We start from the raw sequence: 72,089 nt of genomic DNA on the forward strand, positions 1-72,089 counted from the left end.
AATGTCAACTTTTTGAGATGTCACTACTTTGTAGGTCCAAGCCCTAGATAACTCTCGCGTCCGGTTCAAATAACACAGTTTCATAATTGAAGGGGGCCTCTCTTGGGATACAAGGATGAATCCACTTTCCTTTTTTCCCATGGGCTTCACCCTAGTGGCTGGAATATAACTGTATTAAGCTCCTGTGGTGGAAATTCTAACCAAGTGAGAGAGACTTTGTCATTTCTTCAAACAATCATCTTTATTCTATATGAATTAATTAAAAACAGACAACGTATTACATCAATTGCCTTGCTATTTATGTTGAATCAATTTGCCTTTCAATTTGAACTAAGCATGCTGTTAAATTCATTCACTAGGAACAGATATTGCATTTTTTTAAAGAAAAGCAGATTGTTTTCTCATGCAACATATTCAATAGCATTCGGTCTATGGTATTGACTCAAATCTGGGTTTCTGATTGTAATTCATGTATTGGTATGTTTGGCCTGGACAGATTCTGCCGCCAGTGTTTGTTCAAAATATAAACAGAATGTTTTAACAGCAAGCTTAGTTCAAATTGAAAGGCAAATTGATTCAACATAAATAGCGAGGCGATTTTGATGTAACACGTTGTGTGTTACCTAAATGGTCTGCTGGAATAACATATTTAAATTACTTTACTACATCACATTAATACTGCAATGATAATTTGTTTGATGAATAGCCTAGGCTTTGTACGATGTTATAAATTACGTTGAGATTCCATCTTAATTGGCTCTAACTTAATGGAAAAAGGTTTATTCAATAAATAAAGCAACTCCTCCCATACTGGGAAATAATTATAATAATTCAGGCCTTAAGGGAAGTTTTATTTCAAATGTAGTTGTCACACCCTGACCATAGTTTGCTTTGTATGTTCTATGTTTTGTTTGGTCAGGGTGTGATCTGGGCATTCCATGGGAGCCATATTTAGGTAGCCTGTTTGGTGTTGGGTTTTGTGGGTGATTGTTCCCGTCTTTGTGTTTGTTACACCAGATAGGGCTGTTTTCGGTTTTTCACGGTTCTTGTTTTTGTATATTGTTCATTTATCATCTTCATTAAAGATGTATCTAAATAACCATTGGTCCGCCTCACCTTCAACAGAAGAATCCCGTGACAGTAGTACCCGGACAGAGAATCCAATAAGCGTTTTATAGTTAACCAAAAGTGGACAACACTCCAATCAGTTTGAGACAATTGTCCAGACTTTGTAGACAGTTTAATAATGCTTAAACCTCATCTTTATCAAATGATCCATTAAAGAGACCAACTCAAAACCTATGTACGTCTACGTATGGGTTGTTTAAGTTGCATTTAATTTTATTCCCGATATTACTTTATCAAATCTCCAGTAACCGATTATACACACATACTGTAGAATTCATCACAGAATCTATATAAAACGTAGGGAATTCTTAGGTTCTCACGTCAACCATTCCGTTTGCATTTTCAAGTATTCTCCACAACTACGAAGCAGCTCTCCAAACATAATTTTTTTTAAAATAAAAAATTCCCGGACAATGACCGGCCTGCCATGGGATCCTCAATGGTTCTCTAACCTCCCAGAAACCACTGCAAAATCAAGCACCCCAGGAACTATAGACCATCCGCTGCTTTCTAAAATATCATCCCACTCTCAATACCACCCCGTAATATTCTATGATGGGCAGTGATGGAACGGAACCCCAAGATAACGTTATATCAAAGCTTATTAACCAAATGTATTATACAAATGTATATCTTATTTACACACTCACACAACACTCATATCACATTCACAATGTCACTCCCAAGCATACCTAATCAATTAGTTGTTTTTCAACCATTTTTCGACAGTCTTCTCACCTTTTTTGATCCATTAACCCCACCCACAAGGTGTATAAACAACAATAAATAAGAATAAAATAACTTATTTATAACTCTAAAATGATCCTAAGACAATCTTTTGTACCCCGGTGATGTACAGCTTACATGGATATGTGAACAAAAGATGATGTTTCACTTTTTCTAATGGTAGGGTCAGTCTAGGAAAAGTAATCCAATTTCAAGTTAAAAATATCATTTAGTTTTTTTTTGTCTGCTGTTAAACACAGTGGAGGGTCATGTTTTACTCTTAAGACAACACAAGGCTTAAACCAGCTTATTATACATATTTCTATATCTTATCCAAACTTCAGATGAACCCTTATTTCCACACGTACTCAACTCTCATTCACATTCACACAGTACTGTTCCCAAAACATACTTAATCAATTAGTCATTTTCTACAATATTTTTACAACTTGGAGGAATACTTTCTAATTTCTGTCTCGGGGTTAGGTCCTGAGATAACGCAACTCATACATTTACATCTTACAATACTAACCGATGGTACAGGATCTCATAACCTTAAAACAGCAGTAACTTCAGGACTTATTTATAAAATGGGGTTTGTTCTAAAACAATTACAGATGCAACTTACTATCTTATACTATATCATTATAATGCATTCTCTAATATTTATACAGCGCTTTCCTTGAGTCCACACAGATCTCTAACCCACAGGTTTTTTTGTTGGACTCTGTTTAATGTGATTTTCTCTACACAGTAAAATACAGACTGGAGCTGTGAAAACACATGATGTAGCAGGTGACCTGAGAATGAAGTCTTAACTAGTCCACACAGGTTTGGATGGTCATCCTCTCCCCCAAGGTTCTGGTCATGCATCAGGTCCACACAGATTTAGATGCTCAAGTTATTTGGTCACAACTAGTTTCCACAGGTTTGGATGCTAACGTTAATTGGTCTTAACTAGTTCATACTGATCCTAGTCGTCATCCGATACACACAGATTTGGAAGTTAACGTCAGATGGCAGTTCCCTCGGAAACCCCATTGTACATTTATTATTTGTATTTTTTGGATTGTTTCCAAGAAACGTCAGTCTCATATTATTTAAGTGTTCAGAACACCATAACCACCCACCTGACACCCTCCTTCAGATCTTAGGCAGGTCCCTGGCTTCTCCTGCAGTGGAGCGAGGAAATGTGGCCCCGTGCACGGTTAAACCCAGGTCCTCAGGAGCCATCAGCGGATGGAGTTTGGTGTCCCATCTGGGTCGCCAAATGTTGTGGTGGAAATTCAAACCAAGTGAGAGAAACTGTCATGTCGTCAAACAATCATCTTTATTCAATATCGATGAATTATTGCAATAATGAGACTAGTCTGTTGTGCCGAGCGCCTAACCTTTACAGACAATGCAGAGATTTTATATGGTTGACACTAAAATCCTTAGTCAGGGCTGGTTCCACCCGTCCCATGCTGACCGGGGCGGCATCACAAGCCATCCTGGGTTCATCCTGTGGTCATCTAAACCCAGTGTCGTTTTAACCTGACCCCGGCTTAGTTTCCCAGATGCCAGGATGATTAAAACAATGAGGGATTGTTCCAAACTCTTCCAGGCTCTCTATCTCGGGTCACACACACAACATCTTGTCTATGGAATGCCAACTTTAGGTTTTTATCACCAAGTCATTGTCAGCTCAAGCTATCTATATCAACACCCATTTATTGACCATGCGTCCAGACTAACTGCAGGAAGCTAGAGTGGAGACCATAAAAACAGCATTAGTAGGACAGAAATATCTTACTATTAGTTAAATATGAATTGTTAACCATTAATATCAAATTCATCACGTAAACATCACTCCTTACATACGCATAACCCTTGACTAATTTCACATATTGTTGTGTTACAGACTGAATTCAAATATATTTCCCCCCTCAAACATCTACACACAATACCCCATATATTTTTTTATTTTACTAGGCAAGTCAGTTGAGGACAAATTCTTATTTTCAATGATGGCCTAGGAACAGTGGATTAACTGCCTTGTTCAGGGCAGAATGAAATATTTTTTACCTTGTCAGCTCAGGGATTCAATCTTGTAACCTTTCGGTTACTGGCCCAACCCTCTAACCACGAGGGTACCTGCCACTCCATGGCTGGTGCCGCATAATGACAAAATTAAAACATGTTTTTAGAAATGTTTGCAAATTTATTGAAAAGTTAATACAGAAATATCTCATTTACATAATATTCACACCCCTGAGTAATCTTTGGCTGTGATTACAGCTGTGAATATTTCTGGGTTAGTCTCTAAGAGCGTTGCACAAATGGATTGTACAATTCTTGCCCATCATTATTTTCACAATTCTGCAAGTGCTGTCAAATTGGTTGTTGGTCATTGCTAGACAACCATTTTCAAGTCTTGCCTTAGATTTTCAAGTAGATATTAAGTTATAACTGTAACTCTGACATTTAGTAACATTCACTTCTTTTTTGTCAGCAACTCCAGTGTAGATTTGACCTTGTGTTTTAGGTTATTGTCCTGCTGAAAGGTGAATTTATCTCCCAGTGTCTGGTGGAAAGCAGACTCAGGTTTTCCTCTAGGATTTTGCCTGTGCTTAGCTCCATTCGGTTTATTTTTTATTCTGAAAAACTCCCCAGTCCTTAATGAATCCAGGCATACCTATAACATGATGCAGCCACCACTATGCTTCAAAATATGAAGAGTGGTACTCAGTAATTTGTTGCATTGGATTTGCCCTAAACATAACACTTTGTATTCAGGACAAAAAGTGAATTGCTTTGCCACATTTGTTGCTGTATTTCTTAAGTACCTGATTGCGAACAGGACGCATGTTTTGGAAAAAATGTATTCTGTACAGGCTTCCTTCTTTTCACTCTGGCAAATAGGTTAGTATTGTGTAGAAACTGCAATGTTGCTGATCCATCCTCAGTTTTTCTCCTATCACAGCCATTAAACACTGTAACTTTTTTAATTTCACTATTGGCCTCATGTGAAATCCCTGAGCGGTTTCCTTCCTCTCTGACAAATGAGTTGTAGTGACTGGGTGTATTGATACACCATCAAAAGTGTAGTCAATAACTTCACCTTCCTCACAGAAGTTTTTACTACCAATAGGTCCCTTCTTTGTGAGGCATTGGAAAACTCGACTGAGGGACCTTACAGATAACTGTATGTGTGGGTTACAGAGATGAGTCAGTCATTCAAAAATCATGTTAGACTCGATTATTGCACACAGAGTGAGTCTGTGATACTCATTATGTGACTTGTTAAGCAAATGTGTACTCCTGAACTTATTTAGGCTTGCCAGAACAAAGGGGTTGAATACTTATTGACTAAAGACATTTCAGCTTTTCATTTTTTAATTAATTTGGAAAAATGTAAAAAAATATATATATATATTTCCACTTTGACATTATGGGGTATTGTGTGTAGGCCAGTGACAACAAATCTCAATTTAATCCATTTTAAATTCATGCTTTAATACAACAAAATGTGGAACGTTTCTGAAGCTTGTGTGACTCCAGAGATTGCTTTAAGCATTTAGAGGTCAACTGTTGGTTGTCAGCGCGTTGTGGGTCTGCGTAAGCCAATCCTTGAATGGCCTACGCAGCCACACACCTTCTGCAGGTAAAATATTTGTCTTATTCAAAGAATTCAAGACAGTAGTAGCTTCCTGGTAGCAAGTTGATGTTATTCTGGTTACTATGGTTATTGTTCTCTTGATCAACCGGTAATGTTAGTTCTGCAACTTTCCAGAAAATGAGAGACAGACAACTAATTGAGATTACTTTTATGTCTCTATGTACTATTTAATCTATATACAGTATTAAAGGTAATCCACAACATCAGTACCATCAGCCATTTCTGCTTGTTGAATTACATTCTCAACGTTGACCGTTATTGCATTTCTGTATTGGATATTGATTTGTTTTATTTCTTATATATTTCTTAAGTCGGAAGTTTCCATACTCTTAGGTCGGAGTCATTAAAACTTATTTTTCAGCCACTCCACCACTTTCTTGTTGACAAACCATAATTTTGGCAAGTCGGTTAGGACATCTATTTTGTGCATGACACAAGTCATTTTTCCAGTAATCGTTTCACTTATAGTTCACTGTATCACAATTCCAGTAGGTCAGAAGTTTACATACACTAAGTTGACTGTGCCTTTAAACAGTTTGGAAAATTCCAGAAAATTATGTCATAGCTTTAGAAGCTTCTGTTAGGCTAATTGACATAATTTGAGTCAATTGGAGGTTTACCTGTGGCTGTATTTCTAGGCCTACCTTCAACCTCAGTGCCTTTTTGCTTGACATCATGGGAAAATCCAAAGAAATCAGCCAAGACTGAGGATCTGCAGAGAATGGGAGATTCTCCACAAATACAAGTGTGCCAAGTTTGTAGCATCAAATCACTGCCAAAGGTGCTTCAACAAAGTACTGAGTAAAGGGTGTGAATACGTATGTAAATGTGATGTTTCAATTTTTAATTATTAATAAATTAGCAAAAATGTTTTAAAAAACTGGTTAGTGCAATGTCATTATGGGGTATTGTGTGTATATCGATGAGGGAAAAAATATATTAGATACATTTTAGAATAAGGCTGTAACGTAACAAAATGTAAAAAAAATTCAAGGGGTCTGAATACTTCCCAAATGCACTGCATGTAATAACTACAGCAAGACTGAATGCAACCGGTCATCGCTGGATGGTGGAGTTGTCTGACTTCAATCTCAAAGTGTTGCTACCGCAAGCGGGGAGCACATGTAACAGCAGTAATCCAGCCTAAAAAAAATATTATATTTTGAAATAGAGCTCAAAGGGTAATTTTTAAGAGTTTGGCAATTTGCAAAAGTCACTTTTTGGCACTCCGCTTTGTTTCTCTGCCTCTGGATGCGTTTGTAAATTCGCTCTGACTATCTACTATACAGAGCGCAGAATAAGTGAAGAATGTATGAACGCTCAACGCTATTTGTATATTGACGGCGTCAGTAAACGTTGGCAAAAAAACGTAATACAATTGTTGCCAACAGCACAGTTACAGTCACCAACCCTCTAGATAACATGAAAACAGCCTAACCCGCTCTGCTAGGGGGAGTAAAGTGGTCAATATTCTTTCATTTGTGTCTGGAAGTATCTTGTAAGCTTGCCAACGTTAGCCAGTTAACTTCGGAACTTGACTGCCGTTGTGAGGTCAGATCTCTCAGATCAACCCTACTCCTGAACGCTCCAAGAGCAAAACGCTCTGAATTTACGAACACCCTGAGTCTTGTACTTCAGATTGAATTTACCAACACACCCTCTGTGTCAATTCTGCTGTGGATAATTTTTGCTGACGGATTTATCAGCACTCTTACTTCCCAAGGCCATGGACATGTTCTCTTAAAACTGCTTATAACACAAATTCTGTAAAAAAAAAATCATCTTTTTTGAATATATTCCAATTTATTTTTCAATACCTCACCCAATGTGACACGTATACGCAATTTTTTTAGACCCTATAGCCAAAATTTTCATCATTTGGTAGCCAGCTAATTAGCTAAGTTACTAGCTATTTAGCCATTGTTAGCCACTGCTAGCGGCCTTTAAACACTGTTCAGGCACCAGCTGTTTTTTTTGCCTGCATAATACCTGCCAGCCTCGGACTGTTTTTCTCCACTACAATGCCAGATTCCTGCCGCAAACCCGGGACCATTGAAAATCACAGCTAGCTGGCTGCCACTGAGTGACCCAGCCCCGAAGCTAGCCCTGAGCCAGGCGCATCTCCCGGCTAGCAAACAAAACTACCACAACTACAATACCTCTTTCGCCATCTGGCCCGGTCCCTTCGTCGACACGGCGCCCGCCATACCACCACAACTGGTCCACAGACGTAATTCCATCAGCTGTGCCTTCAACCGGCCTTTGCTGGACGACGGAGCAGATGCTTCTACTTACCCCGGACTGCTAAATTAAACGCAGTTTCTCCCAAGTGCTAGCGTAGCAACGACTACCCCGCGGTGTCCCTGTTCCATCTATTGCTGTACACTGGACCCCATGATCACTTTTTTTTTCATTTATCAAGTTACTCCACTTTGTTTACCTTTGTTTATCTGTCGGCCCTAGCCCCGAACTCAGGCCCTGTGTGTGGTTAATTAACCGACCCTCTCTGCCCATTTATTGCCATTTTACCTGTTGTTGCTGATTAGTTGTTGTTGTCCTACCCATTGTTGACTTAGCTAGCTCTCCCAATCAACACCTGTGATTGCTTTATGTCTCTCTCAAATGTCAATATGCCTTGTATACTGTTGTTTAGGATAATTATCATTGTTTACTGCGGAGCCCCTAGTCGCATTGTACATGCCTTTTATACCTGTCCCACCTCCCACACATGCGGTGACCTCACCCAGTATAACCAGCGTGTCCAGAGATGCAACCTCTGTTATCATCACTCAGTGCCTGGGCTTACCTCCACTGTACCCGCACCCCATCATACCCCTGTCTGCACCATTATGCCCTGAATCTATTCTACCACGCCCAGAAATCTGCTCCTTTTATTCTCTGTCCCCTGTCGACCAGTTTTGCTAGCCTTTAGCCATACCCTCATCCTACTCCTCCTTTGTTCCTTGGGTGACGTGGAGGCTAACTCAGGCCCTGCGTGTCCCCAGGCACTCTCATTTGTTGACTTCCGTAATCGAAAAAGCCTTGGTTTCATGCATGTTAACATCAGAAGCCTCCCCCCTTACCCTCTTAAGCCCACCCGACACGCAGACGTCTCATCTAGCCATCAGCAAATGCAAATGACCTACGCCAAATGCTAATAGCTCGTTAAAACTCAAACGTTCATTAAAACACACATGCAGGGTACTGAATTAAAGCTACACTCGTTGTGAATCTAGCCAACAAGTCAGATTATTAAAAAGCTTTTCGGCGAAAGCATGAGAAGCTATTATCTGATAGCATGCAACACCCCGAAATACCTGAATGCGACGTAAACAAAAGAATTAGCGTAGCCGGCACTACACAAATAGCAGAAATAAAATCTAAAACTTTCATTACCTTTGACGAGCTTCTTTGTTGGCACTCCTATATGTCCCATAAACATCACTATTGGGTATTTCTTTTCGATTAAATCGGTCCATATATACCCAAAATATCCATCTATGGAAACTGTGTGATCCAGAAAAAAATGCTGTTTCAAACCGCAACGTCATTTTTTTAAATAAAAAAAGTTGACGATAAACTTTCACAAAACACTTCGAAATACTTTTGTAATCCAACTTTAGGTATTAGTAAACGTTAATAATCTATCAAATTGATCACGGGGCGATGTGTATTCAATAGCTCCACGTCTTCAAATCATGTTCGGAAATCTCTCTTCCAAAACTTCCTGTCGGAGACCGGATGGAAAGGGGTCTCACTTCTTCGTTTGACAAAGAAACAACGTCCAGGCAATTGACAAGACTGGCGACATCGTGTGGAAGCTGTAGGACTTGCAATCTCAGCCCCATTTAATTTGGTGTCCCATAGACAATACATGCAAGTGGCGCATTGATATTTTTTCCAGTTTTCAGTGATCAGTTTTTCTTGCGCTTTTCGATGAAACACACGCTCTGTTATAGTCACAGCCGTGATTTAACCAGTTTTAGAAACGTGAGAGTGTTTTCTATCCACACATACTAATCGTATGCATATACTATATTCCTGGCATGAGTAGCAGGACGCTGAAATGTTGCACGATTTTTAACAGAATGTTCGAAAAAGTAGGGTTAATTAAGTTTGTTTTACTCACTGCTTTAGCACACTCCGCCAACCCTGATGTCCTTGCCATGTCTGAATCCTGGCTTAGGAAGGCCACCAAAAATTCGGAGATTTCCATAACAACTACAACATTTTCCGTCAAGATAGAACTGCCAAAGGGGGAGGAGTTGCAATCTACTGCAGAGATAGCTTGCAAAGTTCCTTCATACTTTCCAGGTCTATGCCCAAACAGTTCGAGCTTTGAATTTTAAAAATGAATCTCTCCAGAAATAAGTCTCTCACTATTGCCACCTGTTATATACCCCCCTCAGCTCCCAGTTGTGCCCTGGACACCATATGTGAATTGATTGCCTCCCATCGATCTTCAGAGTTCATTCTGTTAGGTGACCTAAACTGGAATATGCTTAACACCCCAGCAGTCCTACAATCTAAGCTAGATCCCCTCAATCTCACACAAATGATCAAGGAAACCACCAGGTACAACCCTAAATCCATAATCATGGGCTCCCTCATAGATATTATCCTGACCAACTTTCCCTCCAAATACACCTCTGCTGTTTTCAATCAGGATCACAGCAATCACTGCCTCATTGTCTGCATCCGCTATTGGTCCGCGGTCAAACGAAAACCGCTCATCACTGTCAAACGCTCCCTAAAACACTTCTGCAAGCAGGCCTTTCTAATCGACCTGGCCCAGGTATCCTGGAATGATATTGACCTCATCCCGTCAGTTGAGGATATCTGGTCGTTCTTTAAAAGTAATTTCCTCACCATCTTAAATAAGCATGCCCCTTTTTAAAAATGTAGAACTAAGAACAGATATAGCCCTTGGTTCACTCCAGACCTGACTGACCTTGACCAGCAAAAAAACATCCTGTGGCGGACTGCAATTGCATTAAATAGTCCCTGTGATATGCAACTGTTCAGGGAAGTCAGGAACCAATACACACAGTCAGTCAGGAAAGCAAAGGCCAGCTTTTTCAAACAGAAATTTGCATCCTGTAGCTCTAAATCCAAAATATTTTGTCCATGGAGAACAAGGGCACCTCCTCCCAGCTGCCCACTGCACTGAGGCTAGGCGACACTGTCACCACCGATAAATCCATGATAATCGAACATTTCAATAAACATTTCTCTACGGCTGGCCATGCTTTTCTCCTGGCTACCCCAACCCCGGCCAACAGTTCCGCAACCCTCGCAGCTACTTGCCTGAGCCTCCCCAGCTTCTCCTTCACCCAAATCCAGATCCCAGATGTTTCTGAAAGAGCTGCAAAACCTGGACCCGTACAAATCAGCTGGGCTAGGCATCTGGACACCCTATTTCTAAAATTATCCGCCGCCATTGTTGCAACCCCTATTACCAGTCTGTTCAACTTCTCATTTCATCCGAGATCTCTAAAGATTGCAAAGCTGCCGCGGTCATCCCCCTCTTCAAAGGGGGTGACACTCTGGACCCAAACAGTTACAGACCTATATCCATCCTGCCCTGCCTTTCTAAAGTCTTTGAAAGCCAAGTTAATAAACAGCTCACTGGCCATTTCGAATCCCACCGTACCTTCTCCGCTGTGCAATCCAGTTTCCGAGCTGGACCTCAGCCACGCTCAAGGTGCTAAACGATCATAACCGCCATCGATAAAAGAGAGGAATGTGCAGCCGTCTTCATCGACCTGGCCAAGGCTTTTGACTCTGTCAATCACTGTATTCTTATCGGCAGACTCAATAGCCTTGGTTTCTCAAATGACTGCCTCTCCTGGTTCACCAACTACTTTGCAGACAGAGTTCAGTGTGTAAAATCGGAGGACCTGTTGTCCGGACCTCTGGCACTCTCTATGGGGGTACCACAGGGTTCAGTTCTCGGGCCGACTCTTTTCTTTGTATATATCAACGATGTCACTCTTGCTGCGGGTGATTCCCTGATCCACCTCTACTGTATACATCTGGCCCTTCTTTGGACACTGTGTTAACTAACCTCCAAACGAGCTTCAATGCCATACAACACTGTATTTGGCCTCTAACTGATCTTAAACACTAGCAAAACCAAATGCATGGTTTTCAACCATTCACTGCCTGCACCCTCCCGCCTGACAAGTATCACTACTCTGAACAGTTCTGACCTAGAATACATGGACAACTACAAATATCTAGGTGTCTGGCTAGACTGTAAACTCTCCTTCCAGACTCATATCAAACATCTCCAATCCAAAATCAAATCTAGAATCGGCTTTCTATTTCGCAGCAAAGCCGCCTCCAAACTTACCCTCGTAAAACTGACTATCCTACCGATCCTCGACTTCGGCAATGTCATCTACAAAATAGCTTCCAATACTCTACTCAGCAAAGTGAATGTCGTCTTTCACAGTGCCATCCGTTTTGTTACCAAAGCGCCTTATACCGCCCACCACTGTGACCTGTATGCTCTAGTCGGCTGGCCCTCGCTACATATTCGTCACCAGACCGAATGGCTCCAGGTCATCTATAAGTCTATGCTAGGTAAAGCACCGCCTTAACTCAGCTCAGTGGTCACGATAACAACACCCACCCGTAGCACGTGCTCCAGCAGGTAAATCTCACTGGTCATCCCCAAAGCCAACACCTCCTTTGGCAGCCTTTCCTTCCAGTTCTCTGCTGGCAGTGACTGGAACGAATTGCAAAAATCACTGAAGCTGGAGACTTACATTTCCCTCACTAACTTTAAACACCAGCTATCTGAGCAGCTAACCGATCGCTGCAGCTGTACATAGTCCATCTGTAAATAGCCCACCCAATCTACCTACCTCATCCCCATATTGTTTTTATTTACTTTGCTGTTCTTTTGCACCAGTATCACTATTTACAGACCATAATCTGATCATCATCTGCTCATCTATCACTCCAATTTAATCTGCTAAATTGTAATTACTTTGCTACTATGGCCTATTCATTGCCTTACCACCTCATGCCATTTGCACACACTGTATATAGACTTTCTTTTTTTCTAGTGTGTTATTGACTGTACACTTAATTCTATGTGTAACTCTGTGTTGTTGTTTCTGTCGCACTGTTTTGCTTTATCTTGGCCAGGTCACAGTTGTAAATGAGAACTAGTTCTCAACTAGCTTACCTTGTTAAATAAAGGTGAAATAAAAAATACAAAATCTCCTGGTTGCTGAGCCTAGCCTACTATCTCCTAGTCGCTGAACCAGTGAGATGTTGCCAAGCCTATTGTGATTATTACTGTTACATCAGGGCATTATGTTCTAGTCTCATAGCCTATTAATTATAGGCCTATGATTTATTATGTGTGGGTCTATTTGAGTCAAATGTTAAATACAAGAGTCATGGATTTACGTGGGCCTAAATGGCTATTTGGTCTGTATTGCGAAATCACATGCTACATGGCTTGTTGTGTGTGATCGATTACAGTAGGGTATTGGGTCAGCTATCATTTTATTATATTTTTTTGATGATTTAAATGCCCATCGATGGATTTCTGCCTACGTCACTGGCCCCAAGTGTAATGTTCTGAAAGGATTGAAGAAGTAAAATCAGGATCTGGCAGATGCCAAAGACAGAACAGAGACACTGTCAGCTAGCAATTATTGGAACCACAGCTATGTACCTACCACCATAGCTTACCTTGAGAGGAATGCAGACAGAAATAACAGATCACTGTTAAATTATTCAGGTCTTAAAACATTCAGGTTGAACGATAAAGATTTATTATACCTATAAACTGAACAGTTGAAAGTGTTTTTTATATTGTTATGTATCGGTTTTCTGTTTGACTGTCATAATTTCCAACATGTTATGATTAGAAACCGTCAAAATGCTGACATCTTGGTATTTTATCTTTATGTAACCTATAAACTGGCATATGGGTCTGTAGTTCTATTTCATATAAGGGCTTTGCTCTACAGTTGTACATCACATCAACGGACGTATCAGCTATATGTCAAATATCGGTCATATGTTAAATACGTCAGTTACATATGTAACATACATTTCAACCAGTTTTTCTCACTGGATGTCTACATACTGACATGTACAGTATCTATTCATACAATATTGTAATTTTAAAAGCTACAATCTGTAATTCAAACCAACACGGCAGCCCCACCACTTTTTGGTTAACAGCTGGGCGATGGGGATAAAGAAATGAAACCACTGTCTAATTCATAGACAGAACTATGAAGGCAAGGACCGACCGTCCATGAGATCGGAATTATGCTATAAAGCTATACAGTGTTTGTTTTCAAACTAAAACAAGCCTATTTGGGCTTTGTTGGGGTAAGACAGTTGAACGGCGCTCATGAGGCATTTATAAGTTATATTCATCAGAACTAGATGACTATATGAATAAAATACTCTGATACTATATAGATAAATACAAAATCGATGTGCAAATCACTTTAAGGAAAGATGCATACGATCAAAGTGAAAAGTGATGACATAGACATGTGTAAAACAGGATTTATCGGTCTCGGATCATTGAGTGCTTTTAAAGAGATAGTTCTGGGAGTTTCTGAGAAGTCATATGTATTATGAGAAATGATTAAGTTGTCAGATTGCACAATGTGTGTTCCAAATGATCCAAGACGATAAAGCTAAGTCATGAAAAAACCCTAACACAACTTTGATGAATACTTGCTCAAGTATTAAGTTAATCACTGGTTACGTCAACTCACATTTCTTTTTAGATGCTGAATATAGATATATATTTATAATAATATATGATTGATTATTGAGTTTGATTATAATGTAGATACTTATTGACATTGCTGTGTGATCAGACAAACTCAGAAGTCCCATTACAATTATTTACAAGTTCCATGACAGTATTCTCAATAATGGAAGAAACAATGATTACTTGACTCTATATTCATGAATCCTTTTCAATTAAATTATGAGGTGCATGCTCTATTGTCATTAGCAATTGTCGAACCCAGTAAGCAATTTAGGGACAGTAAGAAGTATTTTCACAACTACTTCCCTCTTACCCCCATTCAATGAAAGAGCATAACTTATATCATACTGTGCTATCAATAACTGGCAATAAAAGTGATACTCTATACAACTATTTGTCTAACTGAGTAAAGAAAAGATCAGTCTACATTATTTGTTGACATACTTAAAGGTCAGTAGTGTCAGACCTTAAGTATGTGTACACAACACTGGTGGTGTTCTCTACGGTTCAATTTTAAAAAATTGTAACCTTTATTTAACCAGGTAGGCAAGTTGAGAACAAGTTCTCATTTACAATTGCGACCTGGCCAAGATAAAGCAAAGTAGTTTGACACATACAACAACAGAGTTACACAGAGTAAAACAAACATACGGTCAGAGTCGTGTGTATAGGTGGCAGGGAAGTCAGGAGCAGGAGTGTCAAACGGAGTGTAAAATTGATTATTTTAATGAATGTCCATGTAATATGCTCCATAACACTAATAAAAATAGAATATAAACAAAACATGCGTACGAGGACCTGTCGCGCACCTATACAATAAACACAACACTGACAATAAACACAACACTGACAATAAACAATCTCTGACAAAGACATGAGGGGAAACAGAGGGTTAACTACACAACTGGTAATGTGTGGGAAGACAAGACAAAGCCAATGGAAAATGAAAAATGGATCAATGATGGCTAGAAGACTGGTGACGTCGACCGGGACCGGGACCCCCTCGATATCTAGAGAGGCGGAGGAACATCACGCACTTCAGCCTCCTGGAGCGGGCCAGCCACCAACAACCTGAGGAGAGACATGGAACGAGGGGTTAATACTGTAATTAGTGGGCAGTTGTAACCTATAACATACCTCGTTCACTCTCCTCAGGACTTTAAACAGCCCCACAAACCGCGGACCCAGCTTCCGGCAGAGCAGGCGGAGGGGCAGGTTTCGGGTCGAGAGCCAGACCCTGTCCCCTGGTGCGAACACCGGGGCCTCACTGCGGCGACGGTCTGCACCAATTTTCTGGCACCTTAATGCGCGCTGAAGGTGGACGTGGGCTGCCTCCCAGGAATCCTCAGCGCGCCGAAACCAATTGTCCACCGCAGGAGCCTCGGTCTGACTCTGATGCCAAGGAGACAGAACCAGCTGATACTCCTTTTCAATGTGTATTAGGGTAAGTTTAGTGAAGGAGTGACGTAGCGAGTTCTGGGCCATCTCTGCCCAGGGCACAAACTTCGCCCACTCCCCCGGCCGGTCCTGGCAATAAGACCACAGAAACCTACCCACATCCTGGTTAACTCTCTCTACCTGGCCATTACTCTCGGGTTGAAAACCTGAGGTAAGACTAACCGAGATCCCCAGACGTTCCATGAACTCCTTCAAGACCCTTGATATGAACTGGGGACCCCGATCAGACACTATATCCTCAGGCACCCCATAGTGCCGGAAAACATGTGTAAACAGGGCCTCTGCAGTGTGTAAGGCCGTAGGGAGACCGGGCAAAGGGAGGAGATGACAGGACTTCGAAAAATGATCCACAACGACCAGGATTGTGGTGTAACCCTGTGAAGGTGGAAGATCAGTTAAAAAATCCACCGACAGGTGCGACCACGGCCGTTGAGGAACGGGTAAAGGTTGTAGCTTACCTCTGGGCAGGTGTCTAGGAGCCTTGCACTGGGCGCACACCGAGCAGGAGGAAACATAAATCCTCACGTCCTTAGCTAAAGTGGGCCACCAGTACCTCCCATCAAGACAGAGCATCGTCCGACCTATCCCAGGATGACCAGAGGAGGGTGAGGTGTGAGCCCAATAGATCAATCGGTCGCGGACAGCAGACGGAACGTACAGATGACCAGCTGGACACTCAGGGGGAGAGGGCTCTGCACCCGCTTAATGCCCGCTCAATGTCCGCGTCCAGCTCCCATACTACTGGCGCCACTAAACACAAAGCTGGGAGTATGGGAGTGGGATCCATGGACCGCTCCTCTGTGTCATACAGCCGAGACAATGCATCTGCCTTGACGTTCTGGGAGCCTGGTCTGTAAGAAAGAGTAAACACAAAATGAGTGAAAAACATGGCCCACCTTGCCTGGCGAGGATTCAGTCTCTTCGCCTGCCGGATGTACTCCAGATTGCGGTGGTCAGTCGAGATGAGAAAAGGGTGTTTAGCCCCCTCAAGCCAATGTCCCCACGCCTTCAAGGCTTTTACGACAGCTAACAGCTCCCGGTCCCCCACATCATAGTTTCGCTCCGCCGGGCTGAGCTTCTTCGAAAAGAAAGCACAGGGGCGAAGCTTCAGTGGCGTGAGAGAGCAATGCTCCTATCCCAGCCTTGGATGCGCCCACCTCCACTATGAATGGCAAAGAGGGATCCGGATGAGCCAACACAGGCACCGAGGTAAACAGAGTCTTTAGGTGTCCAAAAGTCCTGTTCACCTCAGCCGACCACTGCAAGCACACCAGGCCCCCCTTTAGCAGTGAGGTAATGGGAGCAGCAACCTGACCAAAACCCCAGATAAACCTCCGGTAGTAATTGGCAAACCCTAAAAAACGCTGCACCTCCTTTACCGTGGTTGGAGTCGGCCAATTACGCATGGGTGCAATGCGGTCGTTCTCCATTTCCACTCCTGAAGTGGAAATCCGATGCCCTAGGAAGGAGATGGATTGTTGGAAGAACAAGCATTTCTCAGCCTTGACATATAGATCATGCTCCAACAGGCGACCAAGCACCAGGGACACATGCTTGGTGTGTGTAGCGGAGTATATCAGAATATCATCGATATACACCACTAAACCCTGCCCGTGCAGGTCCCTGAATATCTCATCTATAAATGATTGGAAGACTGATGGAGCATTCATCAACCCATATGGCATGACTAGGTACTCATAATGACCTGAGGTGGTGCTAAATGCCGTCTTCCACTCATCACCCTTCCGAATACGCACCAGATTGTACGCACTCCTGAGATCCAATTTTGTGAAGAAGCGTGCCCCGTGCATTGACTCAATAACCGTATTTATCAGAGGTAGCGGGGTAACTATATTTCACCGTGATTTTATTTAGACCTCGATAATCAATGCATGGGCGTGAACTGCCATCCTTCTTTTTCACAAAAAAGAAACTCGAAGAGACAGGTGAAATGGATGGCTGAATGTACCCCTGATGCAGGGATTCAGAGACATATGTCTCCATAGCCACCGTCTCCGCTTGAGACAGGGTATACACGGGACTCCTGGGATATGCAGCGTCTACCAAGAGATCTATCGCACAATCCTCCCATCGATGGGGTGGTAATTGAGTCGCCTTTTTACAGAAGGCGAGAGCCCAATCGGCATATTCGGGGGGAATGCGCATGGTGGAGACCTGGACTGGGCTTTCCACCGTAGTAGCACCAACGGAAACCCCTAAACACCTACCTGAGCACTCTCGCGAACACCCCGTGAGAGCCCTCTGTGGCCAAGAAAGAGTGGGGTTATGACAAGCTAAACAGGGTAGGCCTAGCACCACAGAATATGTAGGAGAATCAATAAGGAAAATACTAATCTTCTCCTTGTGACCCTCCTGCGTTATCATACACATACACATGCGGTGACCTCCCTGATAAACCCTGACCCTAATGGTCGACTATCTAAGACATGAATAGGGAAAGGCATTTCCACAGAAATAGGGATCCCTAAACTATGAGCTAAATCTTTATTAATGAAATTCCCAGCCGCGCCTGAATCTACTAGTGCCTTATACTGGGAATGCAGGGAAAAATCCAGAAAAGTGACAGAGACAAACATTAGTGCAACAGAGGGCTCTGGATGAGAATGGTGCCTACTCACCTGGGGTGACGCCAGAGTGCCCTGCCTGCCTTCTCTATTCCCAGAGGAACCAACCCGGCACCGACCAGCAGTGTGCTCTCTGCGACCATAGATGGTGCTCGAGCGGGAACCCCCTCCGGTCTCCCTGCGCACCATCCCTCCCCAATTCCAGAGGTTCGGGAGAGAGGGTGCGGGAGGATGGAACAACCAGACCCCGATCTAGACATCCACGAGTAGCCAGCATGTTGTCCAGACTGACATGTCCACCAGCTGGTCAAAGGTGAGGGTGGTGTCTCTACATGCCAGCTCCCGCCAGACGTCCTCGCGTAGACTACAACGGTAATGGTCGATCAGGGCCCTGTCGCTCCATCCAGCGCCGGCAGTCAAGTTCCTAAACTCCAAAGCAAACTCCTGTGCAGTCCTCGTCTCCTGCCTCAGATGATAGAGGCGCTCACCCGCCGCTCTGCCTTCGGGTGGGTGGTCGAATACTATCCGGAAATGGTGGGTGAACTCCTCAAAAATGGTCCAACGCCACATCCTCCTCTCTACACACAGCGCTGGCCCACTCCAGGGCTTTCCCGGTGAGGCATGTAACGAGGGCGCAACTCTTCTCACGGTCAGATGGTACTGGGTAGACCGTGGCCAGATACAAGTTCAGTTTAAGGAGGAAACCCTGGCAGCCGGCAGCATCTTCGTTGTATCCCGTGGGTAGGGATAAAAGGATCTTGTTTGGTTCAGGAGGGGAAAAGCGTTCAAGGGAGATCCCAGTTGTGGTGGTGGAGGTGCTGGAGAAACTCCCTGTCTCTCCCAGCGGTCCATATTCTGGACAATGCGATCCATGACAGCGCTCAAACAGTCAATCTCCTCTGCTTGTTCCCGGACGCGTTCCTCCACATCCATGAGCGTAGTGTCCTCTCCTGCTGACTTCATATTTTTATGGTCAGAGATTCTGTCAGAGTCTTGTGTATAGGTGGCAGGGAAGTCAGGCACAGGAGAGTCAAACGGAGTGTAAAATGGAGTCTTTTAATGAATGTCCACGTAACATGCTCCATAACACTAATAAGAATAGAATATAAACAAAACATGGGTACGAGGACCCGTCGCGCACCTATACAATAAACACAACATTGACAATAAACAATCTCTGACAAAGACATGAGGGGAAACAGAGGGTTAAATACACAACAGGTAATGAATGGGATTGAAAACAGGTGTGTGGGAAGACAAGACAAAACCAATGGAAAATGAAAAATCGATCAATGATGGCTAGAAGACCGGTGACGTCGACCGCCGAGCACCGCATGAACAAGGAGAGGCAATGACTTCGGCAGAATTCGTGACACATACAGTCAATAATACAGTAGAAAAATAAGTCTATATATGAGGTGAGATAAGGGAGGTAAAGGCAAAAAAATGGCCATGGCGGCGAAGTAAATACAATATAGCAAGTAAAACACTGGAATGGTAGATTTGCAGTGGAAGAATGTGCAAAGTATAAATAATGGGGTGCAAAGGAGCAAAATAAATGAATAAATAAATATAGTAGGGGAAAGGGTAGTTGTTTGGGATAAATTGTAGATGGGCTATGTACAGGTGCAGTAATCTGTGAGCTGCTTTGACAGCTGGTGCTTAAAGCTAGTGAGGGAGATAAGTGTTTCCAGTTTCAGAGATTTTGTAGTTCGTTCCAGTCATTGGCAGCAGAGAACTTTAAGGAGAGGCGGCCAAAGGAAGAATTGTTTTTGGGGGTGACCAGAGAGATATACCTGCTGGAGCGCGTGCTACAGGTGGGTGCTGCTATGGTGACCAGCGAGCTGAGATAAGGGGGGACTTTACCTAGCAGGGTCTTGTAGATGACCTGGAGCCAGTGGGTTTGGTGACGAGTATAAAGCGAGGGCCAGCCAACGAGAGCGTACAGGTCACAGTGGTGGGTAGTATATGGGGCTTTGGTGACAAAACAGATGGCACTGTAATAGACTGCATCCAATTTATTGAGTAGGGTATTGGAGACTATTTTGTAAATGACATCCCCGAAGTCGAGGATCGGTAGGATGGTCAGTTTTACGAGGGTATGTTTGGCAGCATGAGTGAAGGATGCTTTGTTGCAAAATAGGAATTCTAGATTTAATTTTGGATTGGAGATTTTTGATGTGAGTCTGGAAGGAGAGTTTACAGACATCTAGGTACAGTATTTGTAGTTGTCCACATATTCTAAGTCAGAACCGTCCAGAGTAGTGATGCTGGACTGGCGGGCAGGTGCAGGCAGCGATCTGTTGAAGAGCATGCATTTAGTTTTACTTGTATTTAAAAGCAGTTGGAGGCCACAGAAGGAGAGTTGTATTGCATTGAAGCTCGTGTGGAGGGTTGTTAACACAGTTTCCAAAGAAGGGCCAGAAGTATACAGAATGGTGTCGTCTGCGTAGAGGTGGATCAGAGACTCACCAGCAGCAATACATCATTGATGTATACAGAGAAGAGAGTCGGCCCAAAAATGGAACCCTATCTAATTTAACTCAACAGTACACCCCTTGTAGTTGCTTGTAGTTCTTTGCAGAGGCCTACTGAGCACTTGGAGGTGGAATTGTAAACACTTGAATGCTGATTTATTAATTTTAAGTTTAATAACTAAAAATATAAAAACTTGCTGTTTGTTATCTATGCATAGTCACTTCACCCCTACCTACATGTAACAAATAACCTTGACTAACCTGTATCCCCGCATATTGACTCGGTACTGCTACCTGCTGTATATAGCCTCGTTATTGTTATTTTATTGTGTTACTTTTTTTTTTTTTTTTTAAACTTTATTTAACTTTTATTATTTATTTTCAAAGTGAAAGCCATTGTCCTGATCCAGACAATTTTTTCTATTTCCTTCTCAGCAAGGGAGAAGACTTGACATATAGTTTCAGGTTACAGAAAATCCCACCATGAGATGTCATAGTTTTGTGCTGTTACGCCTATACAGTATCACGACCAACAATAGCTCGACCAACAGCATCAGTAGTTCCATGACGTTTACACCATTTGAATATTTGGAATCTGGAATCTGACTTTGTCAATAAACTGGTGTAAACTGCCCTAGTAATCTGACCGATCCTCTCAGTACATGAGCTCTTTTGAATGACACCAATGTGTTGCCCTGAAGTCACAAAGTGCACATTCCCCAACAAACCTCCCACTGAGTGACAGAAAGACCAGGTTAGGTAGGGCTGTCTGAAAGGGACAGAGAGGACCCAAGAACAAAAACAGTCACTCCTCACAGGTGGCAGTCAATAGACAGTTGAGTCCAAAATTAGATTCATTTTCATTTACCTGCACATTCTTGTCGTATGCCTCAACACCTAAACAGCAACAAAAAATATGAAGGGGCAAACGTGACGCAGATGAAGGAGACATAGGACACCTGCTATGACCAGATAAGAAGTTCAACCTTTTCTGTCCATCCTCCCTTCACTGCTACACACGTTACTACTCAGTTATCTATTATTGCATTGGTTGTAATGTTGCTATGTCTAATATCAAGGGTGACTAACCATCCTCCTAGAGAGCTATTGGGTGTGCAGGCTTTTGTTCCAGCCCCCCTCTGACACAGCATATTCTAAAAATCAGCTGCTCAACAGGACCGTGACAAGCAGACTAGGGTGTGTTTCAGGGCTGGATCAAAAGCCTGCATTCCCAGTAGCTGTCACAGCTGTTGAAGGAACTGGACCAAGGTGCAGTGTGGTAAGCGTACATTTTCTCTTTTATTCGAAATGACGCTGACAAAACAATGCAATGCAATGCAATGCAATGCAATACAATACAATACAATACAATACAATACAATACAATACAAAGTTAACTTCCCTCAAACACAGTTGGGAAAAAGGGTACCTAAGTATGGTTCCCAATCAGAGACCAACGATAGACAACTGTCCCTGATTGAGAACCTTACCCGACCAAAACATAGAAATAGAAAATCAAAGAAACACAAAACATAGAATGCCCACCCAAACTCACGCCCTGACCAAACCAAAATAGAGACATAGAAAGGATCTCTAAAAGGTCAGGGTGTGACAGTAGCTCTCCAGATGGAGGGTTGACCAGATGTTTTATACAGTGAAGTTAAGTGCTGTGCTCAAGGGCACAATGGCAGGAGATGGTACATGAAATCAGAGAGCAGCCTCTCAGTGTTAATATCACATTTATGCTTACTTTTTCATGTATACTCTACATAGAGATGTATTGGTCGTGGAAATGTGGTAATGGAGAAAAAGTAATGGAGAAGTCATATAAAAGTGATGAAATTCCATCTCTCAAAATGTGTATGAATCCTGATTTATGTGCTGTCTTTACTTATATTTTTCAGAGAAAGTAATGCTTCTGCATCCAGAGGTGGAGACCTTGAGGGAGTCTTGCTGCCAGAGTGACACATTTTCAACCCCACGAGAAATGCTTGTCAGGGAAAAACGTTAATAGTTCATCCCTTAGATTTTGTTCGAATTCATTCTTTACAGTCTTGTTTTTTTTACGTCGTATTTGTAAATGACAGTATGTCAATAGCTTTTATTGGTTTAAATGTAACTTATTTATATTGTTACAGTTACCATCGAACAAGTAGTTCACCAAAAAGTACCCAGGAACATATAGCCCCAGTCAAAACGGCTGTCGTGATGCTAAGACTACATGATAAACACATGCATTGACTTGGGAAAGTATTCCAATCCGTTGACTTTATCCCTATTTTGTTACGTTACAGCCAAAAACACAGTGGCCTCCATCATTCTTAAATGGAAGAAGTTTGGAACCACCAAGACTCTTCCTAGAGATGGCCGCCCAGCCAAACTGAGCAATCGGGGGAGAGGGGCCTTGGTCAGAGAGGTGACCAAGAACCTGATGCTCACTCTGACATAGCTCTAGTGTTCCTCTGTGGAGATGGGAGAACCTTCCAGAAGGACAACCATCTCTACAGCACTCTACCAATCAGGCCTTTTTGGTAGAGGGGCCAGACGGAAACCACTCCTTAGTAAAAGGCACATGACAACCCACTTTGAGTTTGCCAAAAGGCACCTAAAGGACTCTCACACCATGATAAACATGAGTCTCGGGTCTGATGAAACAAAGATTGAACTCTTTGGCCTGAATGCCAAGAGTCACATCTGGAGGAAACCTGGCACCATCCCTACGGTGAAGCATGGTGGTGGCAGTATCATGCTGTGGGGATGTTTTTCAGTTGCAGGGACTGGGAGACTAGTCAGGATCGAGGCAAAGATGAATGGAGAAAAGTACAGAGAGATCCTTGGTGAAAACCTGCTCCAGAGCGCTCAGGACCTCAGACTGGGGCGACGGTTTACCTTCCAACAGGACCGTAAGCACACAGCCAAGACAACACAGGACTGGCTTCGGGACAAGTCTCTGAATGTCCTTGAGTGGCCCAGCCAAAGCCCAGACTTGAACCTGATCAAATATCTCTGGAGAGACCTAAAAATAGCTGTGCATTAACCCTCCCCATCCCATCCAACCTGACAGAGCTTGAGAGGATCTACAGAGAAGAAAGGGAGAAACTCCCCAAATACAGTTGTGCCATGCTTGTAGCGTCATACCCAAGAAGACTCGATGCTGTAATCGCTGCCAAAGGTGCTTCAACAAAGTACTGAGTAAAGGGTCTGAACACTTATGTAAATGTGATATTTCAGTTTTTTTATTGGTTAGAAATGATCAACAATAAAATTCAGACCACAGGAGTAAATGTCAGTTGGCTTTATATTGCTAAGCATTCAGAGGTTGAGACAACAGGTGAGGTAGAGAGACAGAGACAGAAAGAGAGAGAGACAGAGACAGAAAGAGAGAGAGAGAGGGTTGAAACATCAGGTCCGGGTTAAATGCTGCCAAAGGTGCATCAACAAAGTACTGAGTAAAAGGTCTGAACACTTATGGAAATGTGACATTTTCGTTTTTTTATTTGTAATACATTAGCAACAACCACAGGAGTAAATGTCAGTTGCCTTTATATTGCTGAGCATTCAGAGGTTGAGACAGCAGGTGAGGTAGAGAGACAGAGACAGCGACAGAGACAGAAAGAGAGAGGGAGAGGGTCAAAACAGCACGTCCGGTGATCAGGTCAGGGTTCCATAGATACTGGCCAGGTAGTCTTGAGGCATGGTCCTAGGTCTCAGGTCCTCTGGGGGGAAGAGAAAGAGAAACTAGAGAGAGAGAGAGCATACTTAAGATCACAGGACAGCAGATAGTACAGACTGAACCTAGACCTACGGCACATAGACTTTTGCAGCATAGATACTGGACATTGAGACGGGCATCCAAAGTAAAGGTTAGACATATTAGTCCAATCAACAATAGATAATTGAGCAACATGCAGGCTATTATTAATAAAACATAACTTCAGATGAACAAAAATAGTTCAACCATGTTCCACTGATTCCTGATCTACTGGGTGAGCAGACTTCTATTCCTGCCCAGCAATGGCACCGTTTATTGTCAACTCGTTAGGTTGAATCAGTTGAATCAGTTGTTTTATTTATTTATTTTTTATTTCACCTTTATTTAACCAGGTAGGCAAGTTGAGAACAAGTTCTCATTTACAATTGCGACCTGGCCAAGATAAAGCAAAGCAGTTCGACAGATACAACGACACAGAGTCATACATGGAGTAAAACAAACATACAGTCAATAATACAGTATAAACAAGTCTATATACGATGTGAGCAAATGAGGTGAGAAGGGAGGTAAAGGCAAAAAAGGCCATGGTGGCAAAGTATATACAATATAGTAAGTAAAACACTGGAATGGTAGTTTTGCAATGGAAGAATGTGCAAAGTAGAAATAAAAATAATGGGGTGCAAAGGAGCAAAATTAATTAATTAATTAAATACAGGTGCAGTAATCTGTGAGCTGCTCTGACAGTTGGTGCTTAAAGCTAGTGAGGGAGATAAGTGTTTCCAGTTTCAGAGATTTTTGTAGTTCGTTCCAGTCATTGGCAGTTGTGTTAGTGCTAGGCTGGAACAGAAGCCTGCACACCCAGCAGACTATACAATAGGGCTATTGTGTATGACTTTTAACTGTATACAACCTTTGCTAATAGGTACACATATAGCCTGTGGTATACAAGGATATACCCCTCATCTCTTGGGACATTCATTGGGACCGCTTCATCTGCGGACAGGTTTTCACAGCTCTCCGTAACTGAGGACAGAAAATATAAAAAATACTGGCTTCGTTATACTAAAATTAGACAGCATTGAATATGATGTTACTATTATGTCTCTGTCCTAGTTTTCCTTACTAGAGACTGTAACTGGAGAATGTTTTCATGATGTCCTCCTACAAAATGACCTGCCCTATCCTGACTCGAATCACACCCTTAATTGTTTATGTTCCCTGTTTCACTCTGATGCAGAGAAACATGTACCATACAAAAGACTAAGGGTAAAAGACTGATGCAATGGTTTACTCATGAGTTGTCTGAGAAATTACAGGAAATAAATGTAGCTTGGGCTATGGCTAGACGGACTGATTCTACATCTGATTGGCAGCCCTTCAGAGATTTGAGACATCCAGTGCCTTCTGACAGTGTTCACACCCCTTGACTTTTTCAAAAGTGTATTGTGTTACAGTCTGATTTTAAAATACTTTAGATTACATTGAGATTATCTGTCTCTGGCCGACACACATTACCCCATAATTTCAAACTGGAATACATTTTTTCCCCCCAGAATTGTCCAACCCCTTTGTTATGGCAAGCCTAAAGTTCAGGAGTAAAAATAACTAATCTCTGTACCCCACACATACAATTATCTATAAGGTCCCTTTGTTGAGCAGTGAATTTCTAACACAGATTCAACCACAAAGACCAGGGAGGTTTTTCACTGCCTTGCAAAGAAGGGCATCTATTGGTAGAAATAAAAAAGCCGACATTGAATATCCCTTTGAGCATGGTGAAGTTATTAATTACACTTTGGATGGTGTAGTCACTACAAAGATACCCAGTCACTACACAGATACAGGCGTCCTTCCTAACTCAGTTGCTGTAGAAGGAAGGAAACCACTCAGGGATTTCAGCATGAGGCCAATGGTGACTTTAAAACATTTGCAGAGTTTAATGGCGGTGCTAGGAGAAAATTCATCTCATCCCACTAGACAAGAGTCCTTTAGTCACCTCAGAACAGAATGTAGAGAATGATGCACTCTCACATACTTGATTTTCATTTGAACTCTTTGATGTCTATTATGTAGCACTAAGTGCTTTGCTAAAGAATGAGGTAAAAAAAAACATAAGGGCTGAATCACATGTGCACCAATCCGGTTTTAGACCTGGATCTTTAGACCTGCTATGCTTTTAATGATGTGTTAAATTGCCTGAATGATAAAAATAATTGTGCTGCCTTATTTATAGACCTTTCCAACGCCTTTGACACTGTTGACCATCACATTCTTAATCAACGGTTGACTGATTTTGGCCTGGATCAGGCTTCTTGTAAGTGACTTGACAATTATCTGTCACCCAGGACTCAGTGTGTGATCTCTGATGGTGTTAAATGTAGTTTCCTGTAATAACAAAAGGTGTACCACAGGGGACGGTACTAGGACCTGTTCTCTTACTATTTATATAAATATATATCTGTTAAAACATGCAATATTAATCTGTATGCAGATTTACCCAACTTTTGACCAGGCTTTGTTAGATCTGCAATCTGACCTTGTTACGTTAAAGAAAGCTCTGGTTGGTCTAAAATGTATAGTTAATGCGGGCACGAAAAAAACATATTGTTCTTAAGTTCTCACACATTTTTTTCAGATGGACTACATAGTTATTTATTGGATGGGTCTCCCATTGATCGGGTTCCCGCCTAGAAATATCTGGGCATTTGGATAACAAAGACTTAATGTTTAAATAACATGGTTGAGCTTGTTAAAAAGCTAAGACTTAAAGAGGCCTCTTGCCTCCCCCTAATAGCAGGAAGCAGATTGTACGGTCAACTTCCTGACAGTTCTTGATTATGGTGACACCATTTACCAGATTGCAGCAATCACTACTCTACATCTTTGGATGCTGTCTACCATAACGCCATTCGTTTTATCACTGGTGACAGTTTTAATACTTAATACCACTGCATCCTGTATCAAAAGGTTGGCTGGTCCTCATTAAAGTCTGGTAGATCAATTAATTATTCCCTTTTTGTTTACAAAACCCTACTACACAAGCTTCCAACTTACCTTACTGTGTTGTTAAAGTATAAAAAGATGAGATACTAAACCCGCTCACTGAACCAGGTCCTAATTTGAATGTACCTCATTGCTGGAACCAACTGCAAAGTGCAATTGGTTGCTCTAATGCCACTTGGGTCTCAATGGTCTCAATGGTGACCTCCTGTTTAAATCAAAGGTCAAATAAAATAAAATATTCAGTAGCCTACTCTCTCCCTTTTTGGAGCGTGTGTCTTTTTAAGCTTGTGATTTGAAAGTGATAAACATCACGATAGCTAGAGGATATGGTAAAGTTAACTAGCTAGCAGCTCGTACACAGTGGCCTCAATGTATTCACTTACATTAATAAGTTATCCAACTGCCTCTGTTTCCTTTTATCTCTAATTCAGCCAATGGAAAACCTACTTATTGTGAATAAAAGAGTGCAAGGGTGAGGAGAAGAGGAGCTCGACAAGAGCAAGGGTGATAACTGACCAAGGCAGGGGTGAGGGTTGAGGAGGAGGGGTGATATTTGACTAGTGCAGGGTTGATACTTGACTAGGGGAGTGTTGAGGTTTGACTTGTGCAGGATAGACCTGCAACGAGGGGTTCTGAAATTGGATTCTCAACCCTTGTAACATGTAGTGATTTCAAATATTAGTGATAGCGATATTACTGTGCAGCGTAGACGTTCTATTTTCTACTGAGACAGTAAAACTATTCGTATATGAATGTAGTGCCCATCGTTAATTCATGTTTCAACATCTGTGTTGAGAAAAGCAATAAGACCATAATCCTCGCAGTCTGTATCATCCAATCATGATGTGCCATCATGTGTTCGCTAAAAGATCACGTGACTTGTATCTGCTCTGTGATTGGACGGTACTTCTGCTATCGAGTGCCATCATGTGATCGCTAACAGATCACTTGACTTGTATCTGCTCTCTAATTTGATGATACAGACTGCAATGCTGTATGGAATGAGTAGGTTGTTTGCCCCCTAACTCTGGTATGTACACAGCGTTGTACCCTTGGCTTTTTTTCTTCATAGATCAAAGTTTTTTTACGGGATTTCTAATCTTTTAAATTAATGGTTCAGACCAGAGATTTTTTTTGTTATTGAACATTTAAACCACAATAACCAGCATGTTGTTGAAATGTGTATACTAAAAAATGAGTGGCCATGTCAGTTCCTAGAACCATAACTGCGGAAAGAGGGGCACGGCCCGCTACAGCCCTTTTGATACTTGACTAAGGAAGAGTTGAGGCCTGAGGAGGAGGAATGAGGAAGTTCCTTGTATCATCGTTGCTACTGCATCTTTGCCCCTATCTTGAGTATAGTAGGTTACACAGTGGAAACACTTTTTGACAGGCATGAATGATGCTCATCAATGGCAGCTGCCAAACGAGTCGCGCAAGTTTGAACCACCTAGCCTATAAATATGTTAGAACCACACTGGTTGGCCAAATTTCAAGTCTCATTCTTTTCCATCATACAAAACACATCTGCCCAGAAGTTGTTCATCTTCAGTTTTCAGAAAGCGAGGAGGAGAAGGTATTTGTGCATCGTTTCTCATTTGAGAAGGCTACAATCCGCAGGTCCTAGCTGACAACGTCTCGGATATAGGACAATTTATTCTCAGGTAATATGCAGCTGCAGTAGATTTGATGGCCTGATTGCTTAATCAAATTTCACAGCAAATGTTCTTCATATTTCAAGACCTTGTAGGCTTACAAATGTAATTGAAAGCTGGCACATCTGCACCACCTGTTATTAACGGGACATCTTCCAAAGACAATACAGCCAATTAATTCTGAAGTTTTGGTGGCAATTAAAGGTGTGGTGCGTCTATAGGGAAACCCCATGAATGTACAATGTTGAGTAATTGCTTGACAGGATATTTGTATACCTGTGCACACAGTTGTTGATGTAGCCCAGATGTTGTTGTAGCCATTGTTTCTCAAACCTCTCCTCGGGGATGCCTGAACCTGGTTTGATGATTAGTTGACAATTTAAATCAAGTGTACAAGCTCTGGAATAAATTAAACACTGAAAGGATAGGAGAGGTTTGAGAACAACTTATAGGCTATGGAATATTTGTCGTTTTATTGATATTTGGAATAATGTCTGCAGTTATTTTTTATGTATTTCCTGTTGGTCAAACACATATTTCAGAAAACGTCCTTAATTGGGTTAATGGATTAAGAAACGTAGTCATAAAAGTAGATGTACATGCACATTAATAATTAGACTATTATTAAACTAATTATGGAAATATACTGAACAAACATAAACGCAACATGCTACTATTAACGATTTTACTGAGTTAGAGTTCATATGAGGAAATCAGTCAATTGAAATACATTCATTGGGCCCTAATCTATGGATTTCACATGACAGAGAATACAGATATGCATCTGTTGGTTACAGATACCTCCAAAAAAATGGGCCTCAGGAGCTCGTCGTCACCATGTTGTTCACAATGTTGACATCAGCAAACAGCTTGCCCATACGACGCCAGACACATGGTCAGCAGTTGTGAGGCCGGTTGGACGTACTGCCAAATTCTCTAAAACAACGTTGTAGGCAGTTTATGGTAGAGAAATTAACATTCAATTATCTGGTGAACATTCCTGCAGTCAGCATGCCAATTGCATGCTCCATCAAAACTTAAGACATCTATGGCATTGTGCTGTGTGACAATACTGCACATTTTAGAGTGGCCTTTTTATTATCCCCAGCACAAGGTGCACCTGTGTAATGATCACTTATCAGGTGGATGGATTATCTTCGGAAAGGAGAAATGCTCACCAACAAGGATGTGCAAAACATTTGAGAGAAATACAGTTTGTGGGCATATGGAACATTTCTGGGATCAACACATGAAACATGGGACCAACACATTACATGTTGCATTCATATTTTTGTTCAGTGTAGTATGGAAATAGTCATTTTAACACCTTACTCTGCTTATCTTAATCGGCAACAGGTTAAAATCGAAGTAAGCATACGCTGAATAAAACGCCTGGTTTCCTGAGCAATCTTTTGAATTATTAGGACATGTAAACAGCCTAATTGGGCAGCGGTTAATTTGATCAGCGCATGTGCTAGCACCAATAGAGCAAGCCTCGTTCTTCCAGCCGAGATCTTTTTAACATGTAAATACGGATAGCCAAGCTTGTTTTTGCCTTCATGTTGGTGCTAGCAAGCTATCAAGCAGGCTACGTAGTGCTACGTATCAACATCCAATCCAGTAGGGGCTGGAAACTATAGCGAGATTCCATTATTATGAGCCGCCCTACCCTCAACAGCCTCCTGTGCATCTTAGAAGTAGTTTTCACATACACACTTTATATGTCCGAACTCAGAATCAAAAAGGTTTTACAAAAATAACATGGTCGCTGTGGTAGAATGTTTATTTGGTTGCCAATTTTCTGCATTCTTCAAAAGTCCCATCAGGTAGCCTGATGTCTGATTTCCATGTTAGCAGGATTATTGGGGAAATCGTTTTTCCTTCAAAGCATATAAACATTATAAACAAACTTTTATATTAATCTGACCTTCCAAAACAATTGTATTATTGTGTGCATTCAACCGTGCTCACTTCAAGTAATGTCAGACTTGAGCAGCTTCTCAGAATGCATATCTCTACCTTAAATAACCTCCATAAGTATATGAATGACTTGATATGAATGATTGTCCTATCAACTAAACCACTAAATGGTAGCCATTCTAATGTGACGATGGGGCTGCCAAACATGCTACCCTGCAAAGAAATATAATTTCTCCCACTGCAAAGACTAGAAGTTCTACTTTGATTGACGTTGTCATTGATAAAGGGTTCTGTGTTTTATGGACATCATGATGCATGTGAAATATTCTACTCTGAAAGTGTGCAGGCTTTGAAAATGGATAAAAATCTTCACATTGATACCAATGACTTATATATAGACTAGATGACTGAAATGGGAGGGCTGTGTTGGAGCCACTGTGCCTCCTTCTTGGCACTCCATCACCATCGTAGACAATATTTTGGAAGCTTTAGAAATGCATTTATGAATTAGTTCTTGCCATGTTTATCATATTACCCACACCTTAATGCATACTTTTAAATTACGTTACACAAACATTTTCCTTGAAGTATAATTTTTTGAGATGTCTAATGTTACTCACCCCACTACAAAAAAATTATAATAATTTTGTCCTTGAAACATTTAATTGAAATACAGAAGAAACCCATTCATTCCTATGAGGAATTGCTCCGATGGTAAGTGGGAATAATATGGCCGAACGGTGGCTTCAAAGCCTCTCAATGGCCAATACATAGCAATTAGCAATCAAAGGTTTATATGCATCATTGATTGATTCCTGTTCTGAAAATTGCACTGTCTGGAAAATACGTTATTGTATATTGCATTATGTGATAATGAAGGATCCAACACCAAATGTTTGCAGTTCTATTGTGACATTGAACGTGATCTGAGGATATCGAGGGTTCTATTGTGGTTAAATACACATCGTGTTCTTTGGAGGAGGTGGGGTTTTATAGTCTTTAAAGATATAACAACTTGGGCTGCATTTCCAAAGAGGTCAACTGTAACCGTGAAGGCAAATTTTGTGAGCGGTAAATATTATTCTTCTGTAAAAATGTCAATTTACTTCCTGATAGACTGGGATCATTTGAGACACCATTTATACAATAACATGTCCTTCAGCAGCACAACGTGTACTGGCCAGCAAGTTTGTCAATATGGGGGAAAATTATAGTATAGAGAAGGATAAAGCTCATCACCTTAGCAAGAATTAGTTTCAACAATAATTTGTACAAAGTCTGCCCCAAATATCCTGCCCCCAGGTTTGACACAGCTAGTGACTTGACAGTTTTCTGATCGAAAGTAAAGAAACAGACACCTTAAACAGACACCTACACTAATGAGGTCATTTTGTTGAGTAATGTGAGTCATTCAGGATGTTCTCAACTTGTTCATTGAGTTTTTACTTCAGTTGTTCAGAATTAGCTCAACATTTGTATTATTTATTTTATATAGTATTTTTTGCTGATCTTTATCAGTGGTGCCAATAGTTTTGGACCTGACTGTATCTATCAAGGTTTAAATATGATAGGTTGATAGCACAGGCAAGACAGGCAATATTTGATGCATAGTTGAGTTGCTTTGATATCAAATTAACCATCTTGTCATGAGAGAGAGTGAGAGAGAGTTGGCATTATCACTCATCCTCTCCAAGACTGGTTCTGTGAGCTTTGATTGCCACACATTTCCACCCAACAGGTTTTAATGTGTGGCTATAAATGGTTCTCATCTTTCAGCAGCACTGGGTGTTTGATAGTCCAGATATAGATGACAGGGGCAGATGACCTAGAAATGCAAAGTAGGCCGATGTTGAGCTGAGATGAAACAGTAATGGTTTTGGTCCATCTCTCTCATCTGTTTTAGAGTCTACCAAATATAGGAGTTGTAACAGCCTTCAGAACACCTCACTAAAATAGGATCTACAAAGATTACACAGTAACATAGAATGGGATTGTGCAGGTTTGGATGTTGTGTTTTGAAGTTCTGATCTGGTTGGATAAACTCATCACTGTGTGTGTATATTACAGTATGTACTGTCAGTGAAATACCAACCTACGGTTTGTCATCGTAGGTTTGGACAACAAGTTTCTCTATGAAGTTAAACTCAGACATCTCAAAATTCATAAAGTTAAACACAGACTGCGCATCTCTCCCACTTGACACATCAAAGTAGCCCAAGAAACGTTCCTGAATAAAGCTCTGATCATCCACATACTTGACGATAACTGACAACTGCAAGCAGGCTGGTGCCACCATAGGTCCCAGAGCAGTGTGGCAATTTTTACCTCTGGACCCTATAAGGTATGACAGTGATTAATCAGTTGTAAAAAGGTTTTATATGGGCTATGATGGGACCAGTGTTTCCTAATCTTTTCACATGGTTTAAAAAAACTCCTGAAAAAACTCCCTGTCAAACTGCAGCTACCTTATATTGTTCATATAAATTATATTTAGACCAGATTATGAGGGGGATTTCCTCTACCCAGTCACATAGACAACAACTGATAGACAATATAACTCTGAGATTGCTTTAAACATGTTTGCATCATACAGGACTATGCGGCTGTATTATTTAAAAAATACTTACATTTGCCATCACTATTATATCGATTGATTAATTCCAGGTAATAATTTTGGACTAAAAACGTATAGGCAGCCTAGCCTGTCCAATTTTGTATATAATCTAAATTTGATCACATTCACATTTTCTCCTGACACACATGCATACACAATGTTACCAATTAGTTTACCCTGACCATAGGCTGTATGCAGCTGCTCTTATTAGTAGCCTACAGTTGATCAGACTGAAAAATTGTCTTGTTTTCATCCCATACATCATGTCAGATTTCTAATATTTAGGTGTAGCCTAGGCTACTGCAACATTAATGTCATGAGTTCTGCTTGTGTCTGTCCGGAGTGATTATGTGTTTTCATCTTTGCTCAATAAATACCGGAGGAAAGTGCAAAGCCTACTTTAGCGCACGTGAAATTTTTTGTTGCGTCAACCTCTCTCTTTAATCAAACTTTTAATGGATGATGCGGTGGAAGCTATCAAATCATTCTGAATTGTTTTCGACAGAAAATATGATCAGCGTGTAAAGTATCGTAACGTGCAATTACAGGTGGCTTGATGATAGTTAACCAGCTATACATTTGATACCTGTTGGTATTGAAAGCTCTCACCTTTTCATCCTTCTTCATGAAACTGATCTCAGGCAGAGGTCGACCCTCGCTTTTAATTCGCACCTTTTCCGTGTACCCCAGAGAATGAAAGGGGTTCTTCAACATAGAACCCCCATAATGCTCTGTGGCATAATCCCAATACAACACACTTGGTTCGTTCTCTGATCCTACATCTATGATTGGATGGACAACATGTCAGTTCATAATGCAATAGTTGGTTGGAGGATGGTGGGGCCTATCATACCAAAACAAAAATACAAGCAAGACTAACCCCCTAGTCACGCCCTGACCTACTCTACCATAGAAAATAAAGGCTTTCTGTGGTCAGGACGTGACAGCAGAAAACATTTTGCCTTTTGGTTGGCCTTGCCTAGTTAAATAAAGGTAAAATTAAAATTAAAATAAAGAAATAAATCTTATATATACGATTTTGGAATATTGACTGATCTCACATATTGTGGACTAATTAATGTTAGTCCATATGATATGAACATTTCTTCAACATTGGTTAATGTAAGATCTAATTGGGTTCATTGATGATTGACATAAGTTAACATATTATGGACTAATTAATATTAGTCTATATCATGGATCATCAACAAGATTCAGCTGCGGGACGATATTTTCTTGAGCAGATGGTCAGGGGGCCGGAAACATAATTACAAATAATTAGTTGACTGCAAATTGACAGCAATAATTGACCACAATAAATTGAACGCAGTAAATTGACAGCAAATTAAAACCAAACAGATATAATATTTGAAAAAACAATAATGGAAACGGTCACATATATCTCTATATTATCGTAGGTAATACTTAGGAATAGATTTCCAAAATAAAAATCTATTTAAAAAATATATATTTAAGACTGTTTTTACAGTCTTTTATGAAATGTATAAAATTTTATCAGAAAACTTAGGGGGACCAAAAAAATCACCAGTTGGGGAACCCTGGTCTATATCATAAGTATTTCAATGTGGGTTAATGTGAGATGTAATGGGCTTAATTTAAGGTTTGATGTGCGTGGACTGATGTTGTATACCTCTACAGGGACGTGGCGGATATGGAGCCTCTGATGATTCTACTTCTGCTAGCAGGTAAAACACTTGGTGTGTGTGTGTTTTGTGTGTATGTGTGGGTAGTTATGTGTGTATGTGTGTGTGTGTGTTTTGTGTGTGTATCTGTGCATGTTTTTTTGTGTGTGGGGGGGTGGTTGTGTGTGGGTGTGTTCCTCGGATTAACCTGACATGTTCCTCAGGGGTTGCAAAGCAACCTTTTACCACTATAGTTGGAAATAATAATTATGACTTTATTAGCCTACTTGGTGTTTCTTGTACAGTGTATAAGGCGGATGGATATATTGGACTGGAATGTATCGGCTTGTCTTACATTTTTATAAATTGTTTTCTAACAATTGTTTTCTAGGACTAGCAGGGAAGACATCAGCGACAGACACAACAGCAATAGGTAATATACCTTCGTATGAATCAACATTCCAACGACTTCAACACAATCCATTGAAACAAACCCCAATGTTAATTGATGCGGTCAAAATCCCTGCCTCATAACATTTAGAATGACAATATGCAGTTATCAACACAGCTACTGAACAATACCACAAACAGATGCTACCAAATGGTTAGGGTAAACGTACCAAAACAATCTATTCTATATGTCAGATATACAGGAGACTTTAACACTGACAAACTGAGCATCTGAGATCAACAAAAATGACCCTGTTTTGAATCCGTCAATGGCCTAGGTGTGTGAAAACACATATTGTACAACATTATGATCACATTATAGTCCTCAAAAAGCTTTCCAGTTTCACTGACTCACCAAATGATGTGCAGCTCACTCACCAATGCACTGGTGAAACAAAAGCCCATCTCTCTTGTTTTACTTTCTAAAACAATGTTCTTCACTCAATAGGCTTATTGGAAGTTGATTACATATTTGGTAGCCTACAGACAGATTAGTCTTCTCATTTCAGCAGGAGCCATTTGCTTTCCAACCTGTGTTTTCCCTCTATTTTATTTCAAATATTGTGAAAGGCCTGTTTTGACTTCATGCTGTTGACTGACGTCCCAACTTTAGCTAAATAAGCTTTTGATCCTCTGTTGCTAAGTCATAGGTCTACTCCTGGTGTAATTTTCTTTCTGGACAGCTGTAATTCTATAACTATGGTAAATACATTTTTATTCATCAGAGGTGTTCAGCACTTTCAGGACCCTTCCAGCAGCTGTGATTCTATGAGGAAATAAATTAAGTGTAATGCTGGACAGATGAGAGTTGCAGGCTCATGTCCTTAAGAGCAAGGAGAGACGTCATGGAAACCATAAACCCGGGCCGGACCAAAACAAATACATTCTTAGAATATCAGGAACATTTTTAAATGACATTTTTTTTAAGAGGGTGGGATAGTTACAGAGGAGGCAACTTGAATTAACTCTGAATGCTTTCATTATAATTTTTACACTGCAGAGTGACAATTATTTTTCATGCCACAAGAGGTAGTGGATCGTGACAAATAGATTCCAGAACTTAACAAAACAAAACTGGGAGGTGCCAGATCCTGTTCCAGCACGCTCAAATGAAGCATTGCACACCACCACAAACAGATGCCAACACAGCTTCAGTGTCTTTAAATGTGACAACACTTTTGCTCCATAATATAACTACACTAACAACAGATATGAATACTACATTACCACTGAATGTTACTGTTTCCCCACAACCACACACTATAACAACTCCATAACCTACTGATGTGACAATTACTTTGCAAGCAGTCTTGAATACAACTTACATTTCTCAAATGGGATAACAATTCCAACTAGAAGGCTGCATTCCCGCAGGATGCCTGCAGGTCCTGACAGAGATCATTGCATTGTGGTCAGACAGATTACTTTGTCCAGCAGATTGTTTGCTTTGTATACGTTAACACTCTCCTAGTTGGGCGTGCAAGTTAACGTGCGCCTAGTATGTGTGTTCTCATTGAAATAGAGTAGGCTTTCTACATGGATGGAGAATCAGGGGGCAGTTATCTTTCCAAGGAAATTAACTTACATATGATTAGACGGTAGTTTCCTAGTGTGTCTGCAGATACATATCGATAATGAAAAGAAGTCGGTGGCGCTCAAACCAACTTGGGTCAAGGTTCAATTGAAAAGGAGGTTACTATGGCGAGCGAGCGTTGTTATTTGTCTCTGCCTGTAAGATGTACTCCTAAAATGTAGGTTGTGTCCTACAGTATATGCAAAACGTAGCAAGGGTCGATTTCATCATTCTTGCTGCTTCAGGTTCAGTAGCCATACGTGCACATCTCAGTTAAATAGAGTAGGCTGTAGCATGAGCGGAGAAGCACAGGGCAGATATCTTTCCAAAGAAATGTACTTCCTAAATATGATTAGGCTATAGTTTACTACATTGCCTAGAATTAGGCCAAAATATTCATACTCCTAAAAGGTAGGCTATAAAAAAATCTCAAGAGAAAATGCAAGTCTCTCCAACTCTGCTCTCTTCAAACTACATCGAGCATATTGGCAGATATAGCACATTAATACTGATAGCCTAATATAATGGACCATGTGAGAATCTCTGGTAATTTAACCCATTTCTTAAGTTATTTTTGCTCATTTGATACTGCCAATTGGCGGGGGCACAACATGGGTTTTTAGTGATGATGAGTGAGAAAGTTATAGATGCACTAATATTACCCCCCCCCCCTCCCAAGTAATGCTAATCTCTGCTGTTATTCAAATGGTGAGAGGTTAGAATGTCCCAGGGGTATGATATTTGTGCGTCTGTAACTTTATCACTCATCATTATTCAAGATTCATTCAGGATTATTTGTAATCATTGTAGAACCCACATTAATGTTGACGTGTTTAGAAACATATTCTATTCTTATTTACAATAAAAGTGACTCCATAATGACACAATACATTCTTTTCCATTAAATTCTATTGGGTCCAGAATGATCTGAAACACAACCATAACCCCCCACTTCATATCTACTGTATCAATAATATGTTCCGCTTTCTTCCTTGTTCGCCAACTTCTTCCTTCCTCCTCATCAGCTACAAAACCTAGAGAAGCTAGGGCTATTTACCAGCTAGGACTATTTACAAGCTAGGACTATTTACAAGCTGCATTGCCATCTCCCAGCAGTTGCCTCTCTTCATCTCTCCCGTAAAGCTTTTCTTTCACACAGTCTGTCGGCACACTTTGTGGTGTTTTTGTGTGTTACAGTGCAATGATACAACTGGGGGGGACAAAAAGGCTATTTGAGGATGTGTGTGTGTGGGTGGGTCATGTCCCCCCCCTGTCCCCAGTGAAAGATGCGCCCCTGCCTATAGAGCGCAACATATCTGGGACCATGGCTGGCAAGTGAGCTGCATCACATACGCCTAAAATAATATTGCGGGACTGCAGTTGGGTTTGGGACCAGATCTTGTGGTAGCGGGTGGGAGTCAGACAGAAAGAAAGCGGGTGCTGGTGGAGTGTGGTATGAAAACCTACTGGTGTGGGCGGTAGAGGGATGAGGAAATCAGTCCCTCACAGATCCCTACCTCCAACTACACATATCATTGCAATGACGTCATATGCTAATGCTACATCGACAATAAAAGCAACACTTTCTCCACAACCAGGCAACAACTCTACTTCCACAACAACAGCCCCTCCACCACCAGAGGTTAAGCTGGAGTTCAAATTGGAGCAAAACTTCACCGCAGACTTGAATAATGCATCATCACCACATTTTCAAGCATTAGCAGCAAGTGTGGCTACAGTGGTAAATTTGATTTAATATTCCATCCTTTTCAAGCAACGCCTTTACTTTTCCTCACCAACAGGCTTTAAAGGAGGAGTTATTACATCCATTTGTTGTTTTTACCTAGAAATGAATTATAATATATTTTGTTACCTATTGTAGCAAAAATAAATGTAAACAATCATGTATAGCCTCAAAACATGGTTAAAACTGTTATTTTTTTATATATTGGATGGTCAGTCCTTGCATCCCTAGCTCTGGTCTATGAACTTGAGAGTGACGCCATTTCTCCAGCCCCACCCCTCAGCTTCTTATTGAAACTGTAGCGGGAAGTCGTTTTGTTATTGTTTCAAACTGCTGATTGGTCCTTTTTAAAGTCACTTTCAGTTAATTCAATTAAGTAAAGTATTTCAAATTGTATTGTTAATTCAATGAATAAAAGGCCACTCATTATTTGAAGGTACTACTTTCTGTGAACAAATATGGGAGCATATATATATATGATTTATAAATAGTTTGAGGAAATGATTGAACTATTTTATCAAGATAAGCAGTTAATAAGCAGACCTTCAAATAAAGTCAATGATTTTGATTAATGATTTGTTATGCCTTTTTTTAATGTTATACTATTTATCTTCAGCTGTACCTTCTGAAAGATTTTCAATGTTTTAGGATCTATTCATGACTAAATATTATATATAACACTTATATTTACAGCTGGACAATGATTACAAACAGAAATATGGATCCAGTTTCAATCGCACAGTGGTTCTTGGTTTCAGGTAGGTAGTTAGTTATTGACATTGGAACATTCTTTGGTTTCTTTTGTAGATTCACATTATATTCATCAATTCATTTAGAGGTTATTAAGTCATGTATTTGAATGTATATAATTCCAACAATAATAATAATAATATGAACATGATTTGCTGATGGACTAATAAAAAAGGTTTTGTTTTGCAGTGAACGTTCGGTTGTGGTATATACTGTGCTAGTATTCAATAATAACACAGCTGCTCCCACAACAACCACAGCTGCTCCAGCAACAACCACAGCTGCTCCAGCAACAACTACATATGCTCCCACAACAACCACTTCTGCTCCCACAACAACCACAGCTGCTCCCACAACAACCACAGCTTCTCCCACAACAACCACATTTGCTGCCACAACAACCACAGCTGCTCCAAGAACAACAACAGCTGCTCTGACCACAGTTACAACTGGTTCTTCAACAACTATCACAACACCGGCCCCTCCACCACCAGAGGTTAAGTTGGAGTTCAAATTGGAGCAAAACTTCACAGCAGATTTGAATAATGTTTCTTCACCAGAGTTCAAAGAATTAGCAAATACTGTGGCTGCAGCGGTAAATACTGTTTTACTTTCATTTTCAACCCTTTTAATATCATACTTTTAGATTGCTTCACAAAAAAGGCTTAGTCTAGTCAATTCAGTAAACAAAATCTCATGTTATTAAATCAGAGAATAAAATCTAAAACTTTTCTGCTCAATGATTGTTTCGACTGAATTTAAATGATTGATTGATATATTGATTTAAAAGTAGTTTACAAGTAATGAAGAAAACATTTCATAATGATACGCAAACCTTTAAATTAGGGTTAGGGTGAGTTGTAAATTATATTTCAATGTAAAACATTCGCAATAATAATAATAATAATATGATATATTCATATTATTTTTTTACAGCTGGAAAATGTGTACAAAAGTAAATATGGATCCAGTTTCGTTCGCATAGAAGTTATAGGTTTCAGGTAAGAAGTAATTCTAAGTAATTCTATGTTTTTCTGACATCGTGTTTGGGGTTCTATTTAAGGTAGAAATAATTTGTTTAATTGTTCAAAATTATCATAGAATTTAAACATGAATCCGATCTGTTGATGAAATCATAATTTAAAATAATAATTGTGGTTGTTTTCCAGTCAAGGTTCAGTTGTGGTAATCACTAAGCTGGTATTTAACGATACCAGTGTAGTCCCTGCGAACAGTGATGTGGCTGCCACGATGACAGAGGCAGTTTCAAGCAACAGCTCTAATTTCTCTCTCCCAGTGAATACAGCCTCCATTGTGGCAACAAGTAAGACACACATATTATTTGCACTAGTTGTTCAACACAGATTTCCTGTTACTAATTTGTTATAACATATCAGTTCATTATAACTTGCATATGCAAGGAATGGTTCATGCAAGACTGTGCAATTCTATTAAAATAAATCACAACGTAGGTGGTGTGATACGGTCCCAAACAGGTGACGAAGGTCATTTACATTTAACTAAGCAGCCTGGAGTTGATTATCTGTCTTTTATTATTGATACTTGACATAGAAAACAAAGCAACAAATGTGGTTGTAAAAAAAAAATATTCTGAAGAGAAAACACATTACCTTCTTATCTTATGCTCAATAACAAGAAGCAAAACTGAGTAACCCTATGTTGATGAAACTTCTGTAACTTAGTTGACTGTAAGAACTTGTTTAGAGTTGTACACAATGTTTAGCCACTGTACAGTTAATACACATTGGGTATAATTAAATCCTATAGAGCACCCTTTGATCAATAGAATACCTAACAATCCATTTTATAATTACAGAGGTCATCGAAACAACACAACCCCCAACAGCCACAACACCAAATTCAGCTGTGGATGCAACAACCACAGTTGCTCCCACAACAACCACAGCTGCTCCCACAACAACCCCAGATGTTCCAAAAACAACCACAACTGCACCCATAACAACCATAGCTGCTCTGACAACAACCACAAATTCTCCAGCAACAACCATATCTGTTCTAACAACAGTCACACCTTCTCCCACAACAACCACAGCTTCTCCCACAACAACCACAGCTGCTCCAACAACAACCACAGCTGCTCCAACAACAACCACAGCTGCTCCAACAACAACCACAGCTGCTCCAACAACAACCACAGCTGCTCCAATAACAACCACAGCTGGTCTCACAACAACCACAGCTGCTCCAACAACAACCACAGCTGCTCCAACAACAACCACAGCTGCTCTAACAACAACCACAGCTGCTCTAACAACAACCACAGCTGCCCCCACAACAACCACAGCTGCTCTTACAACAACCACAGCTGCTCCCCTAACAACCACAGCTGGTCTCACAACAACCACAGCTGCTGCTACGACGACAACAGCTGCAGCTACAACAACCATAACTGCTCCAACAACAACCACATCTGCTGCCCTAACAACAACAGCTGGTCTCACAACAACCACAGTTGCTCCCACAACAACCACAGTTGCTCCCACAACAACCACAGCTGCTCCAACAACAACCACAGCTGCTCCCACAACAACCACAGCTGCTCCCACAACTACCTTAGCTGTTCCTACAACAACCATAACTGCTCCAACAACAACCACAGCTGCTCCAACAACAACCACAGCTGCTCCCACAACAACCACAGCTGCTCCCACAACTACCTTAGCTGTTCTCACAACAACCACAGCGGCCCCAACAACAACCACAGCTGCTCTAACAACAACCACAGCTGCTCCCACAACTACCTCAGCTGTACCTACAACAACCATAACTGCTCCAACAACAACCACAGCTGCTCCAATAACAACCATAGCTGCTCTTACAACAACCACAGCTGCTCCAACAACAACCACAGCTGCTCCAACAACAACCACAGCTGCTCCCCTAACAACCACAGCTGGTCTCACAACAACCACAGCTGCTCCAACAACAACCACAGCTTCTCCAACAACAACCACAGCTGCTCTAACAACAACCACAGCTGCCCCCACAACAACCACAGGTTCCCTCATAACAACCTCAGCTGCTGCTACGACGACAACAGCTGCAGCTACAACAACCATAACTGCTCCAACAACAACCACATCTGCTCCCGTAACAACCACAGCTGGTCTCACAACAACAACAGCTGCTCCAACAACAACCACAGCTGCTCCAACAACAACCACAGCTGCTCCAACAACAACCACAGCTGCTCCAACAACAACCACAGCTGCTCCCCTAACAACCACAGCTGGTCTCACAACAACCACAGCTGCTCCAACAACAACCACAGCTGCTCTAACAACAACCACAGCTGCTCTAACAACAACCACAGCTGCCCCCACAACATCCACGGGTTCCCTCATAACAACCACAGGTTCCCTCATAACAACCTCAGCTGCTGCTACGACGACAACAGCTGCAGCTACAACAACCATAACTGCTCCAACAACAACCACATCTGCTCCCCTAACAACCACAGCTGGTCTCACAACAACCACAGCTGGTCTCACAACAACCACAGCTGCTCCAACAACAACCACAGCTGCTCTAACAACAACCACAGCTGCCCCCACAACAACCACAGGTTCCCTCATAACAACCTCAGCTGCTGCTACGACGACAACAGCTGCAGCTACAACAACCATAACTGCTCCAACAACAACCACATCTGCTCCCCTAACAACCACAGCTGGTCTCACAACAACCACAGTTGCTCCCACAACAACCACAGTTGCTCCCACAACAACCACAGCTGCTCCCACAACAACCACAGCTGCTCCCACAACTACCTTAGCTGTTCCTACAACAACCATAACTGCTCCAACAACAACCACAGCTGCTCCAAAAACAACCATTTCTGCTCTCACAACAACCACAGCGGCCCCAACAACAACCACAGCTGCTCCAAGAACAACAACAGCTGCTCTGACCACAGTTACAACTGGTTCTTCAACCACTATCACAACACAGGCCCCTCCACCACCAGAGGTTAAGTTGGAGTTCAAATTGGAACAAAACTTCACAGCAGATTTGAATAATGTTTCTTCACCAGAGTTCAAACAATTAGCAAAGACTGTTGCTGCAGCGGTAAATACTGTTTTACTTTCATTTTCAACCCTTTTAATATCATACTTTTAGATTGCTTCACAAAAAAGGCTTAGTCTAGTCAATTCAGTAAACAAAATATCATGTTATTAAATCAGAGAATAAAATCTAAAACTTTTCTGCTCAATGATTGCTTCGACTGAATTTAAATGATTGATTGATATATTGATTTAAAAGTAGTTTACAAGTAATGAAGAAAACATTTCATAATGATACGCAAACCTTTAAATTAGGGTTAGGGTGAGTTGTAAATTATATTTCAATGTAAAACCTTCGCAATGTCTCAGGACATCTTCATGTATAAAATATGATATATTCATATTATTTTTTTACAGCTGGAAAATGTGTACAAAAGTAAATATGGATCCAGTTTCGTTCGCATAGAAGTTATAGGTTTCAGGTAAGAAGTAATTCTAAGTAATTCTATGTTTTTCTGACATCGTGTTTGGGGTTCTATTTAAGGTAGAAATAATTTGTTTAATTGTTCAAAATTATCATAGAATTTAAACATGAATCTGATCTGTTGATGAAATCACAATTTAAAATAATAATTGTGGTTGTTTTCCAGTCAAGGTTCAGTTGTGGTAATCACTAAGCTGGTATTTAACGATACCAGCTTAGTCCCTGCGAACAGTGATGTGGCTGCCACGATGACAGAGGCAGTTTCAAGCAACAGCTCTAATTTCTCTCTCCCAGTGAATACAGCCTCCATTGTGGCAACAAGTAAGACACACATATTATTTGCACTAGTTGTTCAACACAGATTTCCTGTTACTAATTTGTTATAACATATCAGTTCATTATAACTTGCATATGCAAGGAATGGTTCATGCAAGACTGTGCAATTCTATTAAAATAAATCACAACGTAGGTGGTGTGATACGGTCCCAAACAGGTGACGAAGGTCATTTACATTTAACTAAGCAGCCTGGAGTTGATTATCTGTCTTTTATTATTGATACTTGACATTGAAAACAAAGCAACAAATGTGGTTGTAAAAAAAAATATTCTGAAGAGAAAACACATTACCTTCTTATCTTATGCTCAATAACAAGAAGCAAAACTGAGTAACCCTATGTTGATGAAACTTCTGTAACTTAGTTGACTGTAAGAACTTGTTTAGAGTTGTACACAATGTTTAGCCACTGTACAGTTAATAAACATTGGGTATAATTAAATCCTATAAAACACCCTTTGATCAATCAGAATAGAATACCTAACAATCCATTTTATAATTACAGAGTTCATCGAAACAACACAACCCCCAGCAGCCACAACACCAACTTCAGCTGTGGATGCAACAACCACAGTTGCTCCCACATCAACCACAGCTTCTCCCACAACAACCCCAGATGTTCCAAAAACAACCACAACTGCTCCCATAACAACCATAGCTGCTCTGACAACAACCACAGCGGCCCCAACAACAACCACAGCTGCTCTAACAACAACCACAGCTGCTCCCACAACTACCTTAGCTGTAACTACAACAACCATAACTGCTCCAACAACAACCACAGCTGCTCCAATAACAACCATAGCTGTTCTTACAACAACCACAGCTGCTCCAACAACAACCACAGCTGCTCCAACAACAACCACAGCTGCTCCAACAACAACCACAGCTGCTCTAACAACAACCACAGCTGCTCTAACAACAACCACAGCTGCCCCCACAACAACCACAGGTTCCCTCATAACAACCTCATCTGCTGCTACAACGACAACAGCTGCAGCTATAACAACCATAACTGCTCCAACAACAACCACAGCTGCTCCCATAACAACCAACGCTGGTCTCACAACAACCACAGTTGCTCCCACAACTACCACAATTGCTCCCACAACAACCACAGTTGCTCCCACAACAACCACAGCTGCTCCCACAACAACCATACCTGTTCTCACAACAACCACAGTGGCCCCAACAACAACCACAGCTGCTCTAACAACAACCTCAGCTGCTCCCACAACTACAGTAGCTGTACCTACAACAACCATAACTGCTCCAACAACAACCACAGCTGCTCCAATGACAACCATAGCTGCTCTTACAACAACCACAGCTGCTCCAACAACAACCACAGCTGCTCCAACAACAACCACAGCTGCTCTAACAACAACCACAGCTGCTCTAACAACAACCACAGCTGCTCTAACAACAACCACAGCTGCCCCCACAACAACCACAGGTTCCCTCATAACAACCTCAGCTGCTGCTACGACGACAACAGCTGCAGCTACAACAACCATAACTGCTCCAACAACAACCACATCTGCTCCCCTAACAACAACAGCTGGTCTCACAACAACCACAGCTGCTCCAACAACAACCACAGCTCCTCCAACAACAACCACAGCTGCTCTAACAACAACCACAGCTGCCCCCACAACAACCACAGGTTCCCTCATAACAACCTCATCTGCTGCTACAACGACAACAGCTGCAGCTATAACAACCATAACTGCTCCAACAACAACCACAGCTGCTCCCATAACAACCAACGCTGGTCTCACAACAACCACAGTTGCTCCCACAACTACCACAGTTGCTCCCACAACAACCACAGTTGCTCCCACAACAACCACAACTGCTCCCACAACAACCATACCTGTTCTCACAACAACCACAGTGGCCCCAACAACAACCACAGCTGCTCTAACAACAACCACAGCTGCTCCAACAACAACCACAGCTGCTCTAACAACAACCACAGCTGCTCTAACAACAACCACAGCTGCTCTAACAACAACCACAGCTGCCCCCACAACAACCACAGGTTCCCTCATAACAACCACAGGTTCTCTCATAACAACCTCAGCTGCTGCTAAGACGACAACAGCTGCAGCTACAACAACCATAACTGCTCCAACAACAACCACATCTGTTCCCCTAACAACCACAGCTGGTCTCACAACAACCACAGCTGCTCCAACAACAACCACAGCTGCTCCAACAACAACCACAGCTGCTCCAACAACAACCACAGCTGCTCTAACAACAACCACAGCTGCTCTAACAACAACCACAGCTGCCCCCACAACAACCACAGGTTCCCTCATAACAACCACAGGTTCCCTCATAACAACCTCAGCTGCTGCTACGACGACAACATCAGCAGCTACAACAACAATAACTGCTCCAACAACAACCACATCTGCTCCGCTAACAACCACAGCTGGTCTCACAACAACCACAGCTGCTCCAACAACAACCACAGCTGCTCCAACAACAACCACAGCTGCTCTAACAACAACCACAGCTGCTCTAACAACAACCACAGCTGCCCCCACAACATCCACAGGTTCCCTCATAACAACCTCAGCTGCTGCTACGATGACAACAGCTGCAGCTACAACAACCATAACTGCTCCAACAACAACCACATCTGCTCCCCTCACAACAACAGCTGGTCTCACAACAACCACAGTTGCTCCCACAACAACCACAGTTGCTCCCACAACAACCACATCTGCTACCACAACAACCGCAGCTGCTCCCACAACTACCTTAGCTGTTCCAACAACAACCACAGCTGCTCTAACAACAACCACAGCTGCTCTAACAACAACCACAGCTGCCCCCACAACAACCACAGGTTCCCTCATAACAACCACAGGTTCCCTCATAACAACCTCAGCTGCTGCTACGACGACAACAGCTGCAGCTACAACAACCATAACTGCTCCAACAACAACCACATCTGCTCCCCTAACAACCACAGCTGCTCCCACAACAACCACAGCTGCTCCAACAACAACCACAGCTGCTCTAACAACAACCACAGTTGCTCTAACAACAACCACAGCTTCCCCCACAACAACCACAGGTTCCCTCATAACAACCACAGGTTCCCTCATAACAACCTCAGCTGCTGCTACGACGACAACCTCTGCAGGTACAACAACCATAACTGCTCCAACAACAACCACATCTGCTCCGCTAACAACCACAGCTGGTCTCACAACAACCACAGCTGCTCCAACAACAACCACAGCTGCTCCAACAACAACCACAGCTGCTCTAACAACAACCACAGCTGCTCTAACAACAACCACAGCTGCCCCCACAACAACCACAGGTTCCCTCATAACAACCTCAGCTGCTGCTACGACGACAACAGCTGCTGCTACAACAACCATAACTGCTCCAACAACAACCACATCTGCTCCCCTAACAACCACAGCTGGTCTCACAACAACTACAGCTGCTCCAACAACAACCACAGCTGCTCCAACAACAACCACAGCTGCTCTACCAACAACCACAGCTGCTCCAACAACAACCACAGCTGCCCCCACAACAACCACAGGTTCCCTCATAACAACCACAGGTTCCCTCATAACAACCTCAGCTGCTGCTACGACGACAACATCTGCAGCTACAACAACTATAACTGCTCCAACAACAACCACATCTGCTCCGCTAACAACCACAGCTGGTCTCACAACAACCACAGCTGCTCCAACAACATCCACAGCTGCTCCAACAACAACCACAGCTGCTCTAACAACAACCACAGCTGCTCTAACAACAACCACAGCTGCCCCCACAACAACCACAGGTTCCCTCATAACAACCTCAGCTGCTGCTACGACGACAACAGCTGCAGCTACAACAACCATAACTGCTCCAACAACAACCACATCTGCTCCCCTAACAACCACAGCTGGTCTCACAACAACCACAGCTGCTCCAACAACAACCACAGCTGCTCTAACAACAACCACATCTGCTCCGTCAACAACCACATCTTCCCTCATAACAACCACAGCTGCTGCTACGACAACAACTGCTGCTGCTACGAAAACTATAACTGCTCCAACAACAACCACAGCTGCTCCCCTAACAACCACAGGTGGTCTCACAACAACCACAGCTGCTCCCACAACAACCACAGCTGCTCTCACAACTACCTTAGCTGCTCCTACAACAACCATAACTGCTCCAACAACAACCTCAGCTGCTCCCAAAACAACCATAGCTGCTTTCACAACAACCACAGCGGCCCCAACAACAACCACAGTTGCTCCCACAACAACCACAGGTTCTCCCACAACAACCACAGTTGCTCCCACAACAACCACAGCTGCTCCCACTACAACCACAGCTGTTCTACAATCAGCCACAGCTGCTCCAACAACAACCACAGCTTCTCCCACAACAACCACATCTGCTCCAACATCAACAACAGCTACTCTAACAACAACCACAGCTGCTCTAACAACAACCACAGCTGCTCCAACAACAACCACAGCTGCTCCCCTAACAACCACAGCTGGTCTCACAACAACCACAGTTGCTTCCACAACAACCACAGTTTCTCTCACAACAACCACAGCTGCTCCCACAACAATCACAGTTGCCCCCACCACAACCACAGCTGCACCCATCACAACCACAGCTGTTGCACTAACAGCAACAGCTGCTTCCATAACGACCACAGCTTCTCCCACAACAACCACATCTTCTCCCACAACAACCCTAGCTGCTCCAACAACAACCACAGCTGCTCCAACAACAACTACAGCTGCTCCAACAACAACCACAGCTGCTCCAACAACAACCACATCTGCTCCCCTAACAACCACAGCTGCTCCCACAACAACCCTAGCTGCTTCCACAACAACCAAAGCTGCTGCTACGACAACAACAGCTGCTCCCATAACTACCACAGCTGCTCCCACATCAACCACAGCTGCTCCCACAACAACCACAGCTGCTCAGGCAACAACAACATATGCTGCCACAACAACCACTTCTGCTCCCACAACAACCACAGCTGCTCCCACAACAACCACAGCTGCTCCAGCAACAACCACATTTGCTGCCACAACAACCACTTCTGCTCCCAAAACAACCACAGCTGCTCCAGCAACAACCACAGCTGCTCCCAAAACAACAACAGCTGCTCTGACCACAGTTACAACTGGTTCCTCAACTACTATCAGAACAGCTGCCCCTCCACCACCAGAGGTTAAGTTGGGCTTCAAATTGGAGCAAAACTTCCAAGCAGATTTGAAAAATGTTTCTTCACCAGCGTTCAAAGCATTAGCAAGTACTTTGGCTACAGAGGTAAATTCTGTTTTACTTTCCACTCTTTTAATAATGCTGTTCATCTTCAGTTGTACTTTAGGAACTGTCAGGTTCCTAAAGGGGAATTTCATCCCCCAAATAAGTTTTTATATTTGTCATTATGTCAAACACATTCCCTCAAATTGTTTATGTCAACGTTTCAGTTCTCAAGATAAATTGCTAAAATTGCTTATATTACTTTTACAGCTGGACACAGTTTATCGAAACAAATATGGATCCAGTTTTAATCGCACAGAGGTTCTAGGTTTCAGGTACGTAGTTATTCTTGAGTTTTTATTTAGATTTTGGGCCATTATTGGAATACATTTTAAGATAATTGTATTCATCAATTAATTTAAAGGGAAATCATTAAATTGTGGTAGTGTTCATATTTGTCATAGCATTTAAATATGAATTTGCTTTACTGATGGTATCATATTAATTGTTTTTCATTTTTTTCACTTTCCAGTCAAGGTTCGGTTGTGGTAGATGCTAAGCTGATATTTAACAATGCCAGCTCAGTCCCTGAGTCCAGTGCAGTGGTTGAAACCTTGATAGAGAATGTCTCAAGCAACAGCTCTTATTTCTCTCTCCCATTGAACACAACTTCTATCGTGGCAACAAGTACGACACCTTACTATTCTGAACTCTAAATGACTTAGTATTTCCAAGTACTCTCTCTACCTCAGGTGTTTTAAAGACCAAGTTATCATACAGCTGCACTTCTTTATATATCTGCATTTTACTGTCCTAAGTTTGAGTATACTCAATTAATTATATTAATCGGTCTCTATATTACTTAACTGTTTAACATTCTAAGAATATTATAACAACTGAAACAAATTCCTACAAACGATTATTGATTGGACATCAAGTAATCTATTCTATCTTGTCATGTCACAATACAATTCTGATCATTAACAGTGATCAGATGTTGTCAAAGCTGTGTGCAATGCCTAATGTTGATTTTTTCTTTAAGATCAATACATCTTCTGTTATACACACATAATGATATCTGATGATTTGCTGTCTTCCAGGAGTTGACTCACCTACAACTACTACTTCTACTCCAGATCCTCCAATATCAACACCATATACGGTCATGAACGCAACTTCGGCCCCCTCAAACAGGTCAACTACAAACATGGTTGTCAATGCAACATCGGATCCTGTGAATCTGTCAACAACACACATAGTGCCCAATGGACCATCAGCGCCCATAAATGTGTTAACATCAGCCCAAAATGCTGTCAATGTCACATCAGGACCTGTAACACAAAGCAATACAACTTCAACACTATCAACTACAACCCCATCTTTGTCAACTACCCCAATAGTCAACACAACAGCTCCTTCAACTGCCCCCATAGTCAACACAACAGCAACTCCAACTACCCCAGTAGTCAGCACAACAGGTCCTCCAACTACTGCAGTAGTAAAAACATCTCTAGCTCCAACCGCTCCGATAACCAATTTGACCGAAGTACTAACTACCCCATTACCAACTACGCCGGTAGCAACTACCCCAGTAACAACTACCCAAGTGCCAACTACAACGGCATCCCGTGCAACAGAGGCGCCACTGACCAGCTCACAACTGTCACTGCAGTTCAGCCTGACATCTACCTTCAATAGCTCTCTGAGCAACAGCAGTTCACCAGAGTTCCTGGCTTTGTCAAATCATGTGACTACACAGGTAACTTTCATTTAATTTAATACAGTGTCGTTAGTTGTTTGAAAGACGCATGACAACAATCAGAATCATGATATGGCATCTTGATACCAGCCTTACATTGTTGAATTGTTATTATAATATAACTTCTGTATACATTTTTTTTCAGCTGGATAATTTGTTCAAGGCTCTATTTGGAGTCAGTTTCCTTCGAACTGTTGTGAATAGTTTCAGGTGGGTACATAATTATCATCTGAAAAATAACATTTCAATGAGCATTGTTATTTAGTATGCCTTGGGAGTGGGTTGTTACTGAAGTAACGCTTGTAAAAGTTCTTAACATTTTTCTCATATTATTTTCAGGTCAGGGTCAATTGTGGTGAATTCTACGTTGATATTCAACAACATCAGCTCAGTGCCCAACGATAGCCTGGTAGCACAAACTTTACAAACTGCCATTACTTCCAACACGTCTGGCCTGACCTTGCCTATCAATTCATCCTCCATTGTGGTCACACGTAAGACAATTCATCAACACATCGCTTTACCTATTCTCACACACTCAAAACACTAGATGGCGCCGAAAGATAGGGCTGCCTCGCTTCTAGTTCTTAGGAGACTTTGTAGTGTTTCGTTTTTTAATGTATTTTTTCTCACATTGTTTGCCCAGAAAATATATGTGTTATTTATTACAGCTGGGAAGCACTATTAGATATCAGAGCAACGGTAACTCACCAGCACTACCTGCATTATGACCAGCAATACGACTTTCCCCAAGCAGATCCTTTGTTTGCACCACCGCTGACCCAAAACAACGCCGGGGAAAAAGGGGTCCTCGGAGAGTTCTTCTAGTCCATCTTAGAAGGCGTGCACATGACACACCTCTCCAGAGTATATTATTTGCTAATGTTCAGTCCCTGATTAACAACGTTGATGAGATTAGGGCAAGGGTTTCTTTCCAGAGAGACATCACGGATTGCAACATACTCTGTTTCACGGAAACATGGCTCTCTCGGGATATACTGTCGGAGTTGGTCCAGCAATCTGTATTATCAGTTCATCGCACCGACAGTAATAAACATCTCGCTGGGAAGAAGAAGGAGATGTATGTTTGATGATTAACAACAAATTATGTAATTGTGATAACATAGAGGAACATACAAGTCCTTTTGTTCACCTGACCTAGAATACCTCACAATCATATATCCCCCCTCAAGCTGATACCACGATGGCCCTCAAGGAACTTCACTGGACTTTATGCAAACTGGAAACCATATATCCGGAAGATGCATTTATTTTAGCTGGAGATTTGAACGAAGCAAATTTGAGAAAAAGGCTGCCTAAATTCTATCAGCAATTTGAGTGTAGTACTCATGCTGCTAAAACACTTGACCACTGTTACTCCAACTTCCGGGATGCATACCAGTCCCTCCCCCGCCCTCCTTTTGGCAAATCTGACCACAACTCCATTTTTCTGCTCCCTTCCTATAGGCAGAAACTCAAACTGTTAGTACCCGTGCTGAGGACTATTCAACGCTGGTCTGACCAATTGGAATCCGTGTTTCAAGACTGTTTTGGGATATATTCCGGGTAGCTTCCGAGAATAATATGGGCGAATTCACTAAAACGATAACTGAGTTTATCAGGAAGTGTATAGGAATTTTGTACCCACTGTGACTATTAGAACCAACCCTAACCAGAGACCGTGGATAGATGGCAGTATTCGCGTAAAACAGAAAACACAAACCATCTCGCATTTAAACATGGAAGGTGACTGGGAATATGGAAGAATACAAACAGAGTAGTCATTCCCTCCGACAAGGCAATCAAACAGGCAAAACGTCAGTATAGAGACAAAGTGGATTCACAATTCAACGGCTCAATACGTATGTGGCAGGGTCTACAGACAATCATGGATACAAAAGGAAAACCAGAGGAAACAAAAGGAAAACCAGCCATGTTGCGGACTACGACGTCTTGCTTCTTGGTTACTAAAACAATGCAATAAAGGGTCCCTAGTGGACTAAACCGACATGACGGCTTGGGAGACAATTGACAGGGGTGGGGACAGATAAAGAGTGGGAAAGACATAATGGGACCCACTACACACAGTTGATAAAAAGGCTCATTGAAATGATAATACTTTTCACATGAACAGCCGCTCGTTTGAAAAGAATTGCAATATATATATTCATGCCTGTATGTCTTGTTGTCTCTTTGACGAAATCTTCGGTCTGTCTGCTGGAGAGTCGGTCGACAGAAATTCTCTGGCTGTGTCCACCAGAGATCAAAGTCTTTCATAGTTGTAGCTCTGTTACAATGGATACGTCAGATGTACCAATGGTTGTTCTATAGGGAATTGTTCTCCAGAATGGATCTTTCAGAGTACAATTCGGTCGTTTGATTGTGAAATGTTCTCCTCTCGTCTTCGGTCGAGTTTCCTAGACTATTTCACATATACAGCTGCAGACTGTGAATGTGTGCATCTTTAGTTTTGTAGATTTCCTAACCATTCGCAACGTCCGGTTCAACACTGTCCGTCTGCTTGTTCTGTAGAGTAGTTGCCATTTCAACGTGGGGACTCCCGTCCCTGCGTTTTCTTGACTAATTGTACATTTTCTCACGAGTGGGTTTTATGCACTCGGGGGAAAAGGGGTGTTCCCTCCTTTTGTCGTAATGTCTGTGCTTACACTGACTTGGTTAAGAAGTCTAAAATCACATTACATCTTCTCACAAATGGTTTCAATTTTAATCATATCAGTTCCCCAAAATTTGGGTATGACCCTGACAACTGGGAAATATATACATTCAAAGATACAGTTATGTTGTTATTCTGTCCTTCATGAGATCCCAAAACACAACTGATCAGACACTTCAACTCATATGTTTATTAAGGTATTCTATAATATTATACTGTTTTCTTAGTCTATGCCAATCTGATATTGCTCACCCATATATTTATATATTCTTAAATCCATTCGTTGCTTAGATTTGTGTGTTTTCGGAATATGTTGTGGAATTGTTAGATATTAATTGTTAGATATTGCTGCACTGTCGGAACCAGAAGCACAAGCATTTCGCTACACACGCAGTAACATCTGCTAAACACGTGTATGTGACCAATATTTTTATTAATTGCAAAATGTAAACATTGCATTGAATGTTGCATTTTTGCAGGCGCTACTACAATGACTAATGCAACCACCTCCGCTGCAACAACTGATGCTCCAACTGCAGCTGTGACCACCACCACTCTGGCAGATGTCACCACGACCCCTCCGGCAGTGGCCAAAACCACCACCACCGCTGTTCCGGCAGCAGCCACCACCACCGCTGTTCCGGCAGTAACCACCACCACCGCTGTTCCGGCAGTAACCACCACCACCGCTGTTCCGGCAGTAACCACCACCACCGCTGTTCCGGCAGTAACCACCACCACCGCTGTTCCGGCAGTAACCACCACCACCGCTGTTCCGGAAGCAGCCACCACCACTGCAGTCGCACCAACTGACCCTCCTTCTTCTAGTGAAGGAACCCTGATTCTTCGGTTCAGTCTCGATGAGAAATTCACCTCGGATCTTGCCAACCCGTCCTCTTCAGCATTCAAGGCTCTGGCTGGCAAAGTGGTCTCAGAGGTAAGTATCCAAATGCCTTTTCATCAATACACACCACACCAAAGAGACTGGATATCAGTGGGCATCTTATTGTTAGATTATTCAGTGCAAAGTTATCGTACTCTTGGACCTCCCCGTTGAGAACAATGACCAGACTTTTTTTTAAATGGTCTTCTTAGTGGACATGAACCCTTGTGCCTGCCTAACAGCTATTAGGGGCAACAGAGAGTACAATGTGCACAGCATGGGAAATATTTACAGTTTTGCATGTCAGTAGTCAAGTCATTAAGATGTTAAACAAACACAGCATCTTATGATGCAAAATGGATCATACCTGCTGTGTTTCTGTATTTTGAATGTTAACTCTTGGAACTACCGCTCCCGGATCCGGGAGAATTGTCATCAACTGACACTAATTAGCATAACGCAACGGACAAAAAATATTACTAGAAAATATTCATATTCATGAAATCACAAGTGAAATATATTGAAACACAGCATAGCCTTTTGTTAATCACCCTGTCATCTCAGATTTTGAAATTATGCTTTACAGCCAAAGCAAGACAACCATTTGTGTAAGTTTATCGATCGCCTAGCATGGCATAATGGCTAGCTAGCAGCAGGCAGCTTGGCCACGAAAATCAGAACAGTAATCAAATTAAATCGTTTACCTTTGATGAGCTTTCACTCAGGAGACTCCCAGTTAGATAGCAAATGTTCCTTTTTTCTATAAAAATTATTTTTGTAGCCAAATAGCGATGTTTGTTCTTCACGTTTAGCTGAGAAATCGACCGGAAATTGCGGTCACGACAACGCCGAAAAATATTCCAAATTAGGTCCATAATATCGACAGAAACATGGCAAACCTCATAATCAAACCTCAAGGTGTTTTTCTAATATCTATTCGATAATATATCAACCGGGTCAGTTGGCTTCTTAGTAGGAGCGAGAGAAACATATCACTCTGAGAGCCACCAGCTGTCCACTGACGCAATGTTGTCGCTCACGCTCATTTTTTCAAAATAAAAGCCTGAAACTATGTCTTGTGACACTAGACACATTAGGGAAGCCATAGAAAAAGGAATCTGGTTGATATCCCTTTCACTGCTCAATAGGGATGCATAGGAACACAGAGGTTTCTAAATAAGAGTCACTTCCTGATTGGATTTTTCTCAGGCTTTCGCCTGCAATATCAGTTCCGTTATACTCACAGACAATATTTTAACAGTTTTGGAAACTTTAGAGTGTTTTCTATCCTAAGCTGTCAATTATATGCATATTCTATTATCTGGTCCTGAGGAATAACCCATTTACTTTGGAAACATTATTTTTCCAAAAATGACAATAGTGCCCCCTAGTTTCAAGAGGTTTATATCTTGAAAATGTGATTGCTGACATGCAAACATTTTGAGGATTATATCAACAATTGACTAATGAAACAAATAATAAAAGTCCGTTTTTGAGTGGCGTATTCCTAACTTTGGAATTTGAAGTTTGGAGCAACTTCGAAATTTGACGTTGTATAGCATGTCAGTATTCATGTATGACACATTTTCCGTTAATAGTTAAGGTTTTGGATAGGGTTAAAACAGTATGTTTAGGCATTCATTCCGAAAGGTTAAGTTAACGGTTAATGTTTGGGATAGAGTTGAAAGAAAAACATAATAAACTAGTGTCTACAACTGGTATTGAACCTGCAACCTATTATGGGATTTCCTGATGTCTTTACGATATGGACAGGCATCCAATTTCAAGGTCAATCTTGAGCAGTCTGGGCTTTGTTCTATGACATCAAAGCGTTATTTATTATAATTCTCAACATCTAATTTTTCAGAACACATTAATAAGTCCTCTTGATTTACACCATTTCCCTCTCTCAGAAAAAAAACTGCTAAAGTATCCCAATTAGCAGACGAGTCTGGGGCACCTTCTTGTAGCGCTTGGTGTTTTGACTCCTTGACTCTGTTAAGCTTTGGTAATCATATTTTAATATTTCAATGCAGGTGAACAAGATTTTTGCTAGAACCCCAAGCTTCCTTCGTTCCATTGTCAACTCATTCAAGTAAGTATGAATTCTCATTACCGACTTGAATACTTTGATTATGACAGTGATGATAATGATTTCTGTGGGTTGTCCATTTTCTTTCCTAGGAGTGGATCTGTAGTTACCAACATGACTCTGGTGTTCAGTAACAAATCTTCGGTTCCCAGCGCATGCAGCGCACAGGCAACTTTCACCATCAGTTCCACCTCCCTGAACATCCTACAGGGCAGCGTCAATGTTGGTATGTATTAATTGGCACAATACAACTACACATATGTAAGAGCAAAGTCAACATTTGAACAGAAACATGAAAAGACAATCTACTTTCATCATTCACTGAACCATATCTTTATTTTTCCTACTTTTTCAGAGTCATCAGTCAATTCAGGAAGTGCTCCCCGACCCACTTCCTTCTGTCTGGCTTTCTTGCCTCTCACTTTGGCACTGCTAATGGTACAGTTGCTGGCTAACTAATAGCCTGTGTCATAGCTCCTATGGCATTTTTTTCACCAATGAATTGTTTTCCAGCTCTCATAGAGACAGCCTTATGATTAAGGACCTGCTTTGGCAGAAGAATGCACAATGGATTGTGCCTGTGTTAATTGGCAAAATATATATATATATATATTTAATGTACATTCCCCCAAGTACATACACAAACAAAACACACCTAATTGTACATTTTGATGTCAAGTATGATATTTGTGACATTCCTTAAGAAATCATATAGTTTTTTTTCTGCTTATGAATACAATGCATATACCTTTTCTTTCAAGTGACTGTATTTATACTTAACCATATAGGCTCCAAAGACATTACTTATTTATTTGCATCTTGCACACAGCAGCTTGCACATGTTTTATCTTTTAGATTAATACAGAAAATAACTGAAAGATTAGAAAACCGTTCCTACAACATGTGACATCCAAATCCTATTGTATACTTTTTGTATTGTGTTATTTGATCATAGTTGCATTTTTAGTTATTAACTGATTGTAACTACTTTATATCTGTTTTTAAATTCACCAAATACCTTTATGATATTTACTTTTAGTTATTTTGGGCAAATCACTGAAGTGTGTCAAAGGGGCCGATGACGTAATGCTGAGCACTGCACTGTTAAAAACATTGTAACTTCTTATCTTGTTAATATTCAATCCAATATGTAAAACACGTAGAAGTACATTTTCTTCATTACTGTTTTAATATAATTCTTTTTTGGGTCATGTAATTGGGTTGAATAATTTATTCAGAAGTTACCATGTGAGTAACAATTTACAAACCTGCACCCCAAATTACATTTATAAACAGTAATCTTATATTTATACTGAACAAAAATATAAACACAACATGTAAAATGTTAGCCCCATGTTTCATGAGCTGAAATTTTAAGATCCCAGAAATGTGCCATAAGCAAAAAAAAGCTTCTTTTTCTCAAATGTTGTGCACCAATTTGTTTTCATCTCTGTTAGTGAGAATATGTCCTTTGCCAAGATAATCCACCCCCCATAACAGTTTTGGCATATGACCACTTTACATGTTGCATGTATATGTTTGTTCAGTATTCCTGTAAATCTATCTATTTATCTTTCTATCTGTCATTAAATAAACGTTTTGAATGAAACATTAAATCTTGTTTTTTTTTCTTTGAGAAAGTAGTGTTCCAATTTATAAACGCAGTAGAAAATGGTGACTCGCACTCAACATTGAAAAATACCAGTTCATATTCTGAGCAATACCATCAATACGAATAATACCTCAAGTTTGTTTAAGAAATGTGTGAGATGTTTTTGCATTATGGTCATTGAAATTATACATCACCTAATTTAACATATGGAGTACAAAACTATATGGGGATATCAACGACAGCAGGGGAAAGTGTGTAGATAGATACATATATCCAAGATGGGAAAATGCAAAGTGTCACGAATCCCGCTTCCTGAGCCTGTGTTTCTGTCCTGGAGTGTGTTTCCGGTGTCCTGGAACGCACCCTGTCTGGTTGCCGGGCGAATTAGCTTGTTGGGAGATCATGTTCACCCGCACCTGTATTCCATCAGTAATATGCACACCTGTCCTGATCATCACCTCTCCCCTTCAAAAACTCTGACCTGACATCCATTCCCTGCCGGATCGTTAGCCATGAACAGTATGTTGTGCCATAGTATCAGCCTCAAGTTGGATAGAATTTGTTTAGTTGTTTTTTACGTATTACTTGCCTTAAACTTACCTCCGTTTGTTCTGTCTTCAGTTACTCACCCTGATCGTTTACCCCATTCCCGCCTTGTCGTCGGAGGATTCCGCTATCCCATTGGATCCACCTATTTACTCCCATCAACTCACTACCGCTGCCCGCTACGCCACCTGGATATATCTACCCATTCACATTCACTTGTAAATAAATACTCACCTTCTTCCTACTCTCCTTCCTACTCTCCTTGTCCCAGAAGGGTTCGATTTTGAAAGAACGTGACACAAAGGAAGAAATGAGAAGCACATAGCATCATACACCGCTCACACACTGCATGAGCACTATATATCTTCTGAACACTAAAGATCTCTCTTATTCAAAACCAAAAACGCAATATATATATATATATATATATATTTTGCAAACCTCCATCAAGCTCCTTAATTAATGGCATGAAATTGTCTCTTTTTAAGTTTCATTCTGTCCTTTAGTAATATCAATCACTCCACAAAATAAGTTTCTTCAACTGAAAATAAAGTTTAGTTTAGAAATCTCCTACAACGTTGTATGCTTGTTTTTGTAGTATGGAAAGTATATTTATATATTATTACTAAGTAACATAATATGGGGTGTAATGGATTATGATGAACCTATATCAAAACTGTTGGGCAAATTAAAGTTCAATGATGAAACCACCAATTCTCACCATCAGTAAACCCCTTGATCCTTGCCTCCTCCTCCCAGCCAATAAAAGTATATGGACAGTTAGGAGCAGAAGCTCTGAGCTGTCACATCAGGCCCATGTGTACAACTTCTAACTAGGCAATTGTGGCATCCTGTAGTGGAGCGGGTCGATAGCTTCAAGTTCCTCGAAGTCCACATCACTAAGGACCTTTCATGGTCCAAACTCATCAACACAGTTGTGAAGAGGGCATGGCAATGCCTCTTACCCCTCAGGAGGCTGATAAGATTTGGCACGGGCCCTCAGATCCTCAAAAGGTTATAAAGCTGCACCACTGAGTGTATCTTGACTGGCTGCATTACTGTTTGGTATGATAACGGCTTGGCATCCGACGGTAAAGGCACTATAGAGGGTAATGCGTTAGGCCCAGTAGATCAATGGGGCCGAGCTTTCTTGACCTCTATAACAGGCGGTGTCAGAAGAAAGTTCTAGCCGACTGTAGCTCAGGACCTGAAGCAAGGATACAGTATGCATATCCATTTGAAAGGAAACACTTGGACGTTTGTTAAAATGTGAAATTTATCTAGGAGAATATAACACATTAGATCTGGTAAAAGATAGTACAAACAAAAAAATATGTGTTTTCTGTATTTTTTAATTCCATCATCTTTGAGAAGCAAGAGAAGGCCATACATTATTAAGACAGGAACCTAGGTGTAAATTAGATGTTGTCCACAAGATGGCAGCAGTGTGTCTGTGCAACATTTCAGACTGATCCAGTGAAGTATTACCTCCTACACAATATTTTGCATCAAGTCTGCCAGGAGTTTGCTCAAATGTGCTGAATTGGTCAACTTATACATTTTCAAGTACATAACTATGGAGAACGTAGACAAGTCCTATGGTAATAAAGGTTTTAAATGTACACACTCCCAGGAATGTCATACATGATGAATTATTAGCTTCACTACAGTAAAGACACTAACCTTCACACATCTAGATGGCCGGGCGGGAAGGGTGTGGAGCCAGAGACAGGAGTGGGGTCAAACTGTACTGCCTAGTTCCTACATTTTAATATAAACATGAATCTTTTCAAACAAAACTACACTACATTTTATCTCTGGGACCCTCAGGATGACAAATCAGAGCAAGACTACTGAGTGTAAGTACATTATTTACCTTCAGATGTGAATGTATCAAACCAGTTGCCTTGATGAAAGTGTTTTGTTGTTTTGCACTATCCTCAAACAATAGCATGGTCTTTTTGTCTATACTAGCTACTGTAAATTGGACACTGCAGTTAGATTAACAAGAATATACGCTTTCTGCCCATATAAGACATGTCCATGTTCCGGAAAGTTGGCTGCTGTACACAACGTTTTCTAGTCACATTATCGAATATTGAGCAACAACCGTCCTGGTTTAGGGACACCGATGCCGTAGAGGTTAAAATCCCCATTGGCCTCATGGTGAAATTCCTGAGCAGTTTCCTTACCTGTTTGGGCTATTGGGCAGCATTTTCACTTTTGGATGAAAAGCATGCCCAGAGTAAACTGCCTGCTACTCAGTCCCAGATGCTAATATATGCATATTATTAGTAGTATTGGATAGAAAACACTCTGAAGTTTCTATAACTGTTTGAATGATGTCTGTGAGTATAACATAACTCATACGGCAGGCAAAAACCTGAGAAAAAAATCCAACCAGGAAGTGGGAAACCTGAGGTTTGTAGTTTTTCAACTCAGCCCCTATTGAAGATACAGTGGGATATTGGTCATCTTGCACTTCCTAAGGCTTCGACTAGACGTCAACAGGCTTTAGAACGTTGTTTGATGCTTCTACTGTGAAGTGGGGCCGAATGAGATCATTTAGAATAGCTGTCTTCAAAGTAATGACTCGGGACGTCGGGTTTGATATGAAAGCTTATTTTAGTAATAATACTTGTTCACGTTACATTTACAACTTTAGATTCTACAGAGCAATGAAAGTAAGATGCTAGCGAAAAGGTCAGCTTTACACTTTACACCTGCACATAACTGGCGCGTTATCTCTCTCATTCCTGTCGCAAAGCATTCTGGAACTTGCAGTCAAAAGCGTAATTCAATACTAACCAATACAATTACATATCTAAATAACTGTAAAGAAATGTCTTTAGATACAGCCCAATGAATTAACTTAAACATTAACTCTGTAACACATTAAAGTTACAACACCCCCCCCCCCCCCCCGATGATCTTCATCTAGATCTCTAGGCAGTATATCAACTGAATAGGTCTCCTCAAGGTCTCCTGAAGCAGTACAAACTGAACATGACCTAACCAGGCCACCTCGGCCTGGAAACAGTTCCTCAATCTTTCCTAGTGTCTGGGTGTGTTTCCAGGTTTGTCCGCTAGCGTTCCCAGACAGGTTAATCTACGGTAACTAGGTAAGAAAGGACGCCTGTGTCTTTGTAGTGACTAGGTTTATTGATACCCAATCCAAAGCCTAATTAATAACTTCATCATGCTCAAAGGGATACCAATCGTTGCCCTTCTTTTAAAAAATTGCTATTTTTCTTGATATCCAATTGGTACTAACGATATTGTTTCATTGCTGCAAGTTCACTACGGACTCTGGAGAGGCAAAGGTTTTATAGCCCTTCGAAAAACACAATCCTGCAAGGCCACACTGCTTCTTGTCATACCACTCGCTTAACCCGGAAGCCAGCCGCACCAATGTGTTAGAGGAAAAACTTTGCAACTAGCGACAAGTCAGCTCGAAGGCACCTGGTCCACCACTAGTAGCCATAGACCACGATGACACAAGTAAATCCCAGCCGGCCAAACCCTGCCCTAACGTCACCCAATGGATCTCCTGGTCACCCACGGCTCTAGTGGTACCTCAGCATTGTGATTTCAGTGCCTTAGACCGCTGCACCACTCGGGAGACCAATTGGTGCCCATCTTTGCGAGGTGTTGAAAAACCTCCCTGGTCTTTGTGGTTGAATCTGTGCGTGAACTTCACTACTTGAATAAAGGACCTTACAGATAATTGTATGTGTGGGGTACATAGATGGCGTAGTCATTAAGCAATCATGTTAACCACCTAGTATCACAGTCCATGAGATTTATGTGATTTGTAATGCACATTTTTACTCCTGAACTTATTTCGTTTATCCATATAAAAATGGGTTAATATATACTTGTTGACTCCAAACATTTCAGCTTTAAATGTTTATTAATTTAGGACATTTTCGACAAACAAAATTCCAATTTGACATTATTGGCTATTGTGTGTAGATCAGTGACAAAAATCTGAATTGTATCAATTTTAAGCTGTAACAGTGACTGCCCAATGACACAAAGCAAAAGACACAGACTTTTTGAAGGAGACATAAGTCGGCTGCAGGGCCATTTGTAGTACAATTGCTTTTAAAATGGAGCTCGGTAAATACAAAGGTGTACATCTGGGCTGCATTGTGTATGTCTGTTAACCTAATCCCATAATGTGTGGCATAAATACATGACTGAGAATTGAAGAGAGAGTTAGAACCACATCAGTTAAAGAGAGTGATAGAACCACATCAGTTAAAGAGAGGGTTAGAACCACATCGGTTAAAGAGAGGATTAGAACCATATCAGTTAAATAGAAGGATAGAACCAGAACAGTTAAAGAAAGGGATAGAACTAGATCAGTTGAAGACAGAGATAGAACCAGAGAGAGGTTTAGAACCACATCAGTGAAAGGGAGGGTTAGAACCACATCAGTTCACGGGTCATTTGTGTGTAGCAAATGCATTCTCTCTCTCTCTCTCTCTCTCTCTCTCTCTCTCTCTCTCTCTCTCTCTCTCTCTCTCTCTCTTTCTCTCTGAACAGGTTGTACTGCAGACAAGATTAGAAAACAGGACGAATTACTGTTAATAAAAAGAAGAAAGTTATTTCATTCTCAGGTCACATGCTACGTCTGCTACGTCACATGCTACACATGCTATGTCTGGAAGTTCCTGGGGAAGGGCTGGTTTCTCAACAACCAAGATGTGACAGACACACACACTACGCCTTGAGGTGACCACATCCTCCGTCTCTCTCTTTCTCTCTCTCAATATCCAATACAGAAATGGTCAACGTTCAGAATGTAATTCAACAAACAAAAATGGCTGATGGTACTGATGTTGTGTATTACCTTTAATACTGTATATAGATTAAATAGTACATAGAGACATATAAAACTAATCTCAATAGTTGTCTGTCTCTAATTTTCTGGAAAGTTGCAGAACTAACATTACTGGTTGATCATTGTAACAATAACCACAGTAACCTGAATAACATCCACTTGCTACCAGGAAGCTACTACTGTCTTGAATTCTTTGAATGAGACAAATATTTTACCTGCAGAAGGTGTGTGACTGCGTAGGCCATTCAAGGATTGGTCTACGCAGACCCACAACGCTCTGACAACCAACAGTTGACCTCTAAAAGCTTAAAGCATTGTCTGGAGTCACGCAGGCTTCAGAAACTAATCACAATCCTTGACTCTTTCCACATTTTGTTGTGTTAAAGCCTGAATTGAAAATTGATTAAATTGAGATTTGTTGTCACTGGCCTACACACAATACCCCATAATGTTTTGACTTTTTTTTACAAATGAATTGAAAATGAAAAGCAGAAATGTCTTGAGTCAAGAATTCAACCCCTTCATTCTGGCAAGTCTAAATTAGTTCAAAAGTACACATTTGCTTTAACAAGTCACATAATAAGTTGCATGGACTCACTCTGTGAGCAAACAATAGTGTCTAACATGATTTTTGAATGACTACCTCATCTCTGTATTTCACACATACAATTATCTGTAAGGTCCCTCAGTCGAGCAGTGAATTTCAGACTCAACCACAAAGACCAGGGAGGTTTTCCAATGCCTCACAAAGAAAGGACCTATTGGTAGTAAAAATTCCTGTGAGGATGGAGAAGTTATTGATTACACTGTATGGTGTATCAATACACCCAGTCACTACAAAGATACAGGCATCCTTCCTAACTAATTTGGCGGAGAGGAAGGAAACTGATTTCACCATGAGGCCAATAGTGACATTAAAAAAGTTACGGTGTTTAATGGTAGTGATAGGAGAAAAACTGAGGATGGATCAACAATATTGTAGTTACTCCACAATACTAACCTAATTGACATAGTGAAAAGAAGGAAGTCTGTACAGAGTAATTGCTTTCCAAAACATGCATCCTGTTAACAACAAGGCACTAAATTAATACTGCAAAAAATGTGGCAAAGCAATTCACTTTTTGTCCTGAATACAAAGTGTTATGTTTAGGGCAAATCCAATGCAACACATTATCTAGTACCACTCTCCATATTTTGAAGCATAGTGGTGGCTGCATCATGTTATGGGTATTTGTTGTTCAACTAGGCAAGTCAGTTAAGAACAAGCTCTTATTTACAGTGACGGCCTAGGAACAGTGGGTTAACTGCCTTTTTCAGAACGACAGATTTATACTTTGTCAGCTCAGGGATTCAATCTAGCAACCTTTCGGTTACTGGCCCAACACTCTAACCTCAAGGCTATCTGTCACCTCAGGTATGCTTGTAATTGTTAAGGACTGGGGAGTTTTTCAGAAAAAAAATAATCAGACTGGAGCTAAGCACAGGCAAAATCCTAGAGGCGAACCTGGGATAGTCTGCTTTCCACCAGACACTGGGAAATCATTTCCCTTTCAGCAGGACAATAACCTAAAGCACAAGGCCAAATCTACACTGGAGTTGCTGACAAAAAAAGATGGCGAAGGTTCCTAAATGTCAGAGTTACAGTTTTGACTTAATATCTACTTGAAAATCTAAGGCAATACTTGAAAATGGTTGTCTAGCAATGACCAACAATCAATTTGACAGCGCCTGCAGAATTTAGAAAATAATAATGGGCAAGAATTGTACAATCCATGTTCAAAGCTCTTAGGGACTTACTCAGAAAAATGCACAGCTGTAATCACTGCCAAAAATTACTCAGGGGTGTGAATATTATGTAAATGAGATATTTCTGTATTTCCTTTTCAATACATTTCCAAAATGTTTAAAAACATGTTGTAATTTTGTCATTACGGGTTATTGTGTGTGGGGAAACAATCTATTTAATTAATTTTGAATTCAGTCTGCAACACAACAATATGTGAAATTAGTCAAGGGGTATGACTATGTAAGGAGTGTGATAGAAAAAGTACGTATTTACCTGATTTATTTAACAATTAATATTTAACTAACAGTAACATATTTCTGTCCTACTGATGCTGTGTTTTTTTTTGGTCTCCACTAGCTTCCTGCAGTTAGTCTGGGCGTGTGGTCAAGAAATGGATTTTGATAGAAACAGCTTGAGCTGACAATGACTTGGTGATAAAAACCTAAAGCTGGCATTCCATAGATAAGATATGGTGTGTGTGACCCGAGATAGAGATAGCCTGAAAGAGTTTGGAACAATCAGTCAAGACTGTTGGGGTTGACCAGTCTCATTATTCCAATAATTCATCGATATTGAATAAAGATGATTGTTTGAAGAAATGACAAAGTCTCTCTCACTTGGTTAGAATTGCCACCACAGGAGCTTAATACAGTTATATTCCAGCCACAAGGGTGAAGCCCATGGAAAACAAGGAAAGTGGATTCATCCTTGTATCCCAAGAGAGGCACCCTTCAAATAAGAAATTGTGACATTTGAACCGTGAGAGTTTTCTGGGGCTTGGACCTACAAAGTCAAGTAGTGAAAAAAAATCTAAATGCACATCTCAAAGCGTTGATATTGCAGTAGTGAATACTACCAAACATGACATTACCTTACCAGGACAAGCAGTGATCAAGTCAAATCAAAGCTTATTTGTCACGTGCGCCGAATACAACAGCTGTAGACCTTACAGTGAAAGGCTTACTTACAGGCTCTAACCAATAGCGGAAAAATAGGTATTAGGTGAAAAACAGGTAGGTAAAGATATAAATCAACAGTAAAAAGACAGGCTATATACAGTAGCGAGGCTACATACAGACACTGGTTAGTCAGGCTGATTGCGGTAGTATGTACATGTAGATATGGTTAAAGTGACTATGCATATATGATGAACAGAGAGTAGCAGTAGTGTAAAAGAGGGATTGGCAGGTGGTGGGTGGGACACAATGCAGATAGCCTGGTTAGCCAATGTGCGGGAGCACTGGTTGGTTGACCCGATTGAGGTATTATGCACATGAATGTATAGTTAAAGTGACTATGCATATATGATAAACAGAGAGTAGCAGCAGTGTAAAAAGAAGGGGGGAGGCACACCATGCAAATAGTCTGGGTAGCCATTTGATTACCTGTTCAGGAGTCTTATGGCTTGGGGGTAAAAACTGTTGAAAAGCCTTTTTGTCCTAGACTTGGCACTCCAGTACCGCTTGTCATGCGGTAGTAGAGCGAACAGTCTATGACTGGGGTGGCTGGGGTCTTGACAATATTTAGGGTCTTCCTCTGACACCACCTGGTGTAGAGGTCCTGGATGGCAGGCAGCTTAGCCCCAGTGATGTACTGGACCATACGCACTACCCTCTGTAGTGCCTTGCGGTCAGAGGCCAAGCAATTGCCGTACCAGACAGTGATGCAACCATGCTCTCGATGTTGCAGCTGTAAAACCTTTTGAGGATCTCAGGACCCATGCCAAATCTTTTTAGTTTCCTGAGAGGGAATAGGCTTTGTTGTGCCCTCTTCACGACTGTCTTGGTGAGTTTGGATCATTCTAGTTTGTTGTTGATGTGGACACCAAGGAACTTGAAGCTCTCAACCTGTTCCACTACAGCCCCATCGATGAGAATGGGGGCGTGCTCGGTCCTCCTTTTTCTGTAGTCCACAATCATCTCCTTAGTCTTGGTTATGTTGAGGGATAGGTTGTTATTCTGGTACCACCTGGCCAGGTCTCTAACCTCCTCCCTATAGTCTGTCTCGTCATTGTCGGTGATCAGGCCTACCACTGTTGTGTCGTCTGCAAACTTAATGATGGTGTTGGTGTCGTGCCTGGCCATGCAGTTATGGGTGAACAGGGAGTACAGGAGGGGACTGTCAGGAAGTCCAGGATCCAGTTGCAGAGGGAGGTGTTTAGTCCCAGGATCCTTAGCTTGGTGATGAGCTTTGAGGGCACTATGGTGTTGAACGCTGAACTGTAGTCAATGAATAGCATTCTCACATAGGTGTTCCTTTTGTCCAGGTGGGAAAGGGCAGTGTGGAGTGCAATAGAGATTGCATCATCTTTGGATCTGTTTGGGTGGAATGCAAATTGGAGTGGGTCTAGGGTTTCTGGGATAATGGTGTTGATGTGAGCCATTACCAACCTTTCAAAGCACTTCATGGCTACGGACGTGAGTGCTAAGGGGCTGTAGTCATTTAGGAAAGTTGCCTTTGTGTTCTTGGGCACAGGGAATGGTTGTCTGCTTGAAACATGTTGGTATTACAGACTCAATCATGGACATGTTGAAAATGTCAGTGATAGGGGCATTACAGATAGTGGTAGCTTGTCACCTGGTTCCAGCGGCCAGTGAAGGAAAGGTTACTATAGCACACATTCATGACAGATCCCCACCGAAGCCTGGCACTGACACCTGTCACACAGAGTGGTGGGAACCACCTGTAGATGTACAGCACTTGAGCCAAGAACAACAAGCATTAGTCAAATAGATGCTCAGAGAGGAATCAGCCATTTTTGCCTAGATGACATGAACATAGGGTGCATTAAAAATCTCCAAATCGAGTTAACATTAACTTATAACATACCAGTAGAAAAGAAACACAATAGCCCCTTCAGTATGCCGAGGTGAAATGTCACCTTCAGAGGCTCCTGAATAAAAAATGAATTACCACTGCATCACCTCTGGTCTGTGTATGGAAAAATGGGTGTTTAAGACTTTGTGTTGATTACAGGTGATTGAACAAGAAGACTGTTCTGGAAATCCCATACCCCAAATACAGGAAATACTTGATGGTTTGGGTTGAAACTCATGGTTTACAGTTTTAGATCAATGAAAGGCAAACCACCAAGGCTTTGTGGGGTATAAGAGATCGAATCTGTATAACATATTTGGATGATGTGCTTATTTTTAGTCATTCATTTGATTTGATTTGATTTGATTTGATAACATGTGGAAGATGTCCGTCAGGTAGTCAGGCAGCAAAATAAATGGGGTAAAATAACGGACCCCTATTCCAGAATGAGGTCCATTATTTTGTAAAAATGATATATTCTGAAAATTACAGAATGGTTGTTAAAGAAATTGTAGCAGTGCAAGAACAGGTTAACAGGCCACCAACAAGTGAGAGAGCTGAGGAAACTACTGGGGTTTCTAGGGTACTACAGGGGTTATGTACAGAACTTCTCACAACATGCAAAATGTCTCTATGACTTACTAGCAGTGAAGTCTGGGACCCCAGCATCCGGGAAGCGAAGTAACACGGTGGCTATGTAGCTGGCCCACCAGAAGGTTATATGGGAGGATGCTCACCAGATAGCATTAGAATAGTTGGTGAGTGTGTTGACTAATGCACATGTGCTTCATTACCCAGATTTTATGGACCCTAATCTTCTTTTTTTTCATCTTTTTTTTCACCTTTATTTAACCAGGTAGGCAAGTTGAGAACAAGTTCTCATTTACAATTGCGACCTGGCCAAGATAAAGCAAAGCAGTTCGACAGATACAACGACACAAAGTTACACATGGAGTAAACAAACATACAGTCAATAATACAGTATAAACAAGTCTATATACAATGTGAGCAAATGAGGTGAGAAGGGAGGTAAAGTCAAAAAGGCCATGGTGGCAAAGTAAATACAATATAGCAAGTAAAACACTGGAATGGTAGTTTTGCAATGGAAGAATGTGCAAGGTAGAAATAAAAATAATGGGGTGCAAAGGAGCAAAATAAATAAATTAATTAAATACAGTTGGGAAAGAGGTAGTTGTTTGGGCTAAATTATAGGTGGGCTATGTACAGGTGCCGTAATCTGTGAGCTGCTCTGACAGTTGGTGCTTAAAGCTAGTGAGGGAGATAAGTGTTTCCAGTTTCAGAGATTTTTGTAGTTCGTTCCAGTCATTGGCAGCAGAGAACTTGAAGGAGAGGCGGCCAAAGAAAGAATTGGTTTTGGGGGTGACTAGAGAGATATACCTGCTGGAGCGTGTGCTACAGGTGGGAGATGCTATGGTGACTAGCGAGCTGAGATAAGGGGGGACTTTACCTAGCAGGGTCTTGTAGATGACATGGAGCCAGTGGGTTTGGCGACGAGTATGAAGCGAGGGCCAGCCAACGAGAGCGTACAGGTCGCAATGGTGGGTAGTATATGGGGCTTTGGTGACAAAACGGATTGCACTGTGATAGACTGCATCCAATTTGTTGAGTAGGGTATTGGAGGCTATTTTGTAAATGACATCGCCAAAGTCGAGGATTGGTAGGATGGTCAGTTTTACAAGGGTATGTTAGGCAGCATGAGTGAAGGATGCTTTGTTGCGAAATAGGAAGCCAATTCTAGATTTAACTTTGGATTGGAGATGTTTGATATGGGTCTGGAAGGAGAGTTTACAGTCTAACCAGACACCTAAGTATTTGTAGTTGTCCACGTATTCTAAGTCAGAGCCGTCCAGAGTAGTGATGTTGGACAGGCGGGTAGGTGCAGGTAGCGATCGGTTGAAGAGCATGCATTTAGTTTTACATGTATTTAAGAGCAATTGGAGGCCACGGAAGGAGAGTTGTATGGCATTGAAGCTTGCCTGGAGGGTTGTTAACACAGTGTCCAAAGAAGGGCCAGAAGTATACAGAATGGTGTCGTCTGCGTAGAGGTGGATCAGAGACTCACCAGCAGCAAGACCGACCTCATTGATGTATACAGAGAAGAGAGTCGGTCCAAGAATTGAACCCTGTGGCACCCCCATAGAGACTGCCAGAGGTCCGACAGCAGACCCTCCGATTTGACACACTGAACTCTATCAGAGAAGTAGTTGGTGAACCAGGCGAGGCAATCATTTGAGAAACCAAGGCTGTCGAGTCTGCCGATGAGGATGTGGTGATTGACAGAGTCGAAAGCCTTGGCCAGATCAATGAATACGGCTGCACAGTAATGTTTCTTATCGATGGCGGTTAAGATATCGTTTAGGACCTTGAGCGTGGCTGAGGTGCACCCATGACCAGCTCTGAAACCAGATTGCATATCAGAGAAGGTATGATGAGATTCGAAATGGTCGGTAATCTGTTTGTTGACTTGGCTTTCGAAGACCTTAGAAAGGCAGGGTAGGATAGATATAGGTCTGTAGCAGTTTGGGTCAAGAGTGTCCCCCCCTTTGAAGAGGAGGATGACCGCAGCTGCTTTCCAATCTTTGGGAATCTCAGATGACACGAAAGAGAGGTTGAACAGGTTAATAATAGGGGTGGCAACAATTTCGGCAGATCATTTTAGAAAGAAAGGGTCCAGATTGTCTAGCCCGGCTGATTTGTAGGGGTCCAGATTTTGCAGCTCTTTCAGAACATCAGCTGAACGGATTTGGGAGAAGGAGAAATGGGGAAGGCATGGACGAGTTGCTGTTGGTGGTGCAGTGCTGTTGACCGGGGTAGGAGTAGCCAGGTGGAAAACATGGCCAGCCGTAGAAAAATGCTTATTGAAATTCTCAATTATGGTGTATTTATCAGTGGTGACAGTGTTTCCTACCTTCAGTGCAGTGGGCAGCTGGGAGGAGGTGTTCTTATTCTCCATGGACTTTACAGTGTCCCAGAACTTTTTTGAGTTACTGTTGCAGGAAGCAAATTTCTGCTTGAAGAAGCTAGCCTTGACTTTTCTAACTGCCTGTGT

The 72,089-nt window shown here is 41.5% G+C and overlaps 1 protein-coding gene across 1 annotated transcript; it reads left to right on the forward strand.

Moving 5' to 3' along the window:
• The first annotated feature begins 18,694 nt into the window (after nt 1-18,694).
• On the forward strand, nt 18,695-59,020 carry LOC116376475 (GATA zinc finger domain-containing protein 14). The gene is made up of 13 exons (XM_031836689.1): nt 18,695-18,825; nt 18,974-19,060; nt 43,657-43,871; nt 46,822-50,064; nt 50,272-50,336; nt 50,534-50,688; nt 51,102-51,760; nt 51,906-51,970; nt 52,100-52,254; nt 54,914-55,371; nt 57,354-57,412; nt 57,502-57,635; nt 57,765-59,020. Exons 1-4 carry the CDS (start codon nt 18,695-18,697, stop codon nt 49,968-49,970), a joined length of 3,582 nt encoding a protein of 1,193 aa, XP_031692549.1. The 3' UTR covers nt 49,971-50,064; nt 50,272-50,336; nt 50,534-50,688; nt 51,102-51,760; nt 51,906-51,970; nt 52,100-52,254; nt 54,914-55,371; nt 57,354-57,412; nt 57,502-57,635; nt 57,765-59,020.
• The last annotated feature ends 13,069 nt before the right edge of the window (nt 59,021-72,089 follow it).

This window comes from Oncorhynchus kisutch, linkage group LG12, assembly GCF_002021735.2.
Source record: "Oncorhynchus kisutch isolate 150728-3 linkage group LG12, Okis_V2, whole genome shotgun sequence".
Classification (NCBI taxonomy): Eukaryota; Metazoa; Chordata; class Actinopteri; order Salmoniformes; family Salmonidae; genus Oncorhynchus; species Oncorhynchus kisutch.

What these genes read in the sequence shown, in the direction of transcription:
- LOC116376475 (XM_031836689.1), top strand. Translation starts at nt 18,695, where the DNA reads ATGGTCGATCAGGGCCCTGTCGCTCCATCCAGCGCCGGCAGTCAAGTT. An exon ending in ACCCGCCGCTCTGCCTTCGG is followed by an intron (nt 18,826 to 18,973) that starts GTGGGTGGTCGA and finishes TCTCACGGTCAG; the next exon opens with ATGGTACTGGGTAGACCGTG. An exon ending in ATCTTCGTTGTATCCCGTGG is followed by an intron (nt 19,061 to 43,656) that starts GTAGGGATAAAA and finishes CAACAACCACAG; the next exon opens with CTGCTCCCACAACTACCTTA.